The sequence below is a fragment of the Homo sapiens genome, chromosome 3, assembly GCF_000001405.40.
Source record: "Homo sapiens chromosome 3, GRCh38.p14 Primary Assembly".
Lineage (NCBI taxonomy): Eukaryota > Metazoa > Chordata > Mammalia > Primates > Hominidae > Homo > Homo sapiens.
Genome location: NC_000003.12, coordinates 152,551,759 through 152,623,847, shown reverse-complemented (window position 1 = coordinate 152,623,847; position 72,089 = coordinate 152,551,759). Strand labels below are relative to the sequence as shown.

At 39.6% G+C, this 72,089-nt stretch overlaps 5 annotated features.

Moving 5' to 3' along the window:
• Positions 19,894 to 20,587: an enhancer, noted in NCBI's record as "OCT4-NANOG-H3K27ac hESC enhancer chr3:152321050-152321743 (GRCh37/hg19 assembly coordinates)". NCBI's record gives its function as "activates a minimal SCP1, AML or CMV promoter by ChIP-STARR-seq in primed H9 embryonic stem cells {active_cell/tissue: H9 hESC(primed)}" and the evidence as "EXISTENCE:reporter gene assay evidence [ECO:0000049][PMID:30033119]".
• Positions 20,588 to 21,282: an enhancer, noted in NCBI's record as "OCT4-NANOG-H3K27ac hESC enhancer chr3:152320355-152321049 (GRCh37/hg19 assembly coordinates)". NCBI's record gives its function as "activates a minimal SCP1, AML or CMV promoter by ChIP-STARR-seq in primed H9 embryonic stem cells {active_cell/tissue: H9 hESC(primed)}" and the evidence as "EXISTENCE:reporter gene assay evidence [ECO:0000049][PMID:30033119]".
• Positions 26,342 to 27,012: an enhancer, noted in NCBI's record as "OCT4-NANOG hESC enhancer chr3:152314625-152315295 (GRCh37/hg19 assembly coordinates)". NCBI's record gives its function as "activates a minimal SCP1, AML or CMV promoter by ChIP-STARR-seq in naive H9 embryonic stem cells {active_cell/tissue: H9 hESC(naive)}" and the evidence as "EXISTENCE:reporter gene assay evidence [ECO:0000049][PMID:30033119]".
• Positions 27,376 to 27,475: an enhancer, noted in NCBI's record as "active region_20709". NCBI's record gives its function as "activates an Ori minimal core promoter by ATAC-STARR-seq in GM12878 lymphoblastoid cells {active_cell/tissue: GM12878}" and the evidence as "EXISTENCE:reporter gene assay evidence [ECO:0000049][PMID:35858748]".
• Positions 49,181 to 49,260: a silencer, noted in NCBI's record as "silent region_14826". NCBI's record gives its function as "represses an Ori minimal core promoter by ATAC-STARR-seq in GM12878 lymphoblastoid cells {active_cell/tissue: GM12878}" and the evidence as "EXISTENCE:reporter gene assay evidence [ECO:0000049][PMID:35858748]".

The following is a 72,089-nucleotide window of genomic DNA, read 5'->3' as shown; positions in this document are numbered from 1 at the left end:
ATGCACAGTTACAAAAGTCCGTAATTTAGGGAAGATCAAAATTATCTTTCTGACAGTGTTTTTTATACTTTATTTTCTCTCCCAAAGTACAAAAGATTCCTTAATGCTTTACTCTACTTTACAGATTTGTTCTCTTGGCTGTTGCCCAACCCTCAACTTTTATGCTCAGCAAATTTGAAATGAAATTTTCTACTCTCTTGTTCTAATTCCAGTTTACAGGCACTTCTGTTTTCTTAACAAAATAAGTCGGTGGCTAACAAAAGATGAACATCAGGGCTTATTGGTTCTGTCCCTGAAACCACAGGAAACTGGAGATGCTGGCCAAACATTCAATTTTCAGTGCTTCATGCATAAACTTGGTCAATCTTTTGATTATTTCCTCAATCCTTTGCAGTCATCTTAAACTTTTTTATCTTACAATTTCCTGAAATAACTGATGCAATGTGGTATCCATGTAATACACACAATGGCTTTGAGCTATTCTTACAGATGTCAAAGCTCTCTGGAAGTTTTTAAATTGTTGTTTTTATTTTAGTGGTCCCGTACCTCAGAGACAATGAAAATGAACCTACTGTCATTACCAAGGGGCTGCTTAAGGTTTGAGCAACTGCCGTAGAAAATCTTCATCTTACCCGCCCTCTCTACCACTTTTGTTTTTATTCCCAGAGTCCCTATCTTTACTCGTGAAAAGACAATCTCTTTAATAAATATAAATTGTGTTTATTTTTAATTACTTTTCATGTTGTATTTATTTCATTTATGAATTGTTACCACTTTGTATCGTTTTCCATCATTTTGATTCCTAGGTTATTTTCTAGGTAGTTGAATGCTACTCTTTATGTGTGTACCACTTGAGTCATACAGTTTCCATGGCAATAAGAATACAGTGGACAGATATATATCCTAAAGGAGAGATGACTTGTGGAGGCAATGCAATTTGTTCAGATAGCATGGTCCTAGAATAATCAAGAGGGCTTAATCCTACTCTCTCTAGTCCCAAAGGATACATATTAAACCAATGAGGGAAAGTTGTATGTTTGCTCTAAAGAATGAACTTTCCAATAATTAGATTTATTCAATATGTGCTGAGAAAAGGAGGTTGTGTGCATGAGTTTCCAAGCACTGGAGATATAATAGCCAAGACCAAGGAGGGGCGTGGTTTAATGGGATCTGAGATCCCTCCCAACCCTGAGATTCCACAGCTGTCTATTTCATCATGGGATGGGCACCATATACAGAATATGTGTTCATTTACTATTCATAGAAATCATGGGAAAAACTCAGAGAGCTGAGTTTCTTTGATTCCTACTAGAACTACAACTTCATGTGCTGGTTTTCCAGCCCTGACTCTGTCTTGACTTGCAGTATGGGGATTTGGGGTGAGGGATTTAATGCTTCAGTGCGTGTTATGCATTTGTAAATGAAAAGGTGGGACCATAGTGTCACAATGAGTAGAACAGTGAGATCTGGTTTCCAGTCTTGGCTTTGTCACAAATTGGATTAGCAAATCTCTGAGGTTCTTCCTGCTTTAATATTCTTTGAATAAGAACGCAGCTCAGAGTAACTGATTAAAAGCAACCAGTGAATATGATGGCACTTGGACTTATGAAGTACAAAGCTACTATTTTTTAGTCAATCATTCTCTTATAGTAATAAAACAAGAGATGTCATTGTCTTTCCTGTCTGGTCCCAGGAAATAGTTTAAGTGTCAGTAGGCAAGCAGGAAAAAAATGTTATTTCCAGATTAATAGCATCTGTTAAGGTTAACTGTCAACTTGCTCTTACTAGCAGGAGATGTTTTCAAACATTCAGTCACTCAGCAACTATTTATTGAACGTCTACAAATTTTCAAACACTGGGATGCCAGGTGCTGGGGATAAAATGGTAGGTCACAGACAAGGAAACACACATTCCTTTACTTGAGAAGTTCTCTTTCTAGTGGAAAAGACAAATGTATAGTAGGCAGTAATAATAAGTTGGCCTACTGCAGCATAAACTAAGATTCAGGACTAAATAGAGGACAAGTGCTTGGAAAATGTACATGACTTGTTCTGGGCACTCAAAAAAAAAAAGCTGGATGCTGAGTTCTTCTTCTCTCAGTTGCTAGACATAAGGCTCAGCACAGTGAGTCACCAGGGCTTAAAATTCAATGGCAATAATACCTCCATTCGTGCGGTGCAGAGAGAGCAGTTAGCCGTCACAACTTGTTACAGAAACAGATCAATGCTTGATGAGGTTAATCCACTTCGAACATGATAAGGCACGAAGAGGTTGACACACAGCACTTCCCTCAGCTCCATTTAAATTCAGCCTAGCACCCCACAGCCAGCCAATGTATGTGCTGTTTGAACAAGACATATTTCTGCTCATGGTTAATATCAGCTTTAGAGTTTAGTTTGGAGAATCAGATCAGCAGGCATCAGTTTTCTGCTTTCCCTTTCTCCTGTCTTCTGTCCCAGATCACTCTTCCAGACAATAAATGGTCTCTGTTCTTTTTGCAAGTAGGTTAAGGAGTTTTAGACAAACATTGAAAGCCTCCCTTATTTGAAGATTTCAGCTTGGTACTGATGCTTTCGGTCTGTTGGAGAGCACTTGGATAGTGAATTACCTCATTGTTTTCAGATGGGAGCAATTCAGTGAGACGTGTGGGTGTCTAACTGAAAGACGACAGTTCTTCAGAACCAGCCTGGTGGTGATGCTGGTCCCAAGAAACAGGGTTGGTTTGTAATCTAATTCAAAAAGGCTGTTACAAATGCAAAAACAAAGCAGGCATTTCACATGTGCAAAAGACCACTTGCAAAAAGCCTCCATGGAATTCACATTAATTTAGATTTGATAGTTTTTTGATTTGGACACCAGCATTCTAAGCTATTTATCTAAAATACAAAAGTTAGGTACTAGAAGACTATTTAAAAACTGTTTCCTACACTGTTTTTATCATAACATAGTCTAAGCAGCTCTGAACTGTCTGTATTGAAGAATGCATTTATTTATTGTATTTATACCAACTTTGTTTCAATAATTATTTTCAGTGGCCAGGCTATCAGTATGATCTGTACGTTAATTACAAACTCAAAGCGGGCTTGGTTTCTACTTGGGGAGCCTATCTTACTGAAAATTTTATTCCTTTTGCTGAAAATGACAATGATATGAAAGCTCCAGGCAGTGCCAGAAAGACTGCTATTCAGTTCACAAAAGAGCAGGACTTAACTAGACATCTCAGTTGGAGCAACACTAGCAGCAGCCAGCTCCAACTCAGGCTGGCAAATACTCTTGGCACAAAGCTTAAGCAACAACAGTGCAGTAGGTGCCACAGCAGTGCCCTCGCAGGTCTGCTGACTGCTCAGGCAGGAAAGCAGAAAAGAAAGACAAACCCAGTATTTACTCAGATTTTTCTTGGCTATCCTCAAAAATATGGTCTCTACTGCTGCACTCTCAATCATGAGCCTTATTGAAGATATCTTTAAAATGATATCTTTTATAAAAGCTTGGATTCTTTTATCCAGGGGAGGCATTTCAATCCATGTGAAGAAATGTAAATTCCAGACAGGCCTTTTTGAATAAGTAGATACACTCAGAGTGCATTTGCCCACCTTCTTCTACCCTAGATCCATTCCTTCACTTTGTTTCAATCCTAAGGTCTTCTGGCCCTAGAAAGTCACTGAAATTTTTCTCATCAAATTTGTGAATGACCACTTTCAAAAGTTATGTTACTTGGCTTTTCAGCAACATTGACCAATTTTGACCACTTCTTCCTTCTTGAAATGCTGTCTTCCCTTGTCCTCTCTGATACTTCTACCTGTTTCGGCCTTTCCTTCTCAAAGTTTCATTTCCTTTGCCTTTTCTTCAACACCATGTTTCCTTGGGTCCTGATTTGCATCCTCTTCTAGTTTTATGTTGTCTTCCTAGGCTGTCACATCTGTTCTCAGTGCTTTAGCTGCCAAGTATATCGGGTGATTTCAACAAGCACTTCCAATTCCAATGAACTCTAGTCCTATTTAGTCAATTGTCTCCTAACCACATACAGGCCCAACAGACTCCTCGAACTGAATATATGCAAAAGGGAGCTCTTCCTCTCTTGCATATCTGCAACCTGCTTCCCTTCTTTGTTGTCCCATATGCCCTCAACTGGCACAGCATCTACCAGAAGGACAAATGGGGAGTCACCACTGACTCTTCCCTTTGATCACTCCCATACTTAATCCATCAGCAGGTCTTGTTGAATTTACTTTCTTAATAGCTCCTGAATCTGTCCATCTTCTTTTCATCCTTTGCTGCCAGCTGTCAACCTAAATTTTTGACCTCACATACCCACTTGGGGCCTACAACAATATTATACATTTTCCAACCAGGCTGGTTGTTTTAATAAGTATCTAACTTAAAACCAGTAAATGCCTTCCCATTGCCCTCAGAATAAATTCCAAGGTTGTAAATATACCCCTTAAGTTTCAGAGTTGGCTTTTCTCCAGCATCATTTTGGGCCACAACTATTTGCTAGTTGTGATGAGGCTCCATTGGCTTCTCTTAAAGTATGGCCATCCCCATCTCAAGGCATCTCACATGCTGTTCTCTGTTTGGCATAGAGAGATTTACTCTTACATGTCCTTCCAATTTCAAACTCAATCTCCATTCCCTTGCCAAATGCTCTGTCAGCCCCATATATTTCCCCTATCATAACAGTCATCAATTTTTATTTTCATAGCTTTTTTGACAACTGTTTTTTGCCAATACACTGTAAACTCCATAAGGACAGGGTCTAATTTGTCATTATTTCCCCCAAGTAACTGGGGACATGGACCCTTAATGAATATTTTTGAGGGCACAGAATAATGGATTTTATATGCATTTTTGTGTAATGATAAGTATAAACTATAAGCATTTTTAAATGCTTTACAGAACTTTTAGTTATGAGATAAATGTGTCTTCACATTTATTCATAGGATGAAATACTGGCATTTGTGTGCTGGTTGATATTTGAAGGAGATAATAATGAAGTAATATTTCTATCATTCCCTTAATATAGAAGGCATCTATTCTCTGTAAACCTCTTCTTTATTTTTGGCAGAAAACTAAACACAAATGAGTTGTGGAAAAATGCAATTGGGAAATTTTTGTCCATTTTTTTCCCTTTCCCCAGATTATTTATGTAGCTCTGCCTCTCTCCTCTACCAGCTGGAGATGATAAGAAGATACTGATGTAAAAACCAAGGCCTAGAGCTACAGCAGAGGCCAGAGAGGACAAAAGGACAATAGGCAGAGTATTCCGTCCCTCTGCCCTACTCCTGTGAATCTTCTCTCCTCACCCAAGTGTCAACCCAAGGAAAAGAAAGGGCAGGCCCTTGTGAGGAAGACAGCTCTTCCTGGGAGCTTGAACTTTAACTGATTGTTGGAATCCTGTATTACTGAACAATTACCTGAAAGGCACTGCTGTCAACAAAGGTTGGGTTACCCACAAGTGTGAATTGGTTGTCATTACACAGCAGACATAAAGACTTGTGAATTAGGTTCCATTTTTTGGAAAATCAAAGAACATTAAATTTCTGTTCATCAGAGCCATAGTGCAAAGGTTTAAATCTAATGTGGAGTGAAGTCCAATCCTTAGTCTTCCTCAATATAATATTTAGGAGACTGCCTGACATTTGAATATAACAGCTAGGTCTCATCCACCTAATTGACTCAAGAAAGAAAAGTTTCAGTTTCAGATGTGAAATATTACCCTTTCCAAACTATAATTTTACTTAAAATATGAATAAGAACTATCTAGGGTCACAAAGAAGCCCAGTCCAACACTCATAAGAAAAGGACCAAATCTTTTCTCTTACTCTTGATATGAGGCAACTTTGTCTCCTCCATCTCTCCTCTTTTCAACACCACTGAAATCTTCTCTCTTTACCTCCTGTCTCTCACAGCCTCTATTTTTACCTATCTCACATTTAAAAAAATGAATACAAATTTAAAATGATAAAAAAAATGAGTTTCAGTTTTTTGAAACTCTTCTAACCTGAAGTGTTTCTTCTATCTTTAAAAATGTTGACTAGGCATATAAATCAAGAGTTGATAAAGAAAAGGATTAAGATAAAATATGAATGATTATATATAAAATATAATGAGTGATAATTTTCTCCTTGCCTCTATAGAGCTGACTGATATAATTTTCTCTTGTCAGTTTTTAATATAAACTTAATTAGATCTATTGGTAATAAAATAATTGCAAAATTTTGACAAATATTTATCTGGAAAACTAAAATAATAGAAACCAAAGCTCCTGTAACGGGTACTCTTGATTAAAATTTCTCAGTAAGGTGGCTGGGGGCAGTGGCTCACGCCTGTAATCCCAGCGCTTTGGGAGGCTGAGGTGGGCAGATCACGAGGTCAGGAGATCGAGACCATCCTGGCTAACACAGTGAAACCCCGTCTCTACTAAAAATACAAAAAATTGGCCAGGCGTGGTGGCGGGCGCCTGTAGTCCCAGCTACTCAGGAGACTGAGGCAGGAGAATGTCATGAACCCGGAAGATGGAGCTTGCAGTGAGCCGAGATCATGCCACTGCACTCCAGCCCAGGCAACAAAGTGAGACTCTGTCTCAAAAAAAAAAAAAAAAAAAAAATTCTCAGTAAGGCAACTTTACCACATGATTAGTAAAGGAGAATGCTCTCCTCACCCTCACAAAAGTACCAGAATTTCCAAAGTAGCCTGTGGCCTTAGTGTTGTGAAAAGTTCTTATAGAATTTCCTAACAACTTCTTAGAGGATCAATAAACAATACCACATTGATACACATATACACATACATTACAAAAATTACATGTAACTCTGATTACTTCATCTAGGAAAGATAGACGTAGTTATATAGCATCATTCTCATTGCTGTGTTCCTTTCCATTGTATGACTGTGCCAGAATTTAATCAATTCCCTATTGATGAATGTTTCCACTGTTAATGTGTTTTTTTAAAAAGACCCAAACTAGCATTCTCTCTGATAAAGTACCTTTGGAGCATTTATTTTACAGGGAGTTAAAACATGTATTTTCCTTCAGGAACCATACAATAACATATTACATGTCATCCAATGATGATGTGAGAAAGAAAATGTACAATTTGAGAATATTCCTTAAAACAAATAATAACTTGGCTGGGGAAAAAAGTTAATATAAAGTTTTGGCTTTTTAAAAAATGTCGATGTTATGCTAAAACAGAAAAGGAGAAATTATATTTCTTAAGCATTTAAAATACATAAAGTTTATCTGGTTTTTTTTTTGAGACGGAGTCTTGCTCTGTCACCAGGCTGGAGTGCAGTGGTGCGATCTCAGCTCACTGCAACCTCCGCCTCCCGGATTCAAATGATTCCCCTGCCTCAACCTCCCAAGTAGCTGGGATTACAGTCATGTGCCACCACGCTGGGCTAATTTTTTGTATTTTAGTAGAGATGGGGTTTCACCATGTTGGCCAAGATGGTCTTGATCTCCTGACCTCATGATCCACCCGCCTCAGCCTCCCAAAGTTCTGGGATTACAGGCGTGAGCTACCACACCTGGCCAAGTTTACCTTTTTTAAACCTGATCCATACACTAAAATATTATCTTCTAGAAATAATTTCCAGGACAATAAATAGTGAAACACCAGTGTCCAAGGAAACACTTAGAAAATTATTTGAGAATGAAAAGCCACCTATTATTGAGTGTATTGACCACCGCTCAACAGATGATAGGTTTAGTTTAATTTTTAAAGTAATTTGTCAGGTTTATCTTTGTTAATAAATCCACTGAAAAGGGTTTTCAAAAAAAAAAAAGAAAGGCGACTTCACCCCAGTGAGCAGTTTGTAAACTGGGGAGATGCAGCCTTTGGGATGTTAAAAGAAAAACCTTAGACAAATTAAATTTAACGGAATTTAACGGAGCAAAGAGTGATTCACTAATCGGGCAGCCTCTTGAGTCAGAGTATGCTCAGAGAGACTCCAGTGCAGCCACGTGGTGAAGGAAGTTTTATGGACAGAAAAGGAAAGTGACGTACAGAAAAGAGAAGTGAGGTACAGAAACAGCCGGATTGGTTACAGCTGGGCGTTTGTCTTATTTGAACACTATTTGAACAGTTGGCCCCCTTTGGCCAAAACTCGGCTACTGGCACGAGAGTAGGTTACAGTCTGTTTCCATCTCCATTTGGGATATAGTTCACTTACGTACAGAGAAACCTTTATGCCAAACATAAGATATGTAAGGAGGCAGTTTTAGCCTAAACTCGATTTACACGTGCAAAAAACAAAAACAAAAACAGGCGTGATCTGAGAAAATAAGGAAGGGTTGCCCTTTGTAGAGAAAGTTCCTGCCCAGGTTTCCATTCTGGTCCACTATGCAAATGAGGGATGCAAATTTGTTTAGTTCTGATTGGTTGATGCAGCTCACAGTCTATTGGTTAGGCCTAAGGGGTGAAATAGGATTTTCTAGCAGCCATTGATTCAGATGGCATGAACAAGAACAGACAGCTATGAAAGTCCCAAAGTTATGCTATTATCTTTTCTGCCAATGCAGAATACACATGTGACCTCTCTAGTCAGCAAATGACTTGGCTCTGTTTTGAATTAAGGCACGGTTAGCCACTCGGAATCTACCTTGAAGGACTGGCTCCTTTAGGATTCACACCTTTTATCTTACAGGCAGATGTTTGAAAAGTATGGGTTTTAATCTTTAACATATAATATTGATTGCAAGCACACAACTATTCCACTTTCTTAAATCATCACGGCAACTATCTCTTTGATAACTCCAGTAGATTATTGGAGAGAAATGATTCTGCATATTTTATGCACATTTATTTTACAATGGACATGCTAGAGAATTCATAGTAACTGTATATAAACGGCATAATCATGGTTAATTCACTTTCAGTCCATAATATCGTTATATGAGATGGCAAATGTAGTCTAGATACTTGCATAGTGGTGGTGACATGTATAGTATATAATCATGTAACTGTGAACAAAATTATAAGACTACATTCTTTTTTTTTGAGACGGAGTCTCGCTCTGTCGCCCCCAGGCTGGAGTGCAGTGGGGCGATCTCGGCGGCTCACTGCAAGCTCCGCCTCTCCGGTTCATGCCATTCTCCTGCCTCAGTCTCCCAGGACTGTGTAAGTTCAGCCTGAGATCTAAGCATGTTTAAAGCTCCTCAGCATCTCACTGAGTACCATGTACATACTGGGCCTGTAGGAAGGGAAATTGGAAAGTAACAAAAGAAAACATGGGCCTCTTGTTGCATCAGGCATGTTATACCAACAACAACTGTGACTAGGTCCTTCAGGATTCAGCCATGCAGCCCCACCTGGTGATATATGTAGCTGATCTCCATGAAGAGGGATCATGGAGATTGATGATCACAAATGAAGCTGGAGTATTGAGAGTAAGTAAGTATTAAGTGTATTTAAAGTCCTAGTTTTTAAAAATATAACTTGTCATTGTCTGTAAGGGTAAAGACAGAAGTTATGATTCAAGGAAGTTCATACTTCCTGAAAATTAACTAATAATGGCAAAGAAAAGTAGGACTTTGCAATTGATCCTCTCTATACTGATGTATGTTTAATGCAGGACTCTAAAGCTTTAGGTTCCTGCCTAGGAAGGATAGGAGAATTAATACTTTGCTTGCCACAACTTCCAAATAATCTGTTTTTTTGTTTGTTTGTTTTTTTGTTTTTTTCTGCAAAACCAGATTTGGAAGGCTTCCAAAAGAGCAGCTTCCTTGGTTTGCTTCCAGAACCTCCACTTCCGGCAGGACCCAGAAACACAACAGCAGCAGCCCATCTTGTGATACTTTGGCTCCTTTACTCTGACCACCAGCCAGAAGCTGGGGGTGGAAAAAGAATCAACAGCAATAGAAACGTTTCTAATTTTTAGAAAATACAAGATTGAAACTAACCAAAAATATGGGGATGAGGTGAGGGGTCAGAAGTAAATGCTACAAATTATATCATATTTTGGCAACAAAATCACTTAGATGTTAAGTTCCATGAAAGCAATGACAATGCCTGTGGTTACTTGTCTTTTTTCTCCAAAACCTAATATTGGGGTTGTGCACTTAATAGCTGCTCAGTAAATATTTGTGGAATGAATATAAAGAAAGACTAAATTATTTGTAGTCTGCTTGAAGGATAGAGACTTTAGTCAACTAAAGAGCATCTTCCTGTTTAATTTTCTTCAGGTGAAAAACATTACATGCTGGGCTTCTTCAAAATAAGAGGCTTAAAACAATTATTCTGACCAGGCAGCATCACTACTACATGTTATATGTTTTCCAGAGGTGCATAAGAAGCAAAAGTAGAGGAGAGTTTTTAAGTCATCAATATTTGTACCCATAGAACTTGACCAGCATTTCTACTGCCCTTCACCTTGAGGAAGATGCTTTCTCCAGGTTCAGCAACATCACTGACTTTGCTTTTGGAGGTAAAAAGCTTTGAAACATCACCTACAACCCTCATAGTGAAAGAGGATGGGGAGGTATGTGTGAAAGATTCCCTCAGATTGGTTGCAGGGTAAAGAGGTTGAGAGTTGAAGCAAGGATTGAACAGCTTCATCCATTATCCATAGACAGTTGCCATTTTTGAGTACTGCTTTGTGAAAGTAGAGGTTGCAAAGACACACAGACACCAGCCCTTATCCTTCTAGGTCTTACACTCTGGCAACCCCTTCACCAGCTGTATCTTCTTATAATTTCTTCTGCTCAAATTATAATTAATTTTATTTTTTGAAAAGTAATAATTAATTTAGGTTTATATATTTACATATTGTTCTAAAATCTATGTTGCATTTATCTATATTTTCATAATTACCATTTATATTATTAAGCCCCTTTTCTTCCCTAAGTTCTGCTTATATTACTATTTTTACACTCAAATATTTTAAGATGTATTACGGATATGAAATTCTGCCCCAAAGACACCTAAATTTTTAAAAAAGAATTAATAAACATCTTTAAAAGACTATTTCTGGCCAGGTGCAGTGGATCATGCCTGTAATCCCAGCACTTTGGGAGGCTGAGGTGAGCAGATCACTTGAGGCCAGGAGTTCGAGACCAGCCTGGCCAACATGGTGAAACCCCTTCTCTACTAAAACTACAAACATTAGCCTGGCATGGTGGTGGGCACCTGTAATCCCAGCTATGCAGGAGACTGAGGCACAAGAATTACGTGAACCTGGGAGGTGGAGGTTGCAGCAAGCTGAGATCGTGCCACTGCACTCCAGCCTGGGCAACAGAGTGAAACCCTGTCTTAAAAAAAAAAAAAAAAGGCTATTTCTACATGTTCAAAATAACATTACCACACTTAACAAATGTAACAATAATTTTCTAATATTAACTAATATAAAAATTCACATTCAATTTTTCCCATTTGACATCAAAATGTTTTTTACAACCAGGTGTCTTTTTAATTACACACCTTAAGACTCTCATCCGCATCCACAGTTCCCATCACATGCACATACACACACATACACACACACTAGCATACTCCAGTAGATCGTTTAGTCCCTGTCTTTCTTCAGGTTTACAGTATGGTGATACTATGCCTGTCCTTCCCTTGTCATCCTCCCCTGGGTCATTCTCTCCTACTGTCAACCCTAACATTTCCTACTCAGCCTCCCCAGGACAGCATAAAAGATGCAGGTGGTCAGTCTTATAATTAAAAACACATTTCTGAACACACTGTTCCAGGAAAGCCCTTTGCTGCTCCAAACACAGGCTTAGGATTTGGACTGCTCTAGCTGTTATAACAACTCTCAAAGAAGCACTTGTACAATTTGGAAGAAAACTTCCCTTACTGTTTGGCAGAATTTTCATGCTCACAGAAGCACACAGGAAGAACAACCAGCCTCACTAGCACTGGCACAGAAGACCAGAAGCTGGACAAGTGTCCCCAAAAAGCCCTGGCCTGCTTTTATTCCCAACTCTCTGTAATCCCTTCCCTCCAGATTCTAGTTTCAAGAGAATGCCACAGATAAAGTTAGCTTGCACAAATATTTCATGCCTTTGAGAGTATTTATGTGAAAGCTGAAGCATAACAATGACATTTACACACACACACACTCACTCTTTCTAAGGCACATGTGCACCCTAGTTGTGAACCCTGGGACTTTTACTGACATGCTGGAGAATGAAAAATTAGATTTGGATCAGGTGTGGTGGCTTAACACCTGTAATCCCAACATTTTGGGCTGCTGAGGTAGGAGGATCACTTGAGCCCAGGAGTTCGAGACCAGCCTGGGCAACATAGTGGGACCCCATCTCTGTAATAAATACATAATAAAAAATTAGCCAGGCATGATGGCACATGTCTGTAGTCCCAGCTACAGGTGGGAGACTGAGGTAGGAGTTTGGGTCCAAGAGGTCGAGCTGCAGTAAGCCATGATGGCACCACTGCACTCCAGCCTGGGTGACAGTTAGACCTCGTCTCAAAAAAAGAAAAAAAAAATTAGATTTGTGGCAGGGAGGGAGGGGTATTTTCTCATTTTCTTTTGGCAATTTCCAGAAAATGTTTTGTAGAAACGATTTGAATCATAAAAGTCAGTCTTTACATTTTAAAATTACCTATTAGTAATAGAGACATTCACAGGATTCACCCTGCAACCTTTTTATCCTTCGGAGTGTAACTCAGAATGCACTTCTTCAGGAACTCATCCAATTAAAGATAGGCCCTACTATGTGAGGTAGTGTTGATGGACATGGAGACAAAATGAAGATGGTTGCAATGAAGCGGTAGTGTTTGCCTGAGGTAATACCCCAGGTTCGTTGCCTCACACCAAGGAAACTGAGGCTGTGGACACACACAAGGAGTGCGTTTAAGAGCAGAGGTTTAATAGGCGAAAGAAAGAGAAAAGAGAAAAGCTCTCTCTCTTGCAGAGAGAGAAGGGCTCTCTGGTTCCATGGTGAAATGCACGAAGTTTTATAGACAGGCTTGAAGAGGTGGTGGTCTGATTTACATAGGGCATGAGAGATTGGTGGGCCGGGTGTGCCATTTGCATAGTGTATGAAGAAGCTGGCCATCCCATCCTAATCTTTTGTTATACAGATGGGGTTTCTACCTGGCCGGCACCATGTTGCCTGTTTTTTTACTGCACATGCGGTGACAAAGAAAATGGAAGAGGGGAACCTCCATGTTAAACATACCTAGCTTCCAGGTATCCCTTTTCTATTGGCACAGCTGCCAGCGTTTACCTATGCAAGCTTTTAGCTTGCTCATCTATGCTTGCAGCTTGATTTTTCAGGCTGCTTTTTGTTTGAAAAGAAGTGATTTGGGGGCTGCTTTTTATTAAAAGGAAACCTTACCAAGGACTCTCTTACCCTCACTATCTGCCTAAATAATTATTTCTAACTCCTGTATCAGTAATGCACAGAACAGCATCTTTTGCTGACACAGGGCTGTATGTGATCAGTAGAGCATTGTCCCTTGGAGATATATTCCAGACATTCTATGTTTTCAAGTCATTCACTTTTCTAAACATTTCCTGAAGCAATACAATTTTTTCAGAACTCTCTTTTCTTCTAGGTATGCACTTCCATGTCAAAGTCAGCTACATTCTTTAAGGTAGTATGTTTTTATGGTGTTTTAGAGGATATTAGAGGACTTAGAGGACTTTCACTACTGAAGAACTACCTCTAGCCTATAGGGCACTATTGTGTAAATTAAAAAGAGGACCTCCCTGGAGAAGATGAATAAGAAAAAGTGACCCCTCTAGGCATATGCAGCCACTCCCAGGAAATGGGAAGTCAACAGAAGCACCTTTTTGCAAAGAAAAAAAGCTTGTCTTCTATCCAGGGGAAGTACTCCACTTCAGGGTACAAGATGAGCAAAACAGAGCTCTGAATGGGCTGAGGGTTCCACATAGACTGCACAGCCTTGCCTGGCTAACCTGCCCTCAAATTCCTAACTGACCAAATCCCTGAGTGCTGGCTTGTTGTATAAACTTCCATGTGTTTTGTTGCTTTTTTTTTTTTTTTTTTTTTTTGACAGGGTCTCACTGTTGTCCAGGCTAGAGTAAGGTGGCATGACTCACTGCAGCCTCAAATTCTTGGGCTCAAGCAATCCTCCCATGTCATCCTTTCAAGTAGCTGGGACTACAAGGTGTGCACCGCCACATCCAGCTAATTTTTTAATTTTTTGTAGAAACAGGGTTTCATCATGTTGCTCAGGCTAGTCTCAAACTCCTGGACTCAAGCAATCCTCTTGCCTCAGCCTCCTAAAGTGTTGGGATTACAGGCATGAACCACCGCTCCCAGCCTGAACTTTTATTTTAATAAGAGATATGACTCTGTCTTGGTACTTTTGTACCAAAACAAATGTGATAATATTTCCATTCATGGCTTAATCCGTAGTATGCTTCAAAAGTAGTGCTAACCTAAAGGGAAGATGCTGAAGCACAAAATACAATTTTAAGAGTTGACTTCAGCCAAAGTGAGGACAGCTTTCCAGAAGACTCAGAGCCAAGTAACCCTGGATATGAGCTCCTTTCGGCCTTTATTACAAGCATGTTTTTAAAGGCAAATATTGGGATAGAGAGTGGGCTATACAAAGTGTTTTGTCAGGAATTCTCATTGGTTTACAGAAATAGCATTGATTAGTGATTGGCTAAACATTATTGAGTTAGAGGGTGTGAGTCATAGTGACTGCTGCAGCATTATTTCATTTATAGCTACTTGTGGCAATAGCAAGCAGTTTCAAAAGATAAATACATAGATCAAAAGCAGGGAAGGAGGGCATGATTGCTGTCTCATTTTAATGCCTTTCTGGGCCTGATAATTTGAAAGGGCTCACATTCCTTCGATAAAAGCTCTTTTCTTTCCTCATTATTCACGAAAACAAGAAAAATGGAAAGAAAATGAGACCACAGGTGCTTAAGCAAGATGGTTGGGCGGCACTCTCAAAGAAGAAAAAGGAGCCCTCTGCACTCCTTATGGAGAAAACAGAGAGCTTTCCTCTCCACTCATCTGGCTGACTACCGTGAGATAAAAGATACATCATACGTACAATTCACTGCAGAAACAGAACTCTGTGCTAGTGCGTGTAATTCTGAGATGAACAGCAATGTTACACAATGCACTGTTGAAGACAGCACTAACTAAAGTCTGCTTGTAAGCACTGCACAGGCCTAGCCTCATATCCACAGATGTCCCTTTCACATGATGAACAGGTATGCAAGGCATGTATTCTCTATCTTTCATATAAATGCATTGCTTATTCATGGCTATGCATGTTATTCTTGTTAACCTACTGCGATTTTCAGCAATGGTTGTTTGTGTCTTTTAGTCTTTCATTATTCTACTTCTTTTTTTTTTTTTTGGCGGGGGGAGAGGGGGACGGAGTCTCACTCTGTCATCCAGGCTGGAGTGCAGTGGTGCGATCTCGGCTCACTGCAACCTCCGCCTCCCAGGTTCAAGTGATTCTCCTACCTCAGCCTCCCAAGTAGCTGGGATTACAGGCACAGACCACCACGCCCTGCTAATTTTTTATATTTTTAGTAGAGATGGGATTTCACTGTGTTAGCCAGGATAGTCTCCATCTCCTGACCTCGTGATCCACCCGCCTCGGCCTCCCAAAGTGCTGGGATGAAAGGTGTGAGCCACTGTGCCCGGCTCATTATTCTAATTCTAAAAGATCCCTTTTACCTCCCCACATCTCACTGTCTGATGAGTGGAGCCAACATAAACATTACTTTAGGCTGGGTGCAGTGGCTCACGTCTGTAATCCCAGCATTTTGGGAGGCTGAGGCGGGCGGATCACCTGAGGTCAGGAGTTTGAGACTAGCCTGGCCAATATGGGGAAACCCCGTCTCTACTAAAAATACAAAAATTAGCTAAGTATGGTGGCGCACGCCTGCAGTCCCAGCTATTCGAACGGCTGAGGCAGGAGAATCGCCTGAACCTGGGAGGTGGAGGTTGCAGTGAGCCAAGATCATGCCACTCCACTCCAACCTGGGCGACAGAGCAAGACTCTGTCAAAAACAAAAACAAAAACAACCTTACTTTTATAACAATTTTTTTCTGCTATATTTTAATGGAGAAAATTTTATTTGTCAAAGACCAGACTACAACAAATTTAGTTTAAAGATCTCAAATACCTTTATTTGCAATTCTAGAATCAGGCAACAGTTTTCTCTGTAAAATATAGTAAATGTTCAAATGAATTGGGCAGAAGAGAGAAGAGTTTAGCTTTATAGACAGACGAGGGCTGAAGAAAGCAGAAGCAAAGAACAAAGAGTGTATTAGTTACTTTTAGACAACAATAGAAAAATAACTGATTAGTTAATATCAGATTACTTCAGGCTACCTTTTTTGTGTAAAGATTAAAGCAGAAAAAACTTCATTATAATGTGGATTAAAGATTTAAACTGGCCTTTTTGGAAAACTGGCGGTTATCTCTCTTTTCTAATTTCTTGGAAGTTCAGATAAAAACTTAGTTTAGGTTTGGTGATATGGAACTTTATTTAGCATGAGTGACTCCATTTTGATTTTGATTTTGATCTGCTAGGGTCTATGCAGAAGCTGAGTCCAAAACAATAGCCTCCTATAATTTTTATTTAACACATAGTAATTATTTATATTCCAGGCCATAGAATTATAACTAATATACTGTAGCCATTTCAACATGGCAAAAAATATTTAAAACTTCTGGACAATGGCATAGGACAAGGAAATAGATCTTTAATAGGACACGACATTTTAACAACTGAGATTGCATATAATTTTATACTTTTGGGAGGCTTTCAGAGAAGTTATAGAGGTAGGAAATTACTTTGACCAAATTGGCCGCCACCAAAACAACTAACTCCAAATCTTTGTTGATGTGGAAATGGTAAATTCTGTACCTTTATTTCATTTTCCTACCCCTTAAATCTAGTGCCCAGTGCAAATGCCAAGGGTGCAAATAGAAAGTTATTGAGTTAGGAAAACGTAAGTTTACTTCCTAAATATGAGTCAAGAATTTCACTGTTTGGGGCTTGTATTATTTGTACTCAGAAACCTCAAGTTCACTAAAATGTAATGTACATTGTTGTAATTTGGGATACAAGGGACTAAGAATAGCAAGAAGAAACTCAAAACCCATTCAAAGTCCCTGTGCACAGGATAAGATTTTTCCCTTGCCTAGGAAGATATTTTATACTACCCTGACAACTTATCTGATTGTAATAATTCCAAGGAGCTCTGGGCGTTTAAGGATAAAATACAACCTCTGATAAACCTGGCCTCAGGATTTAAAAATCTCAAATGCCTGAAGGGACCAGATAGAAATATGAGTGAAGCAAGAGGAAGGTTTGCCTATTAAATGCATAGAACTATTTTGTGTTTCCATGAACAAATACGCTCTTCATTGTTCTTGAAACATGTGGCTGTGTTGGCATCGCATGACATTTGTTACCCCACGATTGATAGAGACATGAGCAGCAGATAAATATTTCCAATACTAAAAGGAAAACAACAAACTGGTTGTGCTGGTGCGATGATGATTGGCAACTGTTAGCCTCAATGTTAGAGAGACAAAGCGAGCGATCAAATTTGTGGTGTCCTAGAAAGCTCACGTCCTGTCTAATGAGAACAGCTGCTTCTCAGCCAAGTGCACCATTATTGCACAGCAGTAGGTCAATCCATTGTTCCCCTATCTTTCAATTTTTCAAAGGAAGATGGAAACAGATTTTTAGGTAAAATCTCCTGATTTTAAATTTTAGCTTAACTTCTTTAAAATTGGTTGAATCAAGGAAAACACACATGTTGAAACCTCTGGTCAACACTATGCAGTATGAGATTAAAAGAACCCCTCACATTCCTGGAATTTCCATGTTTAGAACAGAAATCAGTGAGTGAGCAGCAACATGTATCTCAATGTGGAAGAATTTGGTTTCACATGTGATGCAAAGCAAATCTCTCAGCTATTTTTATTCACTGCAGAATTAAAGGGCTTGGGTCACCCCTCCCAGGTGTCTGTGATTTCCTGACTTACTGCTTGTAGCTTTTTTTCATCATTCAATATTTGTGTCATGTACTCAGGAATGACATACCCTATTTTGGCTGTGTGCTTGTATTCTGGATATGTATGTGTATCTACAGATCACTGAATGAGAAACTTCTTAGTGTTTCTCCACTGGATAAAAAATTCTGTCTATGCTGGGAATAGTTGCTACATGAGTTCCTAGAAGATGGAGTAGATGCATTTAAAATAGGACCATGCAGGATCAAATGGGTTAGTTACCTGTTAAAGATATGGGTGACGCCAAGAACCCAAACCTGTTGATCTACCATAGTCACCCTTGTGCTTTTTGTTCCAGTATATAAAATATTCCAGGCAACCTGGAGGACATTATGCAAAGTGAAATAAGCCCGAAGGTAAAATACAATATTCCAGGCAAACATACATAATTTTACTAGTTTGAGCATCAGTCACAAATCCATTCCTGGTCTCCTATTCTCAATAGTTGGCCTAGACATCTTGGGAAACTAAAGTACCTTTAGCAGGAGACCCAGACTCTAGAGGAGGCCACCCCTAGCCCTCTTTGACCTCCATTTTTTATTCCAAGAAATAAATTTCCCTAGACCTTACCTAACCACCTCAGCTGTGTTAGAGCAAGGAAAAACAGATCACATTTCTATGTGAAACAGAGATCAAAGAAAAACTCTTTCTTCTTTAATGGCTGGCTTGGTCCAAGGTGAATAATGAATTCTCCCTTCTTTTTAGGTACTCTTTTTGGTCCCATTGAACATTCAAGGGTGTGGGCATCTCTAAAACAGAGTATCTTGCAAATCACAATTTTGGAATAACTACAAGCTTCTCTCTCTCTCTGTCTCTTTCTCTCTCTCTCTCTTTCTCTCTTCCCTCCCCCTTTCTGGCCTTGTCCATTTTTTCTAAGCTAAGTCACTCCCAAATGTCATCCCACAATTTCCCAGAATACAATGGTGAAACCACCTTTGCAAGATTATGACTGAGACAGTGAAAGAGATCTAACCTAACTGACTCCATCTTGCTTCTAACCTTTAAGCTGTCCTTGTTCATTCCTGGGTGTACGCTGAACTAACTTTGGGAGAAACTTAGTTTGTAGTTTATAGTTTAAAACAAAGATGATAACAGCCCTTTACCAAAACAAACCTCCTTCTTGCCTGGGGACTAGACTGCCTTTCTAGTACTAACAAATTAGCCACAAGATTAGAAATGATGGTTTAGGGGTCATGCAGCTAGATGCTACAAGATTCTGATCCTCCCTAAACTGATCCTAAGATCAGTGCTTGAGATATTTTGCAGATCCTGCTCATGATGGATCAGCTGGCACCTTGTGCCCCCCACCCAGGAACTTACTCAGCACAAGAAGACAGCTTCAACTCCCTATGATTTCATCTCTGACCAATCAGCACTCCTGGCTCACTGGCTTCCCCCAACCCACCAGGTTGTCCTTCAAAACTCTGATCCTGGAATTCTCAGGAAGACTGATTTGAGTAATAAAACTCTGGTCTCCTGCACAGCCAGCTCTGTGTGAATTACTCTTTCTCTACTGCAATTCCCCTGTCTTGGTAAGTTGGCTCTGTCCAGGCAGTGGGCAAGGGGAACCCACTGGGCGGTTGCAATGGCAGTAATTCTAATTTCACTTATTTATTCTAAACAACACAGTAAGTTCCTGAGAGTAAACTAACACCCTCAAGTTCTCCAGCATTAATTTCTTTCACCTTTAACCAGATTAATGCCTTCCCTGGATTAGTCAAGGTAGTCATTTCCAAACAAGTAGCAATTTTTTGAAACTTCAAATCAAGAAACAAAAATGACAACAGGAAATAAATTAAAAAATCCAAAGTTTTTAATTTATCCTTAAATTTAGCCCAATGCCTCACATATGGAATAGTTTTTTTGTTGAAAACTCATCTCAGAGTTTCAACCTTTTAATCCACAAAGTGAATCCAGATGATCCAAATCTGATTGCTTTCTGTATGAGTGGCCTATTTCCCATTTTCTTTAAGAATTGATCTCCAAGTTCCAAAAAAAATTCTTAATTATACAGGCTAATCTTGGGGGAAAACAAACCAAATCTAACACAGAAATAAACCAATCTGTTACACCTTCATTAAACTGCTGGCATTTGCCAGCAATTCCACAAATACTGAGCCTTTGATAAATATTAAGAAATTCTTTAAAAACATGATTGTTTTGTAGGAAAGAGTGGGTAGACTGACTCATGGCCACTGTTTATATGCATGTCCAGAGATCCTGTTACGATTGTCCGGGCCGGGTACAGTGGCTCAGGCCTGTAATCCCAGCACTTTGGGAGGCCGAGGTGGGCAGATCACGAGGTCAGGAGATCGAGACCATCCTGGCTAACAGGTGAAACCCTGTCTCTATTGAAAATACAAAAAATTAGCCGGGCATGGTAGTGGGCACCTGTAGTCACAGCTACTCGGGAGGCTGAGGCAGGAGAATGGCGTGAACCTGGGAGGAGGAGCTTGCAGTGAGCCGAGATTGCGCCACTGCACTCCAGCCTGGGCGATAGAGTCAGACTCCGTCTTAAAAAAAAAAAAATAGATTGTCAGGCAACCATACTGAGCTCTATGCAGAAGAAGCAGCTCACATTCGTGTCTGAATGAGAACATCTGTGATGGAGGCAGGAAAAAGCTAATCCATGGGTGCTGCCCAATCTATTGTTGGAGAGGAAGGGAAGGCAGGTGTGACAATAAAGCACCTACTTTCATGCGCATCCGTGTGAAGAGACCACCAAACAGGCTTTGTGTGAGCAATAAAGCTGTTTATTTCACTTGGGTGCAGGCGGGCTGAGTCCGAAAAGAGAGTCAGTGAAGGGAGATATGGGTGGGGCCGTTTTATAGGATTTGGGTAGGTAAAGGAAAATTATAGTCAAAGGGGTTGTTCTCTGGCGGGCAGGAGTTGGGGTCACAAGGTGCTCAGTAGGGGAGCTTTTGAGCCAGGATGAGCCAGGAGAAGGAATTTCACAAGATAATGTCATCAGTTAAGGCAGGAACAGGCCATTTTCACTTCTTTTGTGGTGGAATGTCATCAGTTAAGGCAGGAACTGGCCATCTGGATGTGTACATGCAGATCACAGGGGATATGATGGCTTAGCTTAGGCTCAGAGGCCTGACATTCCTGTCTTCTTATATTAATAAGAAAAATAAAATGAAATAGTGGTAAAGTGTTGGGGTGGTGAAAATTTTTGGTGGTAGTATGGAGAGATAATGGGTGATGTTTCTCAGGGCTGCTTTGAGCGGGATTACAGGCGGCGTGGGAGCCTAGAGTGGGAGGGATTAAGCTGAAGGAAGATTTTGTGGTAAGGGGTGATGTGGGGTTGTTGGAAGAAAGATTTGTCGTGTAGAATTATTAGTGATGGCCTGGATATGGTTTTGTATGGATTGAAAAACTAAACGGAATAAGAGAAGGAGAAATACAGGTATTAAAGGACTAAGAATTGGGAGGACTTAGGACATCTAATTAGAGAGTGCCTAAGAGGATTCAGCATAGTCCTGCCAGCAAAGATTATTTATTTACTTTAAGAGTTAAGAGTGGCAGTTTGGGGATAGCACCAGGAGGTATCAGCTGTGATGGCTTGGAGAAATAGTGTAAACTGGCAGTGTAAACAAGAGCAGGGCGTGTATGAGTAGTTGAGAATGGTGAATAGGAGTATGACTAGACAGAAGATAGTAGGGATGACAAGTTTTTTGGGGTGCAGTCCAAGTTGGTCTGGTGTCTGGAATGAGACTGGGGCCTAATAAAAAGGAGTGTCCATACAGGAGCTCAAATGGGTTGTACCTTGTAGTATTCTGAGGACAGGCCTGACTTCTGAGAAGGGAAAGTGGTAAAAGTATTCTCCAGTACTTTTTAAGTTGGTGGCTGAGCTTGGCGAAGTGTGTTTTTAAAAGACCTTTAGTCCGTTCTACTTTTCCTGAAGACTGAGGACTGTTAGGGATATAAAGGTTTCACTGAATACTAAGAGCCTGAAAAACTGCTTGGCTGATTTGACTAATAAAGGCTGGTCTGTTATCAAACTGTATAGAGGTGGGAAGGCTAAACTGAGGAATTATGTCTGACAGAAGGGAAGAAATGACTGAGAAGGCCTTCTCAGACCCTATAGGAAAGGCCTATATCTATCCAGTGAAAGTGTCTACTTAGATTAAGAGGTATTTTAGTTATCTGACTCGGGCATGTTGAGTAAAGCTAATTTGCCAGTCCTGGGTGGGGGCAAATCCTCGAGCTTGATGTATAGGGAAGGGAGGGGGCCTGAATAATCCCTGAGAAGTAGTAGAATAGCAGGGGGAACACTGAGAAGTTATTTCCTTGAGGATAGATTTCTACAATGGAAAGGAAATGAGAGGTTTTAAGAGGTGGGCTAGTGGCTCGTACTATATCATAGGCTGCCTTTGCTGGTGTGTGGCGATTAGGCCTGGTGGAACTGCCATCAATAAACTAAGTGTGATCAGGGTGAGGAACAGGAAAGAAGGAAACATGGGGAAATGGGATGAACATCAGGTGGATCAGAGAGATGCAGTCATGAGGGTCAGGTGTGGTATCTGAAATAATGTGGGAGGCCAGATTGAAGTCCGGGCCAGGAACAATGGTAATTGTGGGAGACTTAACAAAGAGTGAGTATAGCTGAAGGAGCTGGGGAGCAGAAAGTACATGCATCAGGTGTGAGGAAGAAAATAGATTTTGGAAATTATGAGAGCTGTAGAGAGTGAGTTGAGCATAGTTTGTGATTTTGAGGGCCTCTAAAAGTATTAGGGCGGCAGCAGCTGCTGCATGGAGACATGATGGCCAGCCTAAAACAGTAAGGTCAAGTTGTTTGGACAAAAAGGCTACAGGGTGCAGTCCCGGCTCTTGTGTAAGAATTCTGACCACACTAACCATGCCTAGGAAGGAAAGGAGTTGTTGTTTTGTAGAAGGTGTAGGGGTTTGAGAGATCAGCTGGACATGATCGGCAGGGAGAGCAAGTGTGTTTTTATGAGAATTACGCAGAGATAGGTAACAGATGAGGAAGAAATTTGGGCTTGACTGAAGTAATGGGGGCTGTCTGTGAAGACGTGCGGCAGTACAGCCCAGGTAATTTGCTGAGCTTGATGAGTGTCAGGGTCAGTCCAAGTGAAAGTGAACAGAGGCTGGGATGAAGGGTGCAAAGGAATAGTAAAGAAAGCATGTTTGAGATCTAAAACAGAATAATGGGTTGTGGAGGGAGGTATTGAGGATAGGAGAGTATATGGGTTTGGCACCATGGGGTGGATAGGCAAAACCATTTGGTTGATAAGGCACAGATCTTGAACTAAACTGTAAGGCTTGTCTGGTTCTAGGACAGGTAAAATGGGGGAATTGTAAGGAGAATTTATAGGCTTTAAAAGGCCATGCTGTAGCAGGCGAGTGATAACAGGCTTTAATCCTTTCAAAGCATGCTGTGGGATGGGATCTTGGCATTGAGTGGGGTAAGGGTGATTAGGTTTTAATGAGATGGTAAGGGGTGCGTGATCAGTCGCCAAGGAGGGAGTAGAGGTATCTTATACTTGTGGGTTAAGGTGGGGGATACAAGAGGAGGACGCAAAGGAGGCTTTGGATTGGGAAGAAGGGCGGCAATGAGATGTAGCTGTAGTCCAGGAATAGTCAGGGAAGCAGATAATTTAGTTAAAGCGTCTCGGCCTAATAAGGGAACTGGGCAGGTGGGGATAACTAAAAAGGAGTGCTTAAAAGAGTATTGTCTAAGTTGGCACCAGAGTTGGGGAGTTTTAAGAGGTTTAGAAGCCTAGCCGTCAATACCTACAACAGTTATGGAGGCAAGGGAAATAGGCCTTTGAAAAGAAGGTAATGTGGAGTGGGCAGCCTCTGTATTGATTAAGAAGGGGACGGACTTACCTTCCACTGTGAGAGTTACTTAAAGCTCGGCATCTGTGATGGTCTACGGGGCTTCCGAGGTGACCGGGCGGCGTCAGTCTTCAGCCGCTAAGCCGAGAAGATCTGGGAAGGAGTCAGTCAGAGAGCCTTGGGCCAGAGTTCCAGGGGCTCTGGGAGTGGCTGCCAGGTGAGTTGAACAGTCCAATTTCCAGTGGAGTCCTGCACAGATGGGACATGGCTTAGGAGGAATCTCGGGCTGCGGGCATTCCTTGGCCTGGTGGCCAGATTTTTGGCACTTGTAGCAAGCTCCTGGGGTAGGAGGTTCTGGAGGAACGCCTGGCCGCTGCAGTTCAGGTGGGCTGCGGGCATTCCTTGGCCTGGTGGCCAGATTTTTGGCACTTGTAGCAAGCTCCTGGGGGAGGAGGTTCTGGAGAATGCCTGGCCGCTGCAGTTCAGGCGTTTGGAAGTTCTTGTGTGCTGGAGATATGGCTGGGGTTTGCCTCACAGTGGAGGCAAGGAATTGCAACTTTTTTCTATTATTGTACACCTTGAAGGCAAGGTTAATTAAGTCCTGTTGTGGAGTTTGAGGGCCGGAATTTAATTTTTGGAGTTTTTTCCTAATTTCAGGAGTGGATTGGGTGATAAAATGCATATTAAGAATAAGGCGGCCTTCTGGCCCCTCTGGGTCTAGGGCAGTAAAGTGTCTAAGTGTTGCTGCTAAGCGGGCCATGAACCGGGCTGGGTTTTCGTCTTTACCTTGGGTAGTTTCTTTAAGCTCGTCATAATTAACAGCTTTGTAAGCTGCCTTTTTAAGCCCTTCAACTAGGCAGGAAATCATGTAATCTCGCCTAGCTATACCTGGGGAATTTGCCTGGTAGTTCCATTGGGGATCCTCTCGGGGAACTGCTCTAATGCCTTCCTGGAGGTCTGGCTCATGAAGCCAGCGGTTGTCAGCATGAGATTGGGCTAGAGAAAAAACTCTTTCCCGTTCATCTGGGGAGAGGGTAGAAGTCAGGATGACATTTAAGTCACTCCAGGTTAAATTGTAGGACAGAGTTAGATATCAGAATTCCTGTATGTATTTAGTGGGGTCTGATGAGAAAGAGCCTAAACATTGACTGATCTGAGAGCGGTCTGATAGAGAAAAAGGTACATGTACCTTGACTATGCCTTCAGCTCCAGGCACCTCTCTAAGAGGAAATTGCTGGGCAGGTGGGGAAGAGCTAGTCATGGAACTAAACTGTAAGCCAGACCGGGTGTGAGGAGGGGAGGTGGTAGAAGTATTATAGGTGGAGGAGCGGAGGCTGAGGAAGAATTGGGACTTAGCTCAGCTTGGTGAAGAGCAGCCTGAGGAGGAGGGGAGAGGTCAGATGGGTCTGTAGAAAAGGAAGACTGGAAAGACTCAGCAATGCTTGGGGTTGGGACTGAGGGGACAGGTGGGAGGGAAAAAAGGAGGATTTGGGAGGAATCGAATTGGGAACAGAGACTAGGGAGGGAATGAAGTGTGAAAAATGCCTGGACTTAAGGCACCTCAGACCATTTGCCCATTTTTCGACAAAAATTATTTAGGTCCTGTAGGATGGAGAAATTGAAAGTGCCGTTTTCTGGCCATTTAGAGCCATTGTCAAGTTTGTATTGGGGCCAACCGGTGTTGCAGAAGAAAATAAGGCATTTAGGTTTTAGGTCAGGTGTGAGTTGAAGAGGTTTTAAGTTCTTGAGAACACAGGCTAAGGGAGAAGAAGGAGGAATGAAGGGTGGAAGGTTGCCTATAGTGAAGGAGGCAAGCCCAGAGAAAAGAGAGAGTAGAGACATGGAGGGAAGGGGTTCGGGGGTTCTTACCCTCCAGAAAAGTGGGAAAGGGGTCGGGGCATGGAAATAAGGGGTCAGGGCATGGAGATAAGAGGTTGGGGCACGGAAATAAGGCATTGGGGCACAGTGATAAGGGATTGGGGCACAGAGATAAGAGGTCAGGATGCAGGGATAAGGGATTGGGGGTTCTTGCCCCTTAGAAAAGCGGGACTTGCCACTAAGGGTGAAGGAGAAGGGGTTGAGGAGTTCTTGCCCTTCCCCCATAAAAGCAGAGAAGGGGTAGAGACATGGAGAGAAGGGGTTGGCAAGTCCCCCAGAAAAGCGGGACTTGCCGCTAAGGGTGAAGGACCAAGGCAGGCGTCCCTGCGTGGTCTGACACCTCTGAAACGTGGGTGAATAATCAGAGAAGCATCCCTGCAGTGATTAAACACCAAGGGAAGGCTGCCTTCCTAGTCCGTGACCAGCGCCGGAGTTTTGGGTCCATGGATAAAATGTGTCTCCTTTGTCTCTACCAGAAAATGAAAGGAATTGAAATTAAGAGAAGGGACAGATTGAAGTGTGGCGCCCAGATTGAAAGGAGAAAGAGGTTGAGGGATAGAGGGAGGTTGGAGAAGAGAGTAAAAAGAGGCCGCTTACTGGATTTGAAATTGGTGAGATGTTTCTTGGGCTGGTGGTCTGAGGACCTGAGGTCGTAGGTGGATCTTTCTCATGGAGCAAAGAGCAGGAGGACAGGGGATTGATCTCCCAGGGGAGGTCCCCCGATCCGAGTCATGGCACCAAATTTCATGCACGTCCGTGTGAAGAGACCACCAAACAGGCTTTGTGTGAGCAATAAAGCTGTTCATTTCACCTGGGTGCAGGCGGGCTGAGTCCGAAAAGAGAGTCAGCGAAGGGAGATGGGTTGGGGCCGTTTTATAAGATTTGGGTAGGTAAAGGAAAATTATAGTCAAAGGGGTTGTTCTCTGGTGGGCAGGAGTGGGGGTCACAAGGTGCTCAGTAGGGGAGCTTTTGAGCCAGGATGAGCCAGGAGAAGGAATTTCACAAGATAATGTCATCCATTAAGCCAGGAACAGGCCATTTTCACTTCTTTTGTGGTGGAATGTCATCAGTTAAGGCAGGAACTGGCCATCTGGATGTGTACATGCAGGTTACGGGGGATATGATGGCTTAGCTTAGGCTCAGAGGCCTGACACCTACTGTTCCATATTCAGATGCTGATCTGTTCTTTATATGAAGTTGCTCCCAGGGTGTCAAAGTAAGGGAACCAGCTCCTGTAAAACTCAATCTGCAGATGATTCTCAAACACAAAACCCTTGCAAGTCTTCCTCTGCCAGCTCAGAGACAGTTACAGTTTCAGGAGAGCCATGTAGGATGATTCTTTGGTTTATCAGAAAATAGTTAAGCCATTTGTATTGATAGAGCAGGCATCATGCCAGTTGAAACATTCTTACACAACCCAGCCACTCTGGATGATTTGTACATCTTGGATCCAGGCACAATAAGCAGCTTAACTTGGAGCTGAGAAATGAAAACAAAGGATGTGGTCTCGCTGTGGCTCCCTGACCTCAGGGATCTGTATGGTTTCCATGATTATAAATTATCTAAGAAGAAGTTGAGTTCTAGGTCCAGAGAAATTATTCCGAGCAGCAGGAATATACTGACTAAACTGATGCACCAAAATGTCAGATAGTTCCTCTGGTTTTGTTTCTTTTTAAATGTTGTTGTTGTTAGGGTTATTTTTCCCTCCACAAGTCACTTTTTGGCTTGGCAAAAATGAACTGCAGACTGTAGAATATCAAGGAAGTGAGATCTGAGTCTTCCAGCTGTGTTGCTTTAAAGGATTCAATTAGAGCACAAATGAGCTCCACGCACATATTTGGGCAGTGCAAAGTTCACTCTCAGGGGGTGGGACCTTGCTAAAAGAACTCATTCTGCTTTGGCTGATAAGAAAATGTGCTTCCTGTTTCTCTTCAAGGACAAGAAACTTAAAGTAAAATTTTAGCCAGCATCAGAGAGCTATGACACTTTCACTTCCTAACTTGAGACTTAGGACTTGCTGTTTGAAAAGCTACATTTGAGAGAAAGAGCTCGAATCTTTGGCTTCTTCCATCTTGCTATGAAGAAAAGGAAAGAGATTTGTGGTCTCCATTCTCTCCCTGACACCAGACTAAAAGATTCCTTGGAATAATCAGAACTGAGAAATATATTATACTTTATTCACTTAACCCTAGATCAATTATATTACCTCTTTTCTTTCTTTCTTTCTTTCTTTCTTTCTTTCTTTCTTTCTTTCTTTCTTTCTTTCTCTCTCTTTCTTTCTTCTTTCTCTTAGTATTTTTTAAATAATTTATTATTATTATTATAATTTGAAACAGGGTCTCACTTTGTCACCCAGGCTGGAGTGCAGTGCCATAAGCCTAGCTCACTGTACCCTCAACCCTCTGGGATCAAGCAATCCTCCCACCTCCACCTCAGCCTCCTGAGTAGATGAGTAGCTGGGACTACACATGTGTGCCACCACACCCAGCTAATTTGTAAAAATTTTGTAGAGACAGGGTCACACTGTGTTGCTCAAGCTGGTCTCAAACTCCTGGAATCAAGCAATCCCCCCACCTCAGCCTCCCAAAGTGCTGGAATTACAAACATAAGCCACTGTACCTGGTCTGTGTTACCATTTTCATAGTAAAATATTTTTACCACAAAGCTAATTTATCACTAAATATACTCTGTTCTCTTATAATGAACATGTGTCATTCTTTTTGTATGCCCAGCATACATCTTGCTTTTTTTGTGTAAGGAATTTTCTACCTTATGAGTGTGGGTGGGAAACAGTGACCTCTTCTTGTAAATTTGTTTGAGTTCATTGTAGATTCTGGATATTAGCCCTTTGTCAGATGAGTAGGTTGCGAAAATTTTCTCCCATGTTGTAGGTTGCCTGTTCACTCTGATGGTAGTTTCTTTTGCTGTGCAGAAGCTCTTTAGTTTAATTAGATCCCATTTGTCAATTTTGTCTTTTGTTGCCATTGCTTTTGGTGTTTTGGACATGAAGTCCTTGCCCACGCCTATGTCCTGAATGGTAATGCCTAGGTTTTCTTCTAGGGTTTTTATGGTTTTAGGTTTAACGTTTAAATCTTTAATCCATCTTGAATTGATTTTTGTATAAGGTGTAAGGAAGGGATCCAGTTTCAGCTTTCTACATATGGCTAGCCAGTTTTCCCAGCACCATTTATTAAATAGGGAATCCTTTCCCCATTGCTTGTTTTTCTCAGGTTTGTCAAAGATCAGATAGTTGTAGATATGCGGCATTATTTCTGAGGGCTCTGTTCTGTTCCATTGATCTATATCTCTGTTTTGGTACCAGTACCATGCTGTTTGGGAAAAAAACAAACAACCCCATCAAAAAGTGGGCGAAGGACATGAACAGACACTTCTCAAAAGAAGACATTTATGCAGCCAAAAAACACATGAAGAAATGCTCATCATCACTGGCCATCAGAGAAATGCAAATCAAAACCACTATGAGATATCATCTCACACCAGTTAGAATGGCAATCATTAAAAAGTCAGGAAACAACAGGTGCTGGAGAGGATGCGGAGAAATAGGAACACTTTTACACTGTTGGTGGGACTGTAAACTAGTTCAACCATTGTGGAAGTCAGTGTGGCGATTCCTCAGGGATCTAGAACTAGAAATACCATTTGACCCAGCCATCCCATTACTGGGTATATACCCAAATGAGTATAAATCATGCTGCTATAAAGACACATGCACACGTATGTTTATTGCGGCACTATTCACAATAGCAAAGACTTGGAACCAACCCAAATGTCCAACAATGATAGACTGGATGAAGAAAATGTGGCACATATACACCATGGAATACTATGCAGCCATAAAAAATGATGAGTTCATATCCTTTGTAGGGACATGGATGAAATTGGAAACCATCATTCTCAGTAAACTATTGCAAGAACAAAAAACCAAACACCGCATATTCTCACTCATAGGTGGGAATTGAACAATGAGATCACATGGACACAGGAAGGGGAATATCACACTCTGGGGACTGTGGTGGGGTCGGGGGAGGGGGGAGGGATAGCATTGGGAGATATACCTAATGCTAGATGACACATTAGTGGGTGCAGCGCACCAGCATGGCACATGTATACATATGTAACTAACCTGCACAATGTGCACATGTACCCTAAAACTTAGAGTATAATAAAAAAAAAAAAAAAAAAAAAAAAAAAAAAAAAAAAACAGTGACCTCTTTCCATAAAAAGTCTAGGAAAATTGCTTGAAGAGAGGACACAGGCATGTGTCTTTGGTTTTGCCAATTAGATGCTCTCTTGGAGGATGTGGATTTGAGAACTGATGATGCAAAGACCTATCCTTTGGGTTAGGGTGGCAAGAGCTCTAGTCAGCATCTGGCACTATGAGTATCTGCAGTATAAGCCTCAAAATCTGTGCCTGGAAACAGTGACATCAGTGTCTCTATAAGACCAGCCCTACTAGGCTTTATGTTGGGCAATACAAAGTTGGACTTGGTTCTTGGTGAAAGTCTCCAAGCCAATTATCTGGCCCACTTGGGAATAAATGATAATTCTGCTTAAATAAACCAAATTTCTGTTGCTTGCAACAAAAACCCTGACTGATTCACTCTGTCAGCTTAATTTCCTTCCCTGGCTTCTCTTTTCCCCTCTTCCTTTCCCTTCTTTCCTCTTCCTGCTTCTTTTTCCTTTCCTCCCTCTTCCTTCTCCCCCTTTTCCTTTCCTATTTCCCTTTGCTTTCTTCCTCCTCCTCCTCTTCCTCTTCTTTCACTCTCTTCTCCTCCTTCTCCCCATCTCTCTCCTTCCCTCCTCATTCTTTTTTTCTCCTTCTAATCCTTGTCTTAGTTCTTCTCTCTCCATTCTCCTTACTTTCACTCTCTCCTCCACATTATTTTAGTTCTATTTTCAAGTATTGACACTCCTACCCTGAAAGAAATAAAAAACTCTAAACTTCCATTTTGTAGTTGATGAAACTGAGACCTAACATGTTTAAACAAATTATTCCAAATGGCCAGAATTCAAGGTGCCTTCCTCTTAATTTAATGTTCTTAGCACCATGCCATCATGCTACCTAAACAGTATATTTGATATGTTCCCTGAAGATGAATGAGCTGTTGATTCAATGCTATATATGTAAGGGAATAATTTACTAATAACATTTAGTAAAAGGACGTTTATAAAATATTACACATTCCATATTCTTCCACTGCCTTGGCATAGAGAATAAGTAGATGAGTGTGTATTTGTGTCCAGTCCATGTTTATTTGACTTATGTGGTTATGTGATCATGTGAAAAAAAATTGGAGTGGAGACCTGGGAAATCACCTCTGTTGGTCCAGTAAACTAACAGTAATCATCATCAGTATTAGTTATTATTAACAGGGAAAAATCAGTTGAGATTTTGCATAAAATATAACAGTGCTCTTTCAAAAGATACATCACATCTTGCCTTTCTTTAGCGTAAAATCACTTCATGGCTTCCCACTGCACTTGGAATAGGATCCAAAGTCTGAGTAGAGTGACAGTATCATTTCTACTCCCCTCTAGGACATGTGTGAGATAAAAGGAGCCCTATTAGTCAAGAAGAGGACAACAGGTACAAACTGAGACTGAACCTTACAAGGAAACCGAGATGCATGATTACTCCTTGCACATAGCCTTGACTTTCTCTCTAATCTCATATAGTACCACTCATCTCCCAGCTCAGTTTGCTTCCAGCATGCTGTTTTTCTTTTCTTCTTTTTTATCCTTGAATATCCTAAGCTGGTTTTCTTCTCAAAGGTTTTGCATTTGCTGTGCCCTCTGCCTGGAACACTCTCTCCCTATCTGTTCACATGGCTGCCTCTATATCATTTTGGACTCAGCTCAAATGTAGTTTCTCAAGAGAGGCCTCTTTAGACTAATCTAATAATATTCATTCTTCCACCCCACACCTCCTTCTGTTTATCCTTTATTTGAAATAGTTGTTTACAAGTTGGTTTAATTTCCAGATATCTAAATATGAGCCCATAAAGGCAAGGACCTTGTCTCTCAAGTCCACTTCTTTGTCTGTAGTGCCTAGACAGTGACTGGCACACAGAGGTATATGTATTTGTTAAGTGAATGAATGTATAAAAGTAGAATTGGAAAAGAACATTTTACTATTTAACTAATAATGATTGCAGTTATGCAGTCAAAGACATGTTAACATTTTAACATTCCTACACATGCATATACAACATAGCAAGAACACAATTCCTGTGAGAGCACCTTCATATTTCCAATTACTGCATTCATTTTAATTGTCCAAAGGTACCAACCTATTTCAGAGAGTCTCGTGCACTGCATAGAAGATGAGATGAGATGATGGCTTATAAATGGAATCAGAACTTTAGCATCAGAATTAGAGGATAGAGGGCTTAAATGTGGCTGTTTGTGGTAGGTTGGTAGTGTTCCAGGAAGGCTGATAGCATGGTCTTATGTTCCCTTCAGTCATCTAAAATGCTTTTATTTGCTCATGTCCTTCTCTTATCACTTATGTCACATTTCTCTGCTTGTTTGCCTGCCTCCCGTTAGACTGTAATCACCAAAAAGGCAGAGCAAGATGTTTTTTCTTTCTAATATTTGTTACTCCCCAACCCTGACTCCCACCCCCATGGTACCTTGATCACTTGGAGCTTATTAATGTTTGTTAAACAAAATTGAATTAAATTATATAAAATAGATCAATATAAAATTTTCAGAAATGATTAACCACACATTTTAGGAACAACGTCAATGATATACAAAGCAAGCATGTGGCAATATAAATGTTGCTGATTTAATAACTTTTTGCATTATAAAATTTGAGATGCTTCAGTATCAGTTTGGGCTAAGAGCCCTTTTTAACCTGTCTCCAGTCTGCAGGTGATTTCTAGTCTCCGAGGTCTTCTTACGTCCTACAGGCTAGTGTGTGGGCAGCACCCAGGTGCCACAGGGATGTCAATTACCTGCAGTGGGCCTCAATCTAACACCATGACCCTCCCTGGGGGTTCCGAGTTTTTAGAATAGGCTGGGATCAGGAACCAGCCCACCTCGTTTCCATATTTGTACTTCACATTTCAGACTATTTCTTACCAACATTTTCAAACACTCCCTAAAGTAGGAAATATGGTTCATTGAATCCATATGCCTCCTCAACCAGCTTCATCCACTATTCATTTTCTGCTGTTTCTTCCTTCATCTCTTTTTGTGCCTACCAAACTTTTATTTTTTCAGATAATTTTGAATTCCAGTTAGCATATTATTTTACTAATAGATTATTTGATATGTATATCTCATCAGCAATGCTTGTTAGCATGACTATGGCACTCTTATCACATCTAATAAAATTAATAAATAATTTATTAATATCGAATAAATAGGCTGATTCAACTTTCTTCAATTATCACAAATGTATTTTTATAACTGGTCTGTTAGAATCAGAAAACAAATAATACCAAATATTGCTTTTCATTGATATGTCTCTTAAGTTTCTTGCGATCTATAACACTTTCCCCTCCTTTTTGTGCCATTTGTTTGCTGAGGAAACTGAGTCATTTGTCTCATAATTTCTCACATTCTGGATTAGGCTGACCATAATCTTCATGGTGCTTTCAACATGCTTCTTTATCTTCCATACTTTCTTAAAATTCATAGTTAATGATTCAGAAACTTTTGGGGGGGAGTGGCTGTTGGTAGTATATACTTTCCATTATATCACATCAAGATGAATATAATGCCTGGACATTACACTTTCAGTAATGTTTAGATTGATGACAGGATTCAGGTGTCACCAGTCTCACATATGTTCTACAAATACCTCCCCACTAATTGTTCACCTAATGGTTACAGCCACCATCAGTGATAATTGCCCAAATCTGTTACTTCATTAAAATTTTCAAAATGGGATTTTTTTCAAGCCTATTATTATCCTTCTTTCATCAAGGAGAACTTTTTTTCGTCAACTATCTGGTTGCCTTAAAATCTGGTTCTTGCAGGAAAGGCAGGATATATGCTTGAGTCTCTTTCCTTAACTATAAATTTCCAGGGTAATTTTTGTTGGTATTTTAACAAGCTCCAAAAGTGACCACTGAGTTTTTATTTTAAATACCATCATAAAGTCTTCGATTTTTAAATGTTTTTATTTAACATGTTTAATTCATTGCAATTATTTTTCTTTTTTGATACTTAAGTTCTCCCAACTTTGGCCAAGGGAGGCCCTTCAAGTTTGTTTCTGTCTTTTGACACCATGCAGTTTCCTTTGATAGTTTTGCTTTCAGGCACAACAATATGTTCCAAATTCATCTTGTCTACTTCCTGTTCCAGACCTGGAATCAGCGGTTTTTTTTTTTAAGGAGTCTTGGTTCCTTTTAATGGGAAATATTTTTTTTAAAAAACCACAGCCTGGGCACCAGGAGTATTCATTATTTCCTGGTTTTCATTGCTTCTAGGTTTTTTAGTGGAACAAGTAAGAAAATAGTGAATATAGTTTTTTAGAAAAATAAACATGATTCCTAAGTTCATGCTATTATTTTCACCAATTGCAATGAAAGATATCAGTGTTTTTATGTTCTTAGTTTTTATATTTATATCTCTTTACCTTTCTTCTGAACATATCTTAACTCATGAAAATATTAACATAATTCTTTATTTTATGTCTATACACACAATAGTTTCAAAATAATAATAGCAGTATTTTCAGTAATAACCTACTGAATATATATTAATATTTCTTTGTGGTTTTCTTTTTTATCCTTAGAATGTGTGATCAAAATATTATTAATTAAAGCCGATTAAATTGAATCTCCTCCATGTCATTGTCACCTACATGATATATAGTTTGGTTCACTTGTTTCAGGTTTTGAAAATTATTATTTTTTGATACAACTTTTTAAGTTGTGTTATATATAAGCATGGTTTCAAAATGAAAACATAAAGCAAGGTACATTCAGTTTTAGAAAAGTCAAGTTTCCATCCCTGACCCTACCCACCTCTGTTCTCTCCCTTCTTCATAAGTGACATGTTTGTTAGGTTTTAAATAGATATTAAAGCAAAACCTAATGTGTGTGTGTGTGAGAGAGAGAGAGAGATAAAAGCATAAGTAAACGTATCTATATAATTAAAGCAATATAAACATATATTTGTCTATTTGTTGCACAAAAGGTAGTGTGCTATGTACACTCTTATATAAGTTGCTTTTAAAAAATTTCAATTAACAATATATCTTGGTAATAGCTTCATAGAAATATAGATAAATACTCCTCATTTAATTAAGGTTGTATACTATTCCACTATTTGAACATACCTAGTTTATTCAATGCATTCTTTACTGGTGGGAATTTGGGTTGTTTCCAGTCTTTTTCTGTTACAAATAGTGATCTAGTCCAATTTTTTAACTATATCTCCCTGACAAGGGATGGATAGCCAGATTCTGAGAGAACAAACTTTATTGAGTTGCCACTATCTTTTTTTTTTCCCAAGACACAGTTTCACTCTGTCGCCCAGGCTGGAGTGCAGTAGCATGATCTCAGCTCACAGCAACCTCCTCCTCTCAGATTAAAGCAATTCTCCTGCCTCAGCCTCCCGAGTAGCTGGGATTACAGGTGCACGCCACTATGCCCAGTTAATTTTTGTATTATTAGTGGAGACGGGGTTTCTCCATGTTGGCCAGGCTGGTCTGGAACTCCTGACCTCAAGTGATCCACCTGCCTCGTCCTCCCAAAGTGTGGGATTACAGGTGTGAGCCACTGGTCCTTGCAGAGTTTTCACCATCTTTAATGTCCTAGGGAAGTACACATACATTGAGATGTGATTCCTGGTCTAGAAGAATTCACACTCCATTTGAGCTGGAATTCTAGATCCTTTTGTATATATGACTGTATCACTGAATAGCTGTGTGACTTCATAGTGTGTGATCTTGGGCAGGTTAACGAACCTCTGTGGGTCAGTTTCCTTATCTGTGAAAAGCAATAATGGGATCTACTTCCCAGGTGTGTCATGAACATTAAATGAAACAAGATTTTAAAAAGCATAGTGCCTAGTACATAAGAAGTGCTCAATAAATCTATCTACAAATGGATATAGACATTTTGGCTAAAATACACCATCAGCAAAAATTAATACTATTAATATTTTTGAAGTAGTGTGGCAAAGTAGGAAGAGCAAGGACTTCAGCAACAGTAGACCTAGGCTTAAGTGCTTAACTTTACCACCTCCTCTGGCCTGCCTTGACTTTTTTTTTTTTTTTTTTTTTTTTGCCTTTGAGCTTCACCTCCTTCACCTATAAAATGGGAATAATATCAATTATCTGGCTTTAGAGTTTTGGTAATTATAAGAGATTGTACCAAGGACAACATATGGCACAGAGTAAGCAGACAAGAAATATTGCCTTATGTCTCTCTCCTGCTCTAAGACTGCATTACAAAGACTTAAATTGGCAATTGGGACCCAGCCATCATACCAAGTCTGGTCCTCCTACAGGGGCTGCTGGGAAAAATGTCTACTTATAGTAAAGCAGAGGCACCAAGTAATTCCTCACTAGGATTCCCCCTGTTCTGCATTGTTCCATTTTCTTGAAACTTGGGTATTTTCTAATTTATCTTAGGACCTATCTCTCTTCTCAGAGATGTTCTCTCTGTTTCTCTCTCCTGATCTCTACTCTACCCAATAGTGTAATGCACCACCTACAAGCTTGTACTGGAAACTGCAGTCTTGGGCTCAGATCAACATCAAACTCACAAAGCAAAGTAAGCTTCAACCAGCCCTAAGTATTTTTGGCTTTAAGATAAGACAGGAAACAAGCATCTGCAATAATGGCACAGTGGAAGATTCATGATTCCTAGTCACAGTTTCTGATGTCCCAGTCACTTTACCTTTGGGACACATGGTGGTCACAGGAGGCAGGCCGAGTACATGTAGACTACCTCAACTCAGGGAAGACAACAGATGAATGGTCCCTTCACCCTTCCTACCTAGTGAATCACGACCTGTCTCCCCCACTCTGATGCAAGTAAGTTCCTTACGACTGCATTTCAAAGATAAGGTAAAAGAGGTTCATCCAGAACATAGTCAACAGGCCAATTCTCATTTATCTTGGATATGGCATAAATTCTTAAACAAGTTCTTGAGTTAATGCTGCAGAGAGGTTAGACCGAATCAAATCCTTAAGTGTCTCCAAAACTAGAGGAAAGGTTATGAAACCAGCTGTTAATCCTTGCCGCTCCATGTATGTGTGGAGGGGAATAGAGTATAATATAATATAGTATACTAGATACAGATACAGTGTGAAATGCTTTACATAAATCTCCTTATTCAACCCCCCCATGACAACTTTACAACAAAAATACCATTTTATTCTGATTTTACAGATGAAGAAATAAATTACAAGTTCAGAATCAAATAGGCCAAAGTTCAAATCCTGATTGCCCCACTTACTTGTTTTCTGCCCTAGGGAAGAATACATAGCCCCTGAGCCTTCATTTTCTCACTTAAAATAATAACACCTACTTCCAAAGCACTATGAACAGTTGTGAAACTTGTGTATTGCACGAAAATATGATTTGGGGCTAAAATCCAGCCTGCATTCCCTCACCAACCCATGTGCCTTACGACTTTTTCTTTCCAGATTCAACAGCTTTTTCTAACTTGCACAGAGAAATTCTATAGGCTAGTGGCAGCCAGTGCTGCAACCCAGTAGAGTTCATAGTTTTGTAAAGATTAAGGGAGATAAATTAATAGTGCCTTGTGTATAGAAAGCTTATAATTAATATCTGCTCTCTTTATTCCCTTTAATATATCAGTGATAGATTTTTCTTTCAACAGAAACTATAAATGGCCAGTAACAAATTATACTTAGAATTATTATGGCCAACTGGCTATGCCTTTCAGCAGAGAGATTCAGATCAAGAGTTCAGTCTCCACAGTAGAATTTGAGGCACACACTATTAGCAGAAGAGAATCCCGAAGACATGGGTCTCCTCATCTTCTGACCACAGTACACAGTTCACCTGCTCTGCCTTTTTATAAGGCAGTGAGCATTTCTAAAGCAAAGTGATGTCTTCATTTACATGTAAACCCCATTATTCCAGCTTATCTAAAAACTCCAGCCTACATTTTGTAGTTTAAAAAAATCAGCTTTGACCAGTCTGGGCAAAATAGTGAGACCTCATTTCTATGGATAATAATAAAAAAATTAGCCAGGCATGGTGGTGTGCCCCTGTGATCCCAGCTACTCAGGAGACTGAGGCAGAAGTATTATCTGAGCCCAGGAGGTTGAGGCTGCAGTGAGCCATGATTGAGCCACTACACTCAAATCTGGGTGACAGAGTGAGACCCCATCTCAAAAAAAAAAAAAAAAAAAAAAAAACAACAACAACAACAACAGCAAATCAGCTTTGCTAACTGTCTACTAAAGAAAATTTTCCAAGTTCATTTGATTCACAAAATTTCATGTGATTTAAATGATTTGTATCAGGACAATCGGTAGTACTAATTCCACCATCATCTACTTTGACTACTTTGTATACTGCGTATACTATATAGGTAGATGTAGCAGATTCAAGCATATCCTTGCAGTATACCCTTAAAATTATTTAATCTGAAGATTCACAGAAAAAAACAAATTTGATCCCATAACAAAGGGCATACAAGAAAGAATTTGTTTACTTTTCAATTAGATGTGATTTGTGACATTGATTTTTAAAGTCTGGGTATTTTAGTACTCATTTTTATGGTCATAAAAGGTAAGAACTTTTAATACAATAATAATCACGATGCAAAATATATTTTTCTACCACCTGGTCAACAACATAGCAAATGAAGATATAAAATATCAAGCTGCAATTATTCTAGGAGAAACTGAGTGTTTTCAGCAATGGTAGAAGCAAATGGGAGGTCAAACAAAGATTTTCTGTCCTAGGGTGAGGCAAGGTGAAGTAAATAGATTTCCCTAAAGGGAATGGGGCAAGGGGCAGCAGTGGTTGCATCAAATGCCAGGCACTCCAAACCAAAAAGAATGACTTGAGAGCCTGTTCTTTGCCAGGCTTTCTGGGAATTCTTGTTCCTGCCTGAGAACCTCTCATTTGAGGTTCTTCTGAGTCAGCCCACAAATGCTTTCTCATTTTCTTTTTATCTCTTTTGTATCTCCTTCATTTAATTGTAAAATTTCTCAGAAAAGGCATTTTTTTCCTTAGATATTCCACTTTCTTTGCTATTCATTTCCCCAAAAGGACAACTTTAAACAAGATTTCACCATTTTTAGACCTAATTTCAACTCAGTATCACTGTAGTGTAAACTCTAGTGAGGTGGGCAGCTCGGGTGTGCTAGAGGTCATGAATGATGTCTGTAAATAGAACAGAGTTCCCATCCTCTAGAAGCTTGTAAACTACTCACACCATGTTGGAAATGTCTGTCACCTTGTCTGTCTCTTACCTCTAAGTTGTGAGCCAATGTGAGGGTAGAAACAGGACTTCTGCAGTTCTCAGTAACTTGTAGGTGGTGATGCTAAGTATGCACATAATATTTATTGCTTGGATGAGTGAATTAATTAAAGGGAATCAAGGTGGTAACTTGGTTAAGCTAGAAAATACTTTAGGTGGAAAAGAAAGACAGAAGTAAAGCATAGAAATGAGACAGGGAGCCACTGGAAATGTATGGGATCTCAGGCAGCTAGGTCCAGGGACTATGTTGAAAGGCAATCAGGGAGTTAACTTGATTTCCAAGACAGACTCCAGTCTTTGGAATAAGACAAAGGATGAGACTAAATTTCATCTGCAAGAGATTAAAGATTTTATATTCCTAAGCAGGGGACTTCAATAGATTAACTCTCTGGTGTTGTGCAGAACAGAGAGGGGTGGGCCTGTTCCTTTTACTCATGGCATCTGCACATGTGCACAGATAGCAGAATGTGAGGTAAGAGTTTGAAAATAAATATAACAAATGTCTCTGGCTATGGAGTAAAGAGATTGATCCCTCCTCCCATGGATACAGTTTGCGTGCAGTTATGGCCTCCTTCCAGAATTTTTCTTCAGATGCTAGATCACTGCTGATTGTTGTAGTTGCTACATTTTTGGCCAAGAGTCAGGGGCTAAACCAGGCCAAAGTGTGGTGTTTCTGCTTCTGTTACTAAGCTGAGAAATTCAAAGTAACTTTCTAAGAATACTTCATTGAAATCATGATGATAAGATTTAGAAAGAAATTATGGGTCATATTTGTTGTCATAATAGCCTATCAGTATCAACCTTCAGACTAAGAGGATCTATGATTTACCCCAAAGAGCTGTTCTGTGTGAACGTTCTTTATGGTATGTTAGAATTTAACAGAATTAATAGACTTAAGGTGAATTGGGATAATGAAGTTTCTGGGCTCACAGCCCATGAAATCGTCTTCCCCACTTGTCTAAAGGGAACTTTCCATTCTATCTGGAGGTGCATTAGAGATGGAATATCTCCTGACTCGGAGCATTTTGCCCTGTCTTGTCCCCACCCCCATCCCACCCCTGCCCCTTGTGACTGATGCTTTGACTCACAGCTGTTTTTCTAATGCGTGTCCAGTCTTCTTTTAGAAGCTGCCTTCAAATTGAGTCCTTTGACTTAATCACACCACCTTTTGCCAATTTCTGTCTCTACTCCCTCTGAATCCAGTAAACTAGTGGCTCTCAACTTTTAGCATATATCAGAATTCCTTGGAGGGTTTTTTAAAACACAGATTTCTGGTCTTCACCCTTAGCATGTCTGATTCAGGAGATTTGGGATGGAGCCTGATAATTTGTATTTCTAACAAGCTCCCATGTAGTGATGATAGTATTCTTTGGGGGCCACTGTCTGAGAATCATTGCAGCAGACAGTTTAGTGCTACCTGTGTCCAAAACCTGGAAATGAAAATAGGGACAGAAGTTCAGTTTCAGGGTTCCATTTATAGGGAGTTCAGACATAAGAGAGAGAAAAAAATCACATTTCAATAACAACTAACATTTAGTAGGTACTTATTACATCATTACATTAACTTTGTAGGTTAGGTATAATTCATGTGGTATTAATGTCCCAAGATAAGAAAATGAAAGTTTAAATAAATCATAAAAATTGCCTGATGCCACACAGCTGGGTTTAGATTCAGATTTCTCTGCCCCCAGTAGGAAATTTTGGTCCCTCAAATTGTGCCTCTTTGATGGTGTGCTGCTGGGGGAGAAAGTCTCAGGTTTGCATGCTCAGAAATGGCAGTTTTTCCCAGTGAAACTAGAATAATCGAATGAAGGAGGACTGTTAATTATTTCCATTTACTCTGGAGTACTCTACTGTGGGAGACATTTCAACCTAGATAAACTTTTAATCCGCAGCTTTGGAAAGTCACATCACCCTCTGGTTCCCAATTTCCAGATTTGTGAAAGAAAGAGGTTGAAATGCTCTTAAAGTTTTTTACCTACTTTAAAGATCTGTGGTCTTCATCTTATTAGTCAAGATTCAATTGTATTAATTTATACTGATCAAGAACTGCCAAGGAGTTAGAACGTTCACTGTATTCTCTTTCCACAAGGAACATCTGCATTAGAAACCAGCGACACTGAGAACTGTTCTATCAGAAGGCTGCAGCCAGAACAAAGAGAGTTAGGCTCTTATAATGGAGAATATCATCAGACTAAGGTAAAGGCTGTTTTTCACATTTTCCCTGAAATAATAGAGCTGAAAAGGCATCATGCTACTTATGTAGAGTCTAGAGTCCTGTTTAAGAAATGAATCCTTTTTCACTCATTATCTTTCTCCAGTACCTTTGTGGATACTGTCTAATTAAATGCATCTAGTCTTTTCTTGCATTAAAATTACATTTGCTCCCTTGAAATTGGGCAGATACTGTAGTTTCATCTTCAGTGAGTCCACATAAGAACCCAGTTAGGGGCTGGACTGCTTCTTCAAGTGGTGAACTTCATTTAACTTCAAGCAAAAGGCTGACATTTTCCTCTACCTCGTTGCCAACTTCTAGGGTGACACTCTGTCTGGAAACTACAGACCATATGTAATGACAACAAGGAGACTTTGTATAAAGGATTTGACTTTTCCTCTCCAGCTGTCTGGAGAACAGCACAGGAAGTGTATCTTTCATGCATCATGTTTATGAAGCTACCGTTCATTGTAAAAACAAATTTATAACTGTGCAATGTGTGTGGGAGATGTCTAGTGGCCGTCATACTAATCATGGATAAAATTAGAAGCTAGTATTATGGATTTAGAAAACTATGACCTTGATGCACAGCATTTCTCATTTAAAGAAACACCTTCTTAGATATCTTTTATTTATGCAATCTAATTTTTTTTAACATTGCAACATTCAAGTATTTTGTTGGGAAAACTGATATGAAAGTAGAGCACTTGTGAAATATCTTATACAACAAAGGTCCCAAAAATTCACAGGAGAGTTATATAATGTTTCATGTGCTGTTAAGCACTCACTAATTTTCTGGGAATATGAGAAATTAATTTAGTATGACATAACCAGCATCAAAAAATAAAATGGAATAAAATAGAACTGAACTGGAGTAGAAGTCCCTCACTCATTATAAAGTATTATGTTGTGAATATTTTCTTTTAGTTATGTGTGTATACAAGTGTTTGTGTGTGTGTGTGTGTGTGTGTGAGAGAGAGAGAGAGAGAGAAAAAGAGAGAGAGAGAGACAAAGAGAGGGAGGAGGAAAAGGAGAAGTCTGAAATGTTAAATGCATTTTTTTTGTAGGTAGTGGTTGTTTTTCTTTTATTTATTTTTCTTTTTTAGAGATGGGGTCTTGCTATGTTGCCCAGGCTGGTCTCAAACTCCTGGCCTCGAGCAATCCCCTCACCTCAGATTCCCAAAGTGCTGGGATTATAGGCATGAGCCACTACACCCAGCCATGGTTATTTTAATGCCACTGCATTAGTAGACAGCCTAGCACTTTTTGCCCAATGGTATAGAAACAGATTGCAGCCTGCTTTCATGATATCACTCTGCTCTAGGAGTCTGTAAATCAGACTAAGTAGATCTTCAAAAAAACCATGAAGTAATCCAAGATTACATAGAGAACATTTGTATGGTATTTGGTATCACAATTTGTGTGAAATTTGTACCCTGGCTTCCAGAATGAGCAACTACATTTAATACAGTTTCAGTAGCCATTTGAGTTCTGAGGTATGGCAACTAGCTGAAAAATGATCCTTGTAAACACCTTCTCTTGCCAGCCAGGATTACATGGATAGTAAAGGATCAATGACAGGACAAATACAGGCTAAATTGAATAATTAGTCCAAATAAGTCCCACAGAGGATAAAATAATGAACTCAGCCAGGGATAGGAGTAGAGAAAAACTTACAAAAGAAAGAGTGTTGGAGCTAGCCAAGCAGACGTAGGATGGGTGGGGGTTATTTATTTGGGGAATGGCAAGCAAAGACATGGAGATTTTCTTTACCCATCTTACTTATGTGATGGCAAGGAATACATAAAATGTCATGAAATGATTTTTAAAGAATTTGTTTTTTAATGTGCTTTAACCTACAAATATTTAATTTTCTGTTTCTAGCTTATGGATAGATAGACATATAATTACCATCTTTTGGTACTTAAACCTTGCTGGGTCCCCTTCTAGGTGCTTTCCATGTGTGATCTCACTTATTTCTTACCTCTGCAACCTCATATAACAGATGACATCATTTCTCTTTTATAAGTAAGACAAATCACAGAATAGCAAAATATCTTGCTCAAATCTGCAGAATTTGAAAGTCAGGGAGCTGATCTCAAATTTAGATTTGTCTCTAAGGCCGACTCTGCTAAGAACAAACTAATTCTTAGGCAGAAAGTCCAATTCAAAAGTTTTCTGGCAAATGACACTCTAGTTGCTCATGTTTGAATGCTGTTCTGTAGATGAAGATGCAACAAACTTCTCTGAAAAGTTTGATTTTGTTCTTAAAAGAATAATGTCCTGAAATTTCCCTCAATGTCAATTACTGCCATATACTAAGTTGAGGCCTCAAATATGCAAGTGATTACTTCTTGGTTGATAATTACCAATGTCAACTAAAGTCAAAAGAGTTCAGTGAAAAGTAATGTCAACCATTAGATTCACTGTCTACTTTTTAGTGTAGGAATAATTTTGAGAGAAACTTAAAGTAGGGTTTTAAATTTTAAAAAATGAACATTTTGAAAACATCTAAATTTAAATGAAACGGACGTTTCAAACTGTTCTATTTGGTTACTGCTTTGGGGTCAGTTATTATTTCCATTTAAAATGATAGCTTTTTCTGGTTTTATTTAATAGAGAAATCTCTATTTGCCTAAAAAGGCTAGTAAAGATCCTCCTGAAACTTGGAGAGCCACTATATTGGGATGTTTTGCCCCTACTTTGGTTGTAAAGGGTGTCAAGTGAATGAAAATATATAATATACCTTCTTCTTCTTCTTTTTTTTTTTTTTTTGAGATAAAGTCTTGCTCTGTCTCCCAGGCTGGAGTGCAATGGCGCAATCTTGGCTCACTGCAACCTCCGTCTCCCGAGTTCAAGCGATTCTCCTGCCTCAGCCTCCTGAGTAGCTGGGATTACAATCACACACCACCAAGCCTGGCTAATGTTTGTATTTTTAGTAGAGACAGAATTTCACCATATTGGCCAGGCTGGTCTCAAACTCCTGACCTCAGGTGATTCCACCTGCCTCGGCCTCCCAAAGTGCTGAGATTACAGATGACAGCCACTGTGCCCGGTCCATATATCTTCTTTTGAATATTGAACATGATATGCCTTTTTACTCTGGGTTTTCTCATAGTTCTCTTGCAGTAACAACCCACGATTTTTAATGAAAAAAGCTTTTCTCCACAATTTCATCTATTTAATCAAATTATAGCCAATATGATTAATATTTATTGAAAATTTACTTTGCACCTGATACTGTGTAGAATAAGGTTTATAATTTAAAATCTCACACAAATTTTTGAGATAGATATCACTATTCTATTTGTTGTATAAGGAAACTGAATCTAACAAGAGCAAATAATTACTAGGGTATAAGCTTGTGTTTATATTTAAGAAGTCCTATTTCAGCACCAAAGTTTTGAAGCTAGCATCTTTAACATTGTTTCCCAGACTGGATTTCAAGGGAATAATAGCTCTGCAAGATATTAACAGTTATTTTTCAAAACAAGATTCCAATCTGAGTAGTTTGCCAATGCATGAAAAGTTATTGCACAATTTTTCAAAACCTTTAACATGTTAATAGGCATTGTGAATCTTTAAGAAAAAATACTGTGTTTCTATGTAGTGTTTCTCAAATATATGTGTGTGCACATGCACACATGCATGATTGCATGTATATATATGCATATGTGTCATTTTTACATACTTTTTAAAATTATTATACATATTATAAATAAGTATATACATATGTCTTTACAGTACACTCATAAGGAAGCACTGGTTTGTATTCATCAAAGTGTTCACATTAGTGAGGTCTTATATGGACTCTTGCATATCCCTGGCCATTTCTATTCCCGTGCTCTAAATGTAACATAACTCAAAAATGATAGTAAGCTCCTACATTTTTCAGAGTACAGCATAAAAAGGGAATATTTTAATACTCTGAAATTTACATCCCTTCCATAGGATATAACATTCAAATGTATTCACAGTGACTAAGGAAAGAATAATGGATATTATAAGGAAAGAATAATGGATATGGAACATTAGAATTAAAAGAGTCTGTCACACATCTTCTAGTTAGCCTTCTTCCTCTAAGAAAAGTTATACAGACCTTTTCCAGACAAATTGTTGTTTTTTAGAAATTTCCAGTAACGAAAGTTTTGTAAGTTCAATTTTTAAACTCTTTCCTGAGTTATACTGACCTCGCCACATAAAAGTGGCTTTTAGTTTAAAACTAATTTCCTCCGTTTTTCTCCAGTTACATCCTTAGGGCAATGTTTTGGAGCCCTGCTTTTAGAATTGGGGAAGAGTTAGTCCTCGTTCCATTAGAAAAGTCATTTTTATAATGGTAACTATATTAAGATTTGAGCACAGCATAGTAAAATGAACTTTATAAGAATAAGAGTAATTATTGTGTGGAATTGTATAATCTGTATGGCATAGCCTTTATGCATGTACACACAGGTACACACATGCACATGCATACACACAGGCATACATTTACACATGCACAGTTTTTCTTGATAATTTTGCCTTGCAATGATCTAAGAAAATTTACCATAGTCCACTACTATCCACAGTAACCTCCTTTAACTATGATTTATGCTACCATCTACTGAAGAACATTAATGATTCAAAAGACTTGGGTTCTAGTTTGACTCTAAAAACTATGGGGTTCATGTCTTTTTGGCAGTTTATTTACAATACCTATGACTTGGTTTTCTCATCTATAACATGGGGTTAAATAATATTGTGTCATGCCTTAATTGATTGGTATAAGGATCAAAGTGATACGTGTGTGAGGGTGCTTGAGTTCCTTTTATTTTTTCACTTCTGTACTCATTATGCTTATATTCTCTTTGAAATACTTTTCCTCCTTGTTATGGGTCACATTTTCCTGCCTCTTGTCATGCCCAATGATTTCCTATTGAATGTTGGACATTGTGATTGTTATATTGTTAAGTGTCTGGATTTTCTTGTCTTTAATGAGTGTTTTGACACTTAAGTTGCAGACCAGTTTGATTGCTTTGAGTATTGTTTTGAAGATGTATTAGGGCTGGGTTTGTTGTTGTTATTTTGTTTTGTTTTGTTTTGTTTTTGAACAGGGTCTTGCTCTGTCACCCTGGCTAGAGCGTGGTGGCACGATCACAGCTCACTACAGCTGTGACCTCCTGGGCTCAAGTGATCCTCCCACCTCAACCCCTCCAGTAGCTGGGATTACAGTTATGTGCCATCATGCCTAGTGTATTTTTTTGTAGAGATGGTATTTCACCATGTTGCCCAGGCTTGTCTTGAACTCCTGGGCTCAAGCAATCCATCTGCTTCAGCCTCCCAAAGTGCTGAGATTACAGGTATGAGCCACTGTACCTGGCCAGGGATGGTTTTAAGTAGCATTTACTCCTGGGATAATTTCACTAAAGCATGATCATTTGGAGTCTGTACTGAACGTCCTCAAGTGACTACCGAGGACTCTTCATGCTGATTGGGTGGTGCTTGAATGACACCCTGGCTTTTGTGAGCTCTAGAAATTATTCTGCTTACAAATCCGAGGTTGCTTGTTGTCTGAGGTCATGGAGTTTTACTCCTATGTGCACTGTCTAGTACTCAACAAAGACTCAAGGTGATTCCAGTAACAAATCTGCAGCTAGGTTTTTGTTTTGTTTTGTTTTTATAGTTCTCTCCTTTCTGTAACTCTGTCCTACAGCTTCAAAGGAATTCAGCCTCTCTGAACTCCAATTGCTGTCCTCAACTCCCTAAGACTGCTAGATTCTGTCTGGTTTCCCCTTCCATGTGGCCATGGTACAGAAATTTCCTCTAGGCAGGAAGCTAGGGAGGTTGTAGGGCTCACACTATTGTTTCCCTTTCCTCAGGGATAATAGTCCTGGGCTGCCTACTGCCTAAAGCCTAAAAATACTTTATTTTAGATATTTCATCCAGTTTCTGTGTTTATAGCAGGAGGTTAAGTCTGGTCCTTATTATTTCATTATGGCCAGAAGTACAATTTTCATATGAAGTTACTTTCAATTCTTTAAATTATTATATTTTTTACATTACTTCTTTCAACTATCTAATTCTTAAACATTTAGATCAATATACTCTCAAATTGCCATTATGTGTTTGAGTGTGTGTCTGTATGTGTGTGAGAGACAGAGGGAGAGAGAAAAGAGATACCAAGCATGCTACAGAAAGATATCATTTTTTATTTTCTTCTCTTCAACTTTCAGGTTTTGGCTTTTGAGTAGCAGACATTTTTCTTTAATAGTTATGTTTCTTTTCATGGGAATTATACAAAAAATAGCATCAAAGTGATAATTTCTGCCATTTTATTATCTAGAATGAAGCTAAGTAAAAGTGAATTTAAAGAAAAAGGATTAAATAAATCACAGTAAACATAAAAAACAAGGCAAAACCTTTGAAGATGGTAAGCTGGTGTATGGCTGACGGGTCTGGGGCCTCCTTTACATGGTAGAAGGACTAGATAAAATAAGAGCAGAGGAGAAAAACACTCAGCTATTCTGCGTCTGATCTAACATTTTATTTTTCTTCCCCTTGAAAATTTTGTCTTCCAAAGATGTATTCATATAATTGTTCTTCTGGGGGGATCCTTCTGCATTTGAGTTGACTAATGGAAGATACTTGCAGTGTTTGGAAGTCAACGATATGATGTTACTACCAACAACCACTTTAATCAGAAATAAACTAAGGAGCACTTAGTCCTGAACATCTCTTCTTCATCCATACTTTCCTCTTGACAGCTAAACACTTCTTCCATTTATTCAGAGAGAAAAAAAGACTGGGAGAAAAACTTAAAATAGAACTATTAAGATAGAAGAACAGAAAGTAAAATGAATGAGGACAATTTCTAACAGAAGGAAGCAGAGGGTTCAATTTAAAACCTGTATCTATTTTACAGTTGCCTATGCTGTGGTTGTGTTGGATTGCCAGAGTTTAGAAAGCAGACACTGTCCTTATGGATTAATTGGATGAACCACTTACTAGGGAGGAAAAGAACTGAATGTGTTCAGAATCTGTGACTACATTATTCTAAGCCTAGGTCTGTGTATCTGCCTCCCAGTGCCATATGGCAGAAGCATAGGTTGGTAATTTCCAGATTATTTAGTTCCAAACTTTTCCACAAAATGTGGTGATTTTATTTATTAACACTGAGAAGGAAGATATTCTGCAATATGATTAACAATGGTGGAGAAAAACTATAGAGATAGCTTGTTATAAATACAGTCAAAGCTCTGTAAATCTGTGGTTTTCTTGAGTTCCAAGGCTTTGAGACTAAGGCAGCAAAGATTTAAGTTGCAAGAAGCTCTGTTTTACTCTTTCTCTCTACATCTTCTCTACATCCCTCCTGATGCTACAATTTCCTCAGAGCTTGGGACTGTATGTAGAGTTATTTGACTGACCCTTTTAGCACACAGTAGTTGGGAGAAAACATCGTGTCAAATCATGCTGTGAGGGGATAAAAGGTAAATTCTGCCAGTTGGTTGTCGAATATCTTGTAAGAAAAACTGAATGCTTAGCCTTCTATATAGGACTGCCAATTAAATATTTAAATTAAAAAAATTAAAGATGAGCCAATCCTTCTAAATGGAAAAATACAATGATGCGTCACTAAAACACAATCCTGATGAAGTAATTTTCTATTCTTTTCCATAAGAGATAAGCACCTACTGAGATAAGTATAGGCTCCTACAAGTAGAAGAGCCTTGGAAAAGAACACAAATTAGAGGTTGTTGGAGAAGCAATGGCAGTGACTTTACTGTTTCTTCATATCTTCTTTTTTAAAAATACTGAAACTCACCCCCTCAAACAGGAACAGATAGCATTAAAGTTGATGTTGGCCACTGGGTGGCAGCGATGCCTCAGTAACATTATTTGAACAATGAGGACAGTTTGCCAAGCTTTCTCCATCTCCTCACCTCCAGATTCATAAGCACCATTTTCCATGCTTACAACTGTCACTAGTGGAATCATAAATTCTATTCATAGCTCCACTTATTTTCATCTTTTATTCCTAAGAGGAAGACATAACTTCTCTTAGGCTCTTTATGCTATCTATAATTTCTGGGACTTTTATTCAGAGTTTGTTTTGCTGGGATTTTTTTTTGACCTTTCACTCCATTTTCAGCTTTTTTCTTTCCACTTATGTCCTCTCCTTTATATACAATATGCCCAGAAATATTCTTAAAATTCTGCACAGCTAGGCATTAAGATCAATCTTGCCTGTTTCTCTTGGCTTTTTCTCCTCATCTCATCTTTCCTCTGTACCATAAGAAGACTTTCTCTGAGAGGAGAATGATGAACTATTTACTTTTAGTTCCCAGTTCCTAGATCTGCTAAATCACATCTTCTGCCCCCACAGAAGTAGAAAAAGAAAAACGCTATTGAGCATAAATCTCATGATTTTGTCTTCTTTGAACAGACATTTCTGTCAATTTGCCTTTAGGGATGTTGAGCTTTGAGAATTCTTTCACCCATTTATTTTCATTTTGTTTCTTCAGCTGGGGTCCGTATACAAGAGGACTTCTTTAGTGAGATGTCATGGCCAACATCCACTTAAAATATAAACTTAGTTAAAGCAACTGTACTTCTATGGGGAATCAGCACAAAATCACAGAAATAAAGCTGCAAGTTAACTTGGAAATAATGTTGCTCAAGCATCTGCAACGTTCTTAGAGGAAGGATCTATGTATGTATTCTCCAGAGCCTACAGGTGGAAAGGGAGGGCCTTGGTAGGGCTTTACTGAAATCAGAGTCTGACAGTGGGGTAAGGGAAAAGGCATAACCATCAATTATATTTTCCTCCCAGGAGGGAGTGTCTGCACAAGACATTGATGCTGGATCATGGTGGAGTGGTATGTGTAATGGCAGTACCTGCTGGTGAATCCCTCAGATAAGATATTTTAAGTTTCGTAGGTGGAGAGTACATAATTGCTTAGAGAGTCACTAGCCAGATGCTCATTTATCTAAAAAGTTGGTTCTTGGGAGGCATACATATGTTTCTTAAGATTTTATGTCTAGTTATGAGAGAACTCAGATTTCTGGAACAAATACTGCCCATCTGTACAATAGGGTTATTAAATATTTATTATTTATATTGCCATGGTAAGGAATAAGTAACATATGCAATTCACCCTGCATAGTATGTGATAAGAATTAAGGAATCAGTACATGTAACTTCCCTTCTCTCAGTAATAAACAACAAATGTCATAAGCATGGGCTTAGAGCAACATATTTGCATTAAAGTTCTGCTTACCCACTTACTGGCTTTATGTTTTTGACTTTTAAGTTTAGTTTTCTTCTCTGTAAAATGTAAATATAATAGCACTTACCTTACAGGCAAGGTGCTTTTTCAGGATTTATTGGCCATGTGTGCTATACAATAAATATGCGTTGAATTTAATCTATTACTATTACTAGAAAATATTTTGCAGTAAAATTAATGAAACAACTGGAAAGGCCAAATTAAGCTGGGCATTAGGACTGATTATTAAGCTGGGCAAGTGAAGAACTGTTTATTAAATGACTTAGGACACAATTGCATGATCTATATATTGTTTTCTTCTACAGAAGAAATGTATTTCTACAAAAACTTGAGAATGAAATAAAATAACTTTCTCTTGTTTTGCCAAGAGAAAAGTTATTTAAAAGGGTTGGGTGATAAAGGTAGCTAGATTTCATAGGATCATTGAATGTCTATTCTTAACAATCTTTTTCATTCTATTGCTATTTCAGATGCACTTAATTTCTGCCAAAATTTTGATTATTTTTTAAAAATTACAATAATAAGAACACTTATAACTAGAGACATATATTTTTCCTTAATTAAAAAAGAAGTCAGAAGCTAAGTTTGAGTTTCTAATCTTTAGCACTTAATAAATATATAAGTATACAAAAACCCCCAAGATTTGCAATAATAAGGAAAATATTCAATTAACACAGTAGTGCCTGAGTAGGATCACTGAATATCCAATCTGTGTTCAGGTCGTAACTTAAATACTTTGGTTGTAAAGGTAATTTCCTTACAGTAGTGACAAATTAAGCAATAAAAAATGATTTGGTGACAGAAGTGGCAAGGGCATTACCAACACACCCAATCTTCAAAAATTCAAAGAATGTAATTTTCTTATTTAGAAATAAAATATTAAAGTGGTATTGAACTCTAAGCATAAAGTATTTAGACACATCTGAAAACTAAATTTGTCTGTCTTCATGTTTTGTAGAACTCAATTATAATTCACTTCATTGTTATCATCTTCTCTAGAGAAATCAAAAATAAAATTCTGCCCTTACCTGCCCTCCTTGTGGTCACTGTACAGATTCAATTATAATACTTCAAAATACACTCTTGTGAATCAAATTGAGGAGGTCATATTGAACAGATATATGCGGTTTAAACTGTAGGAATTAATAGATATGTCTGTGACAATAGCTTAACTCTAGGGGACAAAAGAATGTACATTGCCATTTCTTTGCTAAGCTCCTGGCAACCTTACCTCAGTATTTTGATAATGTATCACATGTTAAAGAACAAGGGACAAAATTGAACATTATATTTTTTGAGAAAACTAATTAATTGTGTATGTATAAGTACATTGGCCTTTAAAAATGAAACCTCTAAAATCATGTGCTTGTTCTAGCATTGCAAGACTTTTTCGTTTCTATAAAGGAAGATTAAAAAACCCTAGGTTCAGCACAATGAAAATAAAACAGCAAGTCAAAACATAGCTATCTTATTCATAAAAATATCCTAGATCGGGATAAGAAGTTGATTATAATGGCAGGCATATTTTTGGCCTCATACATGCACAAAATAAAGGAAGTATGATGTTCAGAGATTTTTAAGTGAACAATAGTATGCCATCACCACATTTTCTCTTTCACATTATTATGCTCAGCTAGCTCATCATTCCTTTTTTTCTGAACAAAAATGTATGAGAGCTATAAAGCCCCAAGTATCAGATCAGATTGTTCTAGCTATATCTCATCAAGCATTTTCTATATTGAAAAGTTAAAAGCCATTATGTGGAAGCTCTATTAGAGAACAGCACACACACACACACAAATAATCTTCTAAATAGGGTTTTCTAATCTTAATCAGAGCACATTAGTATTGCTTCTGTTTCCTTTTAAGGAGGAGATGGTATGAGTTTAACTTGAAGATTATAAAGCTTATAACTTTTCAGAAGAGGAAACAGGAGACCAATAGAAGTAAATGAAACATATTGGGTGACATTAAAAACTGATGTAGTGATCATAAAATGATTCTAGAGTTCATTCTCATCTTGGGACAACCCAAACCATGGGTTTCATTTTAAGACTTAGCCAAGTCCACTGACCTCTCTATCATTCACCTACATTTCCTGGTCATTAAAGCAATTAAGCCATTCTGTTGATCACTTTTGTTGTTTTAAGTTAAAAAGAAAATAAATCTTGCTGGTTTCATTTAACAATTTATTTAACCAGTCCTTTCTGAGTTCCTGCTATGTGCCAGGGATATTCTATGGAAAGCAATAATAAGACTATTTTATTCACTCTTCCTGGAGCTTTTAATTCTGGTAGTGGCAAAGAGACAATAAACAATACATCATGTGCAAAGTAGTGATTAAAGGGTATAAGAAATAACACAAGGGAACTTAACAAAACAATGGGAAGAGAGAAAGTCTTAATTTCATATTATATGCTTGAGAAAGACCTCTCTAAAAAGGTAACATGTTAATAGAGAACTGAGGGAACTTAAACAGTGATCTGAGTGGCCATGGCTGAAGAAAAGAATTCCCGGGACAGAATGTAGAATTGCTAAGTCATTTAGACAGGATTATACCTTGCGTGTTTGTGAGTGGTGGGAGCTGGTAAGAAGTGGGAAAGGGGTAGGAGATGAGGTCTGAGATGTAGCTGGAGGCAAAGTCATGGGGGATTTGGGTTTGAATTCTAATAAGGTGAGAAGTTTTGTTATCTGACTTATGTTTTGAAAGAAGGTCTGAAAGCTGGGAGCCATGGCCTGCGCCTGTAGTCTCAGCTACTTAGAAAGCTGAGGTGGGAGGATCCTTTTGGGACCAAGAAATGGAGACCAGGCAGGGCAAAGTAGAAAGACCCTGCCTCTAAAAAAGAAGATGGGGGGGGTGGGGGGGGAGGGTGGGGGGAAGTGATTAGAAGTGATTAGGCCTTCTGTCCCCACAGGCCACAGTCAGTGCTGCTGAAGATTCAGCTTTGTTTCAGACTTTCACACTGAAGCTCTGCAGCTTTATTTGGGCAGGTGTGGAGGGAAGCTCCCTGGAGGCAATATGCAGGCTTAGTCCTGTCCTTACCTGGCTGTAGAGAAGGCCTGCAATGGCATCTTGTTTGCTTTTAGGTATATTTTGACATTTTCCAACAGTATTAAGGCCAGTGTATTTCTTTGCATTCTAAGACCAAAATCCAACCAAATATGACCATTCATTAATGGTCATATTTTAAGTTACAGATGCATTTTCATCAAAATAAACAAGATCATCTGCCCTCCTTTCAGCTAGATTTAAAGGAGGCAACTAACAATAAGCATAAATGAAATATTTGTTGGAAAAAAATGAACAAAAATATTATGACCAGTAATTTTTTGTTTTGTTGGTCAGTTTCTTGAAAGACTGTTTGTTTCACTGATGGCAAAAGCCAGGGAGACACTGTTGAAATTATAGCACACACAATGACTTAAGGAAATGAAGAGTTTTAAAAATTGTAGGAGTCTCTGAAAATGTAGTGAAGAGAATTTTAAATCTAGTTCTCTCACTCAAAATGTAAAGTGAATGTTTCTCCCAAAGTGGCAGTCTATAAGACGTATTTTCATTGTACCTAAAAGCATTTGTACATGTGTTAAATTGAGTAATGAGGCAGGAGAAAAATTATTCATTGCTTCTGAACCCCAAAACTTATGAATCTCATCTTTCTTCAACTTCTTCCAATGATGAGATTTTACCAAGGATGAATTTAGAACTAAAATGTAGCCATACTTACTATGCTCAGTTCACTTTTAATGTAAATTGAGGGGCTCTTCTAATTGTAAGCATTACTTCTTAAGCTTAAATATGGGATGGCACAATGGGACTATGATGGAGGTTTGTTGCTGTCAAAGAGATATGAGAATGAAGCCTTCCTTCCCTGCTTAATAATTCTATAATCTTGAATAAAGTTATGATCACATTTGAGCTTGCATTGTTTCTTCCAAAGAACATGAACAATAATATCTACATTTTAGTATCATTATGAGGATAGAGTTACATCCTATCATTAATTAATATAGGGAGTTAGTAAATATTTGTCCCTTCATCTATTTTCTTTTCTTTTCTTTTTTGAGACAGGGTCTTGTTCTTTCACCCAGGCTGGAGTGAAGTGGAACAATTTTTTTTTTTTCATGTAGCCACACCCATATTTATTTCACTTCTTCAGGCTCTGTTCTTGTCCTCCTCTCCGAAGTGGAACAATTATAGCTCACTGCAGCCTCGACCTCCCAGGCTCAAGCAATTATCTCGCTTCAGTCTCCTGAGTAGCTGGGACCACAGGCACGTGCCACAGATCTAGGTAATTTTTTTCTTTTAAATAGAGATGAGGTCTCCCTATGTTGCCAGGCTGGTCTCAAACTCCCAGGCTCAAGGGATCCTCTCACTTTGGCCTCCCAAAGTGATGGGATTACAGGTGTGAGCGACTGTGCCCAGTCCTTCATCTACTTCTAAGACCTTCAGGTACAGGTTAATATTCATGTATAAAAATAGAGACAAAAGCAGAAAATGCCATAATATACATACTAAAATAAGAACAATTATTTATTATGTTTTCCTACAGTTACTTAAACTTTCCTTTGATAAATTAATGAAATTTATTAACCTCAAAAAGAGAACCAACTTCTAAAATTTTTAAAAATCAGATCTGTTGTGAAATAATACAATAAATGGTACAGGATAATTTTTGTGTCTTCATTTCTTCTATTTTAAACATTTTAAGCATTCTGACAGTTGCTGGGTTACATTATCCAGTGGTGGTAACGACTGGTAATTACAGATGCCTGTGGGTTGATTTAATCAGACTGAGCCCCCATAAGCTCACTCAGAGAAGTGAGAGATGTCAAGAATAGGGCCAAAGAGTGCCAAGGTCAATAGAAAGGAGAGTCTTTAAGCAGCAACATTAGGCGTGGATTCAGGAGTCTTGTCCCTGTCACCTGCAGTGAAGCAGCTATATTTGTCTTCCTGCCGAGATGACAAACTCTGGTTAGTGCTCAGTGCAAGCTTTGATTCCTTATTTATGAAAAAGGTGATAACAGGGAATTTGGAGTTTGAGAGACACACTTCAGCCATCTGGGAAAAATTTCATAGATTTGGTGGAGAAAATGAGGAAAACTAAACTAAATAATCAAATATTATGAAGTATTGGCATGATGAATTTAACATCAAGGTTAACAGACATAAATTTTAGAGTGTAACAAAGAATAGGTGAAAGAGAAATAATGATGGGCACAAATGCAAGAAAAACCATGTGCACTTCTTCCCATAGAAGAAGAATTCAAACCTTCTTGTACTGATAAGTTAAGCACTATTAGGGCAATCATGTTTCACTATTTTTTTTTTCACACTTTTGAATTCCAAGTGCCTAGAACAGTGCTGGTGATAAAAGATGCTCAATAAACATTTACTGATTATAAGACTAAATGAATGATTGAATGAATCAATAAGTGAATGGATGGATGGATGGATTCAAAGCAATAAAAAGATCTAAAGTAGACCCCCAAGAGATAAAAGTTTGAAGAAACTTTATTCAAAGGCAATAAAGAAACGTGAAGTGAGGTCCTTTGCAAATTATTAACAGGGCCATTGTTAGGGGAAGAGACTTTGAAAAGCTGGGAGTCAAAACATCATAGAAACATCATAGTCTAGTGAGGGGTATCCAGCCTGTCTATTGCTACAGTTTTTCATCCATGGCCTTTTTATGTCTAACTAAACCCTATTTAGATTTCCCTGGTAGTAACTGTAACAGATAGTATTTATGTGTCTGTCTTTTCCAACCAGACTATAATCTTCTCAAGAGAGATTCTAGGGGATGTGCACTGATATCATATTGTGCTTTTAATTTCAACTTTCCTGTTGGTTAATGATGTCAAGCATCTTTTCATGTGCTTATTAGCCATTTGAATATCTTCTCTGGAAAAATGTGTAATCATGTCCTTTGCCTATTTTTTCATCAGGTTACTTTTTTTTCTCTGTGAGTGTTTTCTGTCTCTTTTTAATTGGGTTATTTTGGTTTTTGTGATCGAGTTGTAAGAGTTTTTTTTTTTTTCTATTCTGGATAGAAGACCTTTACTAGACATATAATATGCAATTTCTTGTCCAGTTTGCGACTTGTCTTTTTATTAATAGTGTCTTTTGAAGTACAAAAGTTTTTAATTTTAATGAGGTTAAATTTATCATGCTTTTTTTATGGCCCTAGCTGTTATGGTTATGTCTAAGAACTCTTTGCCCACACCAAGAACACGAGAACTTTCTCCTTTTATTCTAGAAGTTTTATAGTTTTAGCTGGTACATTATGTCTGTGGTCCATTTTGAGCTAAATTTTGTGTGTGGTGTGAGGTAATGATCTAAATTTACTTATTAAAATATGAATATCCACTTGTCCCAGTACCACCTGTTGAAAAGACTATCTTTTCACTCTTATATTGTTTTAATACCTTTGTCAAAAATCATAAGTGATTATTACAAACCCTTAATTCTGTTCCATTTATCTGTATGCCTATCTTTACACAAATACCACACTGTATCCATTATTATAGTATTACAAAATGTTTTGAAATTGAGTAGTAAAAATTTTCTAAATTTGTTCTTCCTTTTTCAAAATTATTTTGTTTATTCTAGATCTTTTGCATTTCTTTACAAATTTTAGGAGAAACCTGTCAATTTCTACACAAAAGCCTGCTGGGATTTTGATAAAGATTGTGTTAAATCTACAGATTAATTTGAGGAAAATTGTCATCTTAACAATATTGAGTTCTCCAATCCATGATCACAGGCAGTCTATTTTAAATTTTTAATTTATTTCAAGAATGGTTTATAAAATGCAATGTACAATTATTGTACTTTTGTTAAATTGTTGGTAGATGCCCTTTATCAGAATGAAGTTTCTTCTAGTTTGCTGAGAATTTTTATTATAAATGTTGGGTTTTATCAAATGCTTTTTCTGCATCTTTGAGGTGATGTATTTTTGTCCTTCATTCTATTATTATGATGTATATACTACACTAACTGATTTTCAAATATAAAGACAATCTTGCATTTCTGAAATAAATCCAACTGGGTCATGGTATATATAATTTTTTTATAAGTTTTATATGTTGTTGAATTGACTTAGTAGGTTATTAAAGAACTTTGTATCTAAGTTCATGAAGGATATTTGTTTTCTTTCTCTGTGATATATTTGGCTTTGTATCAGGCATATGCCACCATGCCTGACTAATTATTTTTGTATTCTTAGTAGAGATGGGGTTTCACCATGTTGGCCAGGCTGGTCTTGAACTCATGACCTAAATTGATTCACCTGCCTCGGCCTCCCAAAGTTCCAGGATTACAGGCATGAGCCTCTGTGCCTGGCCTAGTCACTGCATTTTTGAATGGGGTCAGGTACAGAGAAATTCCTTTCATTCTACTTTCTTGTTTCTATAAACTCACTCAACATTGTAGTCAGTGAATTTGCTTTTCAATAGACTTATCAATCAATTGACTGTTAGTTCTAGTGTGTTTTTATGTGTGTGTGTGTGTGTGTGTGTGTGTGTGTGTGTAAGCACATTTTATTTTTTTCTGATTTCCTTAGTATTTTGGTTGGACATTGAGAAAGGCAGTTCCAGGATATACTAATAAGGTGTCAGTCAAGTCCAAAGTAAAATCTAATTTTCAGGATGGCAAATTTCACAAGTTCAGAAAATAAGTAGGTATAATAACATAGTCTGAGACTCTAAAAGGATTGGTGATTTGAGAAGGTTGATAGCCACATGAAAATTTAATTTCATTTACATAGGCTGAAATGCTTCCAATCTAGAGAAAAGGAAAGGGTCCATATTGAATCTGAAATGAGTGCACAAGTAGTTATATAATGAGCTCGGCCACTAATCAAACATGAAACTTAGGTTAATATAGGCACCAGACATGTAAGATAAGCCAGAGAAATTTTAGGCTTAAAAAACTATTAAAGTGGCTGGGTGCAGTGGCTCATGCCTGTAATCCCAGCACTTTGGGAGGCCGAGGTGGGCAGATCACAAGTTCAGCAGATCAAGACCATCCTGGCCAACATGGTGAAACCCCATCTCTACTAAAAATACAAAAAATTTTAGTTTCTACTAAAATACAAAAAATTAGCCAGGCATGGTGGCGCCCACATGTAGTCCCAGCTACTTGGCAGGCCGAGGCAGGGGAATGACTTGAACCTGGGAGATGGAGGTTGCAGTGACCCAAGATTGCACCAGTGCACTCCAGCCTGGTGACAGAAAAAGACTCTGTCTTAAAAAAAAATCATATAAAGTACATAAAATGAATAGGTACATTCAGATGAAGAACAAGAAAGAGCTTGCTTGGAAGTAGGAAAGTATAATGAGAACGTATAACAGTGAATAATAAACTGTTCAATTCTTTACTTTTTTCATACTGTCTGCCAAATAAAATCATTCTTATGCTAGAAATCTGGGAAGAAACATTAGTAAGAGAGAGATGAAGGTCAAAACAGATGAAGACATCTTCAGATATCACCAATCAACTTGTAATTAGTTCAAGTCTCCTGTTTCAGATTCATTACATCCCAGTAGCTGAGGGAATTTGCAGATGACATTGTTGAGCAGCTGCCAATAACCATGAAGCCCAGCTAAGCTACCAAACAAACAAACAAAAACCAGACTAATCTTGTTCCAGTTTTCAAAGAGGAAGAAAAAGTATATGCCACAAAATATACCTGGTGAGTCTAAGAACAACTCTAGGTAAAATTTTAGAGCAAATTATTTAATTTAGCAAAGGAAATGACACTCGATGAAGCCACCATAAATTAAATAAGAACAAATTATTCCAAATTATACTTTTTCTAAAAGACTGGTCTCGCTGGCCTCAGGAGTGAAGCTGTGGACCTTCCCGGTGAGTGTTGTAGCTGGAGCTTGTACTAGGGCCTGCTTTAAGGTTTTGAAGGCTGTTTCTGCCACTGGTTCCCATTCTACTAGATGAGTATTTGCCCTCTGGGTTTCCTTGATTAGAGTATAGAGGGGCCTGGCTATCTCACTGTATCCGGGGATCCATAGTTGGCAAAAGCCAGTAATTCCAATGAACCCCCGCAACTGTTTTATTGTTTTAGGGCGAGGATAAGCCAGTATAGGCTGTATTCATTCCTTGCTGAGGGCCCTGGTCCCTCTGGCTAAGATTAGGCCTAGATATTTGACCTGCTGTAGGCTAAGCTGGGCCTTCGACCTAGACACCTTATACCCTTGATTAGCTAGAAAGTTCAAGAGATCTACAGTAGCCTGCTGGCATGAGGCTTCAGAACTGGTAGCCAAAAGTAAATCATCCACATATTGAAGGACCAGAGTGCCTGGACTTGAGAAGTGGCCTAGATCTTGGGCCAGTGCCTGACCAAACAGATGAGGGCTATCCCTAAACCCTTGGGGCAAGACCGTCCATGTAAGTTGGGACGTGTGGTCTGTGGGATCCTCAAAAGCAAAGAGGAACTGGGAGTCAGAGTGCAGGGGAATACAGAAGAAGGCATCCTTGAGGTGCAGAATCATGAACCATTCTGCTTCCTCTGGTATTTGAGAGAGCAGGGTATAGGGGTTGGGTACAACTGGATATAAAGGAATTACTGTCTTATTGATGAGTCTAAGATCTTGCGCTAGTCTCCACTGACTATTCGGTTTTTGTACTCCTAGAATTGGGGTGTTGCAGGAACTGCTGCATTTCCTTACTAAGCCTTGAGCTTTTAAATGTTTAACAATATTCTGTAATCCTTTATGAGCTTCAGGACTTAAGGGATATTGCCTTTGATATGGAAAAGTGGTGGGATCTTTTAACCTGATTTGGACTGGGCAGGCATTTTTTTGCCCTTCCAAATTGCCCTTCCAATGCCCAGACTTCAGGGTTGATTCCCTCCTCAAGTAGGGGACAACAAATGGGTAACTTGTTCCCCATATTCATGTAGATAATAGCTCCAGCCTTGGCTAATATATCCCTCCCTAATAAGGGTGTTGGACTTTCAGGCATAATAAGAAAGACATGTGAAAAGAGCAAAGTCTCCCAATTACAACTGTGGAGGTGGGAGAAATACCTGGTTACAGGTTGTCCCAGGATTCCTCGGATGGTAACGGACCTTGAGGACAGTCGTCCGGGACAGGAGATTAACACTGAGAAGGCCACACCTGTGTCCAGGAGGAAGTCAATTTCCTGGCCCTCAATGGTTAAATGTACCCGGGGCTCAATGAGGGTGATGACATGAGCTGGCGCTTGCCCCGGGCACCCTCAGTCCTGTTATTGGATCATCTGGTTGGGGGCTTCTGACCCAGGGAACCTTCATCCTCTGGGGAAGTACACCTTCCAGTGATTGCCTCGGCATAGTGGACATGGACGAGGGGGCAATTTTTCTCTCATTGGATGATCTTTTTTAAAGTGTCCTAGTAAACCACACTGAAAACAAGCCCTACCAGGTGATTGGCCTGCTCCATTTTCTGTCCTCTCTGAACCACCAAGGTTTGTTTGTCTGAGGGCCATGACTGAGGCTGTGGCCTTTCTCTGATCTTGCTTTTTCTTTTGGGCCTGTTCCTCTTGGTCCCTATTATAGAACACCAAGGTTGCCAGGTTTAACAATACCTCTAGATTTTGTTCAGGGCCCAGGGCTTGCTTTTGGAGCTTTCTCCTAATATCTGCAGCTGTGGCTGATTGGGTAATAAACTTATCTTTTAGAATCAATTGACCCTTGAGTGATTCGGGTGACAGTGGAGTATATTTTCTTAAGACCTCCCATAGCCGCTCGAGGAAGGCAGAAGGATTTTCTTCCTTTCCCTGAATTATGGTGGACATCATTGAATAATTCATGGGCTTTTTTTCTAATTCTCCTTAGTCCTTCTAGAACACAGGTCAATAGATGTTTATGACTCCAGTCCCCATGATCTGAGTCAAAGTCCCAGTGGGGATCCATACTGGGGATGGCTTGCTGACCACTAGGGAATTTGTCCCTTTCTTCAGCTGTCATTCTATCATTTACTTGACTAAGATACCAGGTATTTCCAAACTCTTGGGCTGCAGCTAAAGCCACATTCTTTTCATTAAAGGCCAGGGTTTGATCTAACAGTAGCATGACATCTCTCCAAGTGAGGTCGAAGGTTTGCCCTAGACCCTGTAGGACATCTATGTACCTATCAGGATCATCTGAAAACTTCCCCAGGTGTGCCTTGATCTGCCTTAAATCAGAGAGGGAGAAGGGGACATGTACCTGGGTTGGTCCAAATTCCCCTCCCCCTATAGCTTGAAGGGGACATAACTGATAGCCCGGGGGGTTTTGTGGTCCTTTGGAGATTTCTTTGCTTATTTCCTTCTGGGCAGGGGAGATTAGAGGAGGATTATCATTAATAGGAAGGGGAGCTATAGGGAGGCTAGGATATATGGGGGTAAGCTGAGAGGTCTTCCTGTGGGATGTAAATTGTAAGCGTTGCATAGTTGTTTATTCTCCCTCAGTGAAAAGAAAGCTTGGACATAAGGTATTTCCTTCCATTTGCCTCCTCTCTTACAGAAAAGGTCAAGCTGTAGGAGAGTATTATAATTTGTACTTCCCTCAGGTGGCCATTTTTCCCCATCAGAGAGAAAATATTGGAGCCAAGCTGTAGTGCAGAAAAAAATGAGCTGCCTCTTTTTCAGGGTTTGTGGGTCAAATTGGTCCCAGTGGTTTATGATGCATTTCAAGGGTGACCCTGTTGATGCCTGAGTTTTTCCCATCAAATACAAAACTGCCTGTGGTTTTGGTTTGTTTTGTCTCTCCCCCTGCCCAAGAACCCGCAACAGTCCCTGGACCCTGCTGATCGGAATAGTTGCACTCACCGACACAGCAGCAGAAACTCTAGCTTTCCTCCCAGACTACATGGAGGGCCGAGGAAGGTCAGATTTAGTGGCCCTTACCGACGCATTCTCAAAAACCTGCACCCTTTCCTGTCCTCCTAGACCACAAGGAGGACCGAGAAAAATCGGATTTAGTGGCCCTTACTGATGCATTCTCAAAAATCTGTTAATAGTCCTAAGCATTCACCTGTTAGTACTGGGACTTTACCCCTGTCCTATAAAGATGTTATGCCCCAAAAATGAAGTGGAGGGCCATATCTTGAGAGAGGGAAGGGATCTCCAGAGTTGGAAGAGTGACACCCTTTGTCCTCACTTATATGAATAGGAAGGATACAATTTCTGAAGCTCCCCATATCCTAGCTTCAGGAATAGCTTTTGTTAGGCCTGTTAGTCTGAGGAGGGATCCTAAAATTCCAGGTAGTCCCCCCTACGATGGGGCTTTGGGCAAAAATTATGTCTTTCTGATTGGTGAGCCCGGGTGCCTAAAGAAGGTAACAGAGTTTATACTAGAAGTCATTCTTAGAAACTAGAAAAGCACCAGAGACAGGTAGTGATTTTTAGAAGCGGGACTAACCTTGGAGAAAAGAGGTGAGATGAAGTTTGTCTGGCAAGCATTAGGACTTGGGCAACATGCCTTTGAGAGTTCCGCTAATGGCTGCAGGGTCAACCAACTTGTTGTCGGGACCCTGGAGCCGCATGGCTTTCCTTGCTGTCGACCCTCGGCTCAGCCCAGAAGTACAGGAAAAGCGGAAGCTGGTTCTAGGCAAAGCAACACTCCCAACTCTGAAGAGTTGGGGGTTGTTAGAGAGCCCTTTCCCAGAAAGCCTGACACCCGTGTCTTTAGTCCGGCGGCCATGCTAGTCACTTTTAACTGGCCGACAGGTGCCTGGTATTTAGCCCCCAAATTCTAAGGAAAAATAGGACAGAATAGCAAGTGAAAGGGGTCTGATGGTACTCACTGCTTGGTGATAGGCGACAGTCTCACTGCTCAGCAATAGGCAATGATCTCACCGCTTGGCGATAGGCGATAGTCCCTTCATGGTCACCAAAATATGGCCAGAATTGGGGTTCTTGGTCTCACCGACTTCAAGAATGAAGTCGCGGACCCTCGCGGTGAGTGTTACAGTTCTTAAAGGTGATATGTCCGGAGTTTGTTCCTTCTGATGTTTGGACATGTTCAGAGTTTCTTCCTTCTGGTGGGTTTGTGGTCTCTCTGGCTTCAGGAGTGAAGCTGCAGACCTTCACGGTGAGTGCTACAGATATTAAGGTGGTGCGTCTGGAGTTGTTCGTTCCTCCTGTCCAGAGTTGTTCTTTCCTCCCGGTGGGTTCATGGTCTCGCTGGCCTCAGGAGTGAAGCTGCAGACCTTTGCAGTGAGTGTTACGCTCATAATGGCAGTGCAGACCCAAAGAGTGAGCAGCAGCAAGATTTATTGCAAAGAGTGAAAGAACAATGCTTCCACAGTGTGGAAGGGGACCCAGAGCGGGTTGCCACTGCTGGCTCAGGCAGCCTGCTTTTATTCCCTTATCTGGCCCCACCCACATCCTGCTGATTGGTCCATTTTACAGAGAGCTGATTGGTCTGTTTTGACAGGGTGCTGATTGGTACGTTTACAATCCCTGAGCTAGACACAAAAGTCTAAGGGGGAGGAGGGGCGAGGAGTGGGGGAGTCGGGCGTGGTGGAGGGGAGGGAGGGGAGGGAGGGGAGGCTCGGGCATGGCGGGCTGCAGGTCCCGAGCCCTGCCCTGCGGGGAGGCAGCTGAGGCCCGGTGAGAATTCAAGCACAGTGCCAGCAGGCCAGTGCTGCTGGGGGACCCGGCACACCCTCCGCAGCTGCTGGCCCAGATGCTAAGCCCCTCACTATCCAGGGCCGGTGGTGCTGGCTGGCTGCTCCCAGTGTGGGCCCGCCGAGCCCACACCCACCTGGAACTTGTGCTGGCCCGCAATTGCCACGCGCAGCCCCAGTTCCCGCCCGCACCTCTCCCTCCACACCTCCACGCAAGCTGAGGGAGTCAGCTCCGGCCTTGGCCACCCCACAGTGCAGTGGCAGACTGAAGGGCTCCCCGAGCATGGCCAGAGTGGACGCCAAGGCCGAGGAGGCGCTGAGAGCGAGCTAGGGCCGCCAGCATGTTGTCACCTCTCACCAGGAGGTGGAGCTTGTGGTGAGCCAAGATCATGCCACTGCACTCCAGCCTGGGTGACAGAGCGACACTCTGTCTCAAAAAAAAAAAAAATAATAATTAGACCTCAATAAAACTGCTAAAAAATGTATGGCAACTATCTGTTTAGATTCTCCATGGAATAGAATCCCTTCCTCTATAACAAAGTTCACAGCATAGTACCCAGCTCATTAGATGGCTTGAATATTAAAGAAATGCAGAGAATACCTGATAGGTGGGGTGCTGGAAGTCATGTTGTGCTCACCGAGGAATTGTTTGCAGTGTTTGACAAGTCATTGGACATAGCAAGTGTAAATCTCAGTCCACAAATTCTTGTGTGCAAAAATTATCACAGCCTTTTCTCCATAACCCAAATCAATGTCTGTGTTCAACCTTCATCCCGCGTGGCTGGTGAAACAATTATCTTTAGAGCTAATTGTGTATTAGAATTCCTACTTCTTGCTCACCCCTAGAGTTAGGCCACGGGGCCAAAACATTGGCAATGAAGGTGTCTTCTGGTCCTTGGTCATCAGTTTGCAAGTTACTATGGCCCCTATCTGCATGACTCCATCAGGCCAACCCTTTCAAAGCCCTCTGCTGCTTCTGTGCCACCCTCAGAAGAATCTTTGCTGAAGTGGCCTGTGGTCCTGTCTTGACTAAAGGTTGCAAATCATTGGCATAAAAATCTACATCTGGCCTGCAGATGTGTTTTGTTTGGCTCACTCTATGTTTTAAAATCATTTAAGCCAACTCTTAAAAGTCAGGAGAGTTCACTAAAAATATCAACATTTCTGCCTTCTCTTGAAAATAAGAATATCTAGCAATAATGGACCACCTCTTCATGTGTCAACAACCACAAAAGCTGAGAAGTGGGTGCCTGTTTACCTCTCTTGTTTGCTACAGACCCATCCAACCTCATTATCTCCCCAAAGCTGAGGCAGGGAGCCAGTTGATATTGACATTGTTATAATCATTGCAAGATTTTTTTTTTAACACCAGGCCCTTTTCAACTGTTTATATTACCTGACTTTAATTTACCATAGTAGGTGTTTGAGATTCCTGGTGCAGGTATACCATGCAGCCACTCTTTTTACTGCCTCCCCAGGGTCACCCAGTATATTGGATGCTATGGACTAAATGTTTGTGTCTCACAGAAATTCATATGTTGACATTCTAACCCTGAATTTGATGGTATTAGGAAGTAGGGCTTCTGGGAGGTAATTAAGTCATGAAAATGGAGACCTCATAATGGGATTGGTACCCTTATAAGAAGAGACATGAGAGAGTTGCTCTCTCTCTTCTCTGCCATGTGAGGACACAATGAGAAGATGGCCATCTGCAAATCAGGAAGGGGCCCTCACTAGACAGTGTATATGCTGACACCTTTATCCTCAGCTTCCCAGCCTTCAGATGTGAGAAATCAGTATGTATTGTCTAAGCCACCCAGTCTATGGTAATTTTGTATAGCAGCCTGAACTGACTGAATCACTGGACATAGTCCTTTCTGCTTCCCTCTCCCCGACAGTGGTTATCTCTTGCTAGTCTATGAAAGATCCTTCTCCCTCCTTTTTCTTCTTTTTAACTAAGCCATTTTACTTTCATTAGAAACGTTTTTTAATCCCTAAGGTTTAACATTTTGAAAACCAAAAGCAGGAAATGACTTTTTCTCAGATAGCATGGCCTTTTGCCCTTCCACAGACCTCACTTGAGAATGAAAGCAGATTCAGAAAATCTGAGAGAAAATATTATAGAGAGAGACAACATTGGTTAATTTCTCAAAATATTTGGCCACAAGAGTGAGTTTGTTTTCAGGTATCTAATTATAGGACCTATCAGTTGACACAAATAACCCCTCATAAGCTATCACTACCACATTACATCTTTCATCTGGAGCCAAAAAACAATCTGTTCAGCAGTTAATATTCCTTGTACCTGTAATAATAAGTTTGCTGGGCTGTTAATGCTGGTAGAATGTGTAGTTATATAACTAAATGTCAAGGTCTCCCTGAAATAGGGAGGGGGTGCTTCAAGTCAAACCCTAGTGAGTAACTTGCTCATACTACCAAAGGAAGCTGAGTCACTGGGTAACACTTCCTATCTTGAGTATGTGTCTGAGAGAGCAGATCTAGCTGGCAGGATAGAACTCTGAAGAGGCCAAGAATCCAGGCAGGGAAAGGGCTGTGCCCAGTGAACTCTCAGGTTAAAGAGGACTTCAGGAGGCCAACAAAAAATACTTCATTCCTGGGGTTCACAATAAAATAATAGGCAGAGCATTTAGCCAAGCACACTGTAGAGGAACAGAGGACTCTAGAGACTGCACTTGGAGTGAACTTTGAGCATTTACAGATGGGAAGGCTGAGGGCTCTGTAAATAGTCATAAAGGCCCAGAAACAAAGAAGCTGCATCCCAGTACAGAATGTCATCAGGTCACAGAAAGGAATCTGCTGGGCTGAGAGTAAAAACAAGAATTTCAGGCCAGAGTGGAGATAGTCACTTAGCTCCTAGCTAGGCTTAGTAGGGGGGACCTTAATACTGGAAATTGTTATCTAGAACTCTAACTAAATGACGTTAATAGCTCTTACTCCAGCATTTGGCTTCCATGATTCTCCCTAAGTCCTTTGGTAAATTTCACTAATTTACATAAATAAATAAATAAATAAATAAATAAATACTTCCTCCCAGATACCTAGAGTGAGACTTCTACTCTACTTGACTTTATCAATGAACATCCTAACCTTCTTTTGAATCCTACCTCAGCAGAGTCCAGTTCTGTTTGCCCATGCCACAAGTAACATATGTTGCTCAAGGGGTCAGAGTGCAAATCTTCACTAAGTCTTTAGTCAAATCACTGTTCTTCCGACTGGCTTCCTTACTAGTAAACCCTGGGCGATAACCAGAAATCACTCAAAATATTAATTATTCAATTATCAGGCTCTGGCTAATAAGTACCATTCTCGTGTGAATTCAATTGACACAGAAGCAAGCAAGATTTTAAAACAATTTACAGTGCCTGGGAGAGAAAAGAAATTGTGTCAAAGACAAAATAGTGGGAAACTAATAGCAAGAAAGCCATTACATGCCTTCAAGACTGATACTCCCATGGGAACGTCAGGTTTAGCAAATTTATGGGTTGTTAAAATATTGCAGTAATTCTGTACTGGCTGATAATAGTCTAAGAGCAATGGTATTAAAAAGCAGTAGAAATTAATAAATCAACCGATCAATACCAATTATAACAGCATGCCCATTGTAATTCCAAGACATTTTCCCCTTTGGGTACTGAAGCTGAGATTGAAGATAGTGGCCAGATATAAATCTCCCGTTGATTATTTGAAAAGATAATGGGGGTGCATGGCACAGCATACTAAGGAAGACCTATTTGTTCAACCCTTGAAGAGATGCCTCACTGCCCAAGGAGTGACACACATGTTTTCAGGTTTAGTTATTAACTGAGGACATAAACAGTTGCTTGTGTGGCATGTATTCCCTAACAGCGTTTTAGCCTTCCTTCACGTGGGTTTGGGGAGCTCAGTTTATCAGACAGTTTACCCCCGGTGGAACACATAAATCTCTAGATAGGGGGAAGTCTGTAGGTATGCATATCCTGAAGACTCCCATTGACATCTAGATTAGTAGACTCTTCAGCAAGCAACCTATCCTCACGAATGGTCCCTGGCCACAGGAACGTCACATGAGACTGTCCATCCTCTTTGGGTCAGCCTGCTCTGAGTCTGAGCCTCAGCGGATGCCCTGACTGAGCCCTTGTCTATCCTAGTCCATCTTTTATACTTTATATTTCTTTCTTTTCTCCCTTTTTTATTTTTTTCCACTTTTGACTTTGCCCCATGTATCAGCTAGACTGCAATCAGCTGGAGCCTTGCCACTCTGTAGAATGAAACAAGGTCCTGGCAAAGCATTGGCTTTGGCAATCAGGATGAGAAAAATCCAGCCCACCTCATCTCCTATTTTTATGCCACTCTGGCCTCCTCCTCTCTCTCCCTTGTCCTCTGGTTCAAATGTTCCCAGCACCAGTTCTTGGCATACAGAGAGCATCTAGATGGTACGGTAAATATCATTGTAGTTCATGGTGAAAGAGTCACCGAGAGGCCAAGAAGGCAGTGAGGAAAACAGAAAGCTGAGAAGTAGGGCAGCGTGTGAACCCACCCTCTTAGGTGCCTGGCAGGATTCCCAGTAATGAATGACTATAAATTCCATGAAGAAATCATTGGAAGAGATACAGTCAAAACAAAGCTCAGATAGAAGCTAGAGTCACATCAGAATTGAAAATTATTGGAATAATTTGATCAATGACTTTAGCTGCAACTTGTATCACTTGTTACACAGTTTTATAATTTATAGAATTTAAACCTGTGCTTTCCAATATGGTAGCTGCTAGCCAGATGTGGCTATATAAATTTAAATTATCTAAAATAAAAAATTCAATCACTCAGTTGCATGTCACGTTTCAAGTACTCAATAGACACATGTGGCTAGTAGCTACCATATTGAACTGCATGGACAGAATACTTCCAGCATTCCTGAAACTCCTGTTGAATAGTGCCAGTTTAGAGAATAAAAATGATATCCTTTTTCCTGTTTATGTTGATTTTTATTACCTTAACATGAATAGGTATTAGAAGTTTTTATTTTCTTCAAGTAATTTTAAATTAAGAAGTTAACAGCATGTTCTTACGTTCAACAAAATAAAATAATGGCAAGGTGAAGTGAGGTATACACAAGATGGGAGTTAACATTTAATACTATTATATGCTGTGATAACACTTTAGTAACTTATTTAATTCAAAAATAAATGAGATATGCATTCTTCTCCCTAGGAATTTATAGTTTAGTTGGGGACATGAGCATACATACATAGCAGTATGACATAGTGATAAAGAGCTCCAGGACTGGGAATCAGGGAGACTTGTATTCAAATATTTAGCTTTGTGATCTTTGGCAATTTACATAATCTCTCAGTATCACTTATATCACCTGTAAAACTGTTATAATAATAGTGCCCACCTCATTACTTCTTCCCCAAGAGATGATGTGCAAGTCCAGTCTTTAAAGATGGATGTAATCTGCTGCAAAGATTTGAAGGGAAGTTAATAAAGTTCATGCTGTTACAACTGATTCTAAGTTATCAATTATATTCATCATCTCCCTCCTCTACCATCCATTCTAGATTTTCTCACTTGTGGCCAGCCCTTTAAATGATTTGAGTTGTTTCCTTGTTGGGGTAAGTTGACCACTCATCCCAATTTGCAATTGAGATGTTTCTGGGATGCAAGATTCAGTTTCAAACTTTATTTTGCCTACACAAAGGGGTTTCTTGAATGCAAGACTTTCAGTGCTAAAAGCTGGCAAAGTCCAAGGCAAATTGGGGTGAATTAGTCACCCTACTGGGATCATCCAGATGTTCAACCCCAATAGGTCTGATTTCTTACTGGCCTTATTATTGTTGGGCCATATTTGGTGTTATTGCCTATGTATAGTTATCAATGGGCACAGCAGCATCAAATATGTGTGGTGAATCCTCTGGGTTCTAGACATGTTTCCTCTCTGCCCTTAAGGTTGTAGCTCATTTGTCTAAAATTGGTTTCTTATTCTGAGATAATGTTGTATGTGATATCATGTCAAAAGATCAGGGATTCTGCAATTCTTTAGATGGGAGTTCTACTGACAGCACTGTAGGCAGGCTGGGAAAACCTATAGTTAGAATATGTAACACCTCTGGCAAGAACTAATTGCTGTTCCCTCCAAGATGCAGTAGAACTTCCACCGAGCCATTTGCTGGCATTCCTGAGGAATGGTGGTGTATTAAGGGGTCAGCATTGGTCTTTGTTGCCAGTACCTACACATCAGCAGCGGCAGCTGCCAAGTCAGCCCTGGTGAGAGACAGCCTATGATCTTGAGCTCATAAATGATTTTTATTCCTACCAAAATGGATGCTCTGCTCATAGAGTGTTCATTCCTACCAAAATGGAAGCTTTATACCCACTGTATAAATATTGAGGTGATCAAGAGAGAGGCTGGCCGACATGCAGAGGATGAGTCATTCTAATCCCTTGGTTGTTGGGGATCTCCTCAAAAGCGTTATATCCTATAGTGAACATTAATGTGAGTTACCAGTATTTGCATACTTTGTACTGCCAATTTTAAAAATCCAGACTTAGATAAATAGGATTTTATTTAAGAAGATTATTGTAATAAGGAGAGGGGGACTACTGTAATACAGAGAATGTTCTCACCATAAGATCTACCATAAGACTTGTAAAGATCTTAAGGGTCGGGCACAAAATGCTTTTCTTTTATAAGGAGGAGTAAACAGAGCTAGGAAGAATGTGGTGTAGGGAAGTGGATGAGCAGCCGACTTGATGGAAAAGTTGATCCGCAAATGTTTTTCTCTGTAGTCAGCCAGTTCTTAGAAGGGGGCGTATAAAAGGTTGCTTTTGCATTTGATGCTTGTTTAATTTCAGGGACAAGTTACAATTCAGGGACCTGAGTGGGGGGTTGCTGACTAAAGTTTGGTCAAAACAAGTTAGTGAATGGGACAAACAGTTTAGCTACTCAGTTATTAAGCAAAGAAAGGGAATTTGGAAGATATGTGTCTGGCCTTGTCATAGGTAAGCAAAGGGTCTTCCGTGAGTCTTATCCAAGTCATTTGGAAAAGAGTGGTTCTTTGCTGTAAGTTGTTTACTAGAAGGCTACGTGGGAGTTTCTTAACTATCACTGTTTTCCAAGCAAACAGAGTTCAAGTAAAGTGATAGTATTGTCAGTTCCCTTTTTATGACAAATAAGAGAGTTAGCATGAAAACTCTAAAGCAAAACAGTGAATGTATACTGCCTTGCTGTATAAAGTAAACTGTGTTATTATACTTCTCTACTCAAGAAATGAAGAATGTGTTGTCAAACAATACCAGAGGCTATGCTGATCTGCTCCAGCAAAGATATTACATCTGGTAAAGCAGGTGTAATTGGGCTACATCTGATTAAATGTGTCCATTCCTTTCATAACAACCCTTTTTCTGAAAGGCCCAGAAGCAAATATGAGGGTCTTATCCACAGCTATCTTTCCCAGTTGTAAATTCTAGAAAGGTGGAAATAACCACAGGTTGAGTCTACAGACCCATTGAACCCCCAGTGAAATGGACTTGAGCCCACTTTCCATTTATTACCAGAAATCTCTAAGTCCTCACTCCAACCAGAGGACCATAACGCCAGTACCAGCCCAGACCCCTGTCCATCACTTACAAAATACACATGGTATTTTTTTTCTGGAGTGTGCCATAACCCTATAAGACCATGGAAAAAGCACAAGCTGTTATAAGCAAGAGAAATACACTGTGGTATATAAGCTGAATCTGTATATTTCAATGATTTCTTCCAAGACTCACTATGTTTCATAGGTTTACTTTATCTATCTCCGTGCTCATACCAAAATGCCTTCGTTGCCATAGCCTCATTAAAATTTTATCATCTGTTAGAGAAGTTTTCTTCTC